At 38.2% G+C, this 72,089-nt stretch overlaps 3 protein-coding genes across 3 annotated transcripts; 1 reads left to right on the top strand and 2 right to left on the bottom strand.

The window, feature by feature from the left end:
- The first annotated feature begins 17,210 nt into the window (after nt 1–17,210).
- cabp7a (calcium binding protein 7a) lies at nt 17,211–42,408 on the top strand. The gene is made up of 5 exons (XM_085427057.1): nt 17,211–18,039; nt 36,096–36,239; nt 36,386–36,498; nt 38,280–38,430; nt 41,154–42,408. Exons 1-5 carry the CDS (start codon nt 17,931–17,933, stop codon nt 41,282–41,284), a joined length of 648 nt encoding a protein of 215 aa, XP_085283183.1. The 5' UTR covers nt 17,211–17,930; the 3' UTR covers nt 41,285–42,408.
- A 20,121-nt stretch (nt 42,409–62,529) lies between these two features.
- On the bottom strand, nt 62,530–64,339 carry LOC146657890 (transmembrane protein 17A). Its single transcript, XM_085427055.1, has 4 exons — nt 64,210–64,339; nt 63,834–63,940; nt 63,318–63,431; nt 62,530–63,072 (listed from the first exon to the last, which is right to left on the bottom strand). The coding sequence occupies exons 1-4, from the start codon at nt 64,334–64,336 to the stop codon at nt 62,752–62,754; spliced, it is 669 nt and encodes a 222-aa protein (XP_085283181.1). The 5' UTR covers nt 64,337–64,339; the 3' UTR covers nt 62,530–62,751.
- Nucleotides 64,340–64,361: 22 nt separating this feature from the next.
- Nucleotides 64,362–66,545, bottom strand: selenoe (selenoprotein e). The gene is made up of 4 exons (XM_085427056.1): nt 66,405–66,545; nt 66,102–66,178; nt 65,760–65,838; nt 64,362–65,059 (listed from the first exon to the last, which is right to left on the bottom strand). The coding sequence occupies exons 1-4, from the start codon at nt 66,510–66,512 to the stop codon at nt 64,916–64,918; spliced, it is 408 nt and encodes a 135-aa protein (XP_085283182.1). The 5' UTR covers nt 66,513–66,545; the 3' UTR covers nt 64,362–64,915.
- Between the last annotated feature and the right edge of the window lie 5,544 nt (nt 66,546–72,089).

The following is a 72,089-nucleotide window of genomic DNA, read 5'->3' as shown; positions in this document are numbered from 1 at the left end:
AATATCAATGTACTGTGGCAAAGATATACGGTAGAGACACAAAGGATAAATACAAGGGATTGCATTAATGCATTAATATTGTCGTGGGAGGACATTGCTTATAATAACAAAAGTTTGCCAAAAGTTTGCAGAGATGAATAAAAACTAACAATTAAATGTGGAGGTGTATAAAGATATAGTCAAGTGCAGGCTACTGGGGAAATCCATGATGCATTGAGTGTTTCTTTTTTAATCAGCATTTTCACTCACTAAGGCAGGACTCAGGATCCAACCCTAACGATATGCTTTATCAAAAAAGGAAAGTTTTAAGCCTTTTTAGCTTATTTTTCTTCAAATCCTTTAGCTTTTCAGCGCCATCTTTTCATCACTTCTTCCACACTACTCTGCTCTACATGGTGCATGAGTGCACAGCAAAGGTCTGCCCATCTGCCCAAAAGTGGATCAGCCCACCGGGTAAATACCTGGTTTTTCAGATTACCAGTTCAGCCCTGTCTGTAAGCTAATCGATGCTTGGGGCTGGTAAAACCAATGGTGGGAAGTAGGCAAACAGTTTTATTAATGTTGTCTTTTTTAACCTAATCTCCTCTACCTTTGGGAGAGAAACATTGTGCTTTATCCTACTTTTCTACACTTTTTGCCATTTCCAGTTATTTCTAGTTAGTTGTAATTTTCACACCATGATTTGATTCATAAATTTAATGCATGAGTGTAGCCTTCTTAACCCTTTTAATGCATTTCATCCTTTACCCAAAAGAGTAAGATTGCTCAGATTTTTAAGGACCCATCACCCAATTCTTTTTGACAAAAGCACTTAACTTTTCAGGAGTTACAACTATCTTTATGAAGAACAAGCAATTTAGGTGTCTGAAGAACATTCTGCTTCTATTCCATTCTTTGGTATGAATTGTTGAATACAGGATTTATTGTTGAGGTGTTACAGTGGCCAGAGATGACTATCAAAACCTTGAATAGCAAGGGAAGTCTTACATTTGTTGAAAAGCAATTCCAAAACACATGATACTTTCATATAAAGACATAACACTTTATTAGGACTTCTAGAAGGTATTTGTATTGAAATGAATTAAATAAAATTTTATTTATATAGTGCCAAATCACAACAACAGTTGTTAGTAAGGTAAAGACACTACAATAATAGCACACTACAATAATTTAACATTAATTGGTAATGAATGATTAAAGTTGACATTAATTATGGAAAACTTGTGGTTGGTAAAACCATCAATATGTATTTAATGATGAATACAAAACTGCTTTGTTGGTACCTTCAAGAATTTATCCTTCCTCTTTACTAACTTGACCACCAACAGATTTCTAGACTCTGTGGGATCAAGTCTTCTCTCTTATCATCATGAGTCTATGTGCTTTATGAGGATGCCTCACACTGATGAGGTCTAATTGCCTTTGTCTTTATCGGTAGCTAACTTAATAAACATTTCTATATTTCTCGTTCTTTTTGATATACTACTTAGGCAAAGATATGACATATTTGGGGCAGTTCCCTGATGTATTTATATGCAAACACATCCCTTGCTCATCTTTAATAAGAACCTTTGCTGATACAAACCTGTATATCTAACTTTAGAGGTGCCTGCCTAAAATATTAAGGATTATCAGATACCTGAATCCTCCAGCCGTGGAATCCCTAATCTCTTCTCAAGCATGGAGAGGACTGCCAATTTCAGATGGTGTTGCTGGGAAAGATGAGGGATAGTTTTTTTTAAATAGTCTAAAGAAGGCTCTTTACCCTCCCGCAGTGGACACAGTTTGATATTTCTCAACAGGCAGTACTACATTAGCCTCTGTCTGTCCATTTCCCATTTGACACCATAACACAGCCAGACGTGGAGTCGTGGAGGGAGCATAGTGGGATCAGGATTGAATGAGAATCCCACACTTTTCCTTTATTGTGAACCTCTTATTGACATCTGAAGTTACCCCTTTCAGTAATGCAAATAGTACATCACATGGTAATAAACGCCAGGCATTAAAAATCCATAAAGGGCCATAATATGAAAAAAATGACCCTTTTTCGTCTCCTAACTCAGTGATTTATTTGAACAGCAGTAGATAAGGGAAGATTTATGATTCATTTTCTGGCCACCTTTCAACAGCTAGCATAACATATTTGTATGCGGCCTGAGTAATGTTTGTGGTTCACTGGTTACAATCAGCGCTGGGTTATAATAGCAGGGCAGCACCACAAACAGGACCTGACACACAGAGAGAGAGAGAGAGTAATAAGAGAAACAGGGTATTACATCAAGTATTCACTGTAAATTTGTTTTACTGTGTGCATTCGAGCTGGCACGAATTTATGTGTAATCTTTTCTTTCCCAGTTAATTATTCTGTTTCTGTATTATTATTTCAGAGCAATAATGCTAAATTTAAAAAAAAAATCTACTATAGCCAACACGTAGGACAATTTTATCATGTCTCCCAAAGGCAGGTTTGTGTTTGTCTGATGTTCAGCTTGTCTTTGAAGATGTGACCGTTAGTCTGCTGTTGACCTTGGTGACTCTGGCACTGTTCCTGCTCTCTTATCTTCCTCGCTCATCATGACTGCTGTAAAGCCAATCTTGATAAGGTTCTCGGGTCATGTGGACTCTTCAATCCCTCTACAGTCCCTTAATCCATCTCTTGAAATGACAAGCTTATGATGTAGTGTATATTCACAATGCATGCAAACATATTCTCACCTTTCCAACAGAAGTCACAAAGACTGATATATCATACTATATTTCTGCTGCTGTTACCATTCATAGACAAGAAACATCAGAGCTGTCTAGTGTCAAAAGTCTTTAGTAGAAGTGTATGGATGTGTCCACAACAAATAGCTCAATCAAAGGATTAAATTGAAGCTCAGCGTATTTAAGTGTTTTTGTTTTTGTAGTTTTTGCTTTGGTCTTGTCCTCGCCATCACTGACAGTGACAGGAGTAAATACATTTTTTGTTCTTAAAGATATACAGCAGACACAGAAAATGGTGTTTTCTCTATGTCATCCATCAGAATTTGAGCATCGTGTCACTAGAATATGTTTACATTCAACATTCAGGATCTATGATTGCATCCAATAACTTTACAGTGCTTACATTGTAGGTTTGGTTTTATTCTTTTTTTGGCAGGCACCACACAGAAAAACTCAAAAGCTGCCTTGTGCCAGATTTAGCAACCAGCTAATTTCCATTTGCAGCCCACAGAATCTGTGGTTCACCATCACCCTGTAAAGAAACCTTGTAAAAGGTTTTTCATTTGTCATCCATCTGTATAGAAGACAAATGAAAGGCTCTTGAGCTCTTATCTGAGGTTTGCTGGCTCCCTTGTGACAAATTCATTCGTACAAGAAAAAGGATCTACGCAACAGGTATTTGCCTTTTTACAGGTGTTCATGTTTGTGCAAGCATTTGCTAAGATTTATTTCCTCTTCAAAAACTATGGTCAGTAAAAAACTGACTGCTGCTATAGCAGTGCAAGAAACGATGGTACCCGTGACCTCTAGGGTGGAATAAAAAGAAGTTAGAAAACAAAGCAAAGACGTTGACCTGGAATTTTATAAATGGGGCAAGACTCTGACACACCCTGCTGTCTTTGTGTGAATGCAGCCTTTGATCCTTTGGAAGTTTCTCTGGGGAAATTAACGGGTATTCTTTTCATTCCGTAGAAACACTTTGGATTCTTTCACTGTTTCTGCAGTTTGAGTTTGTTTTATGATTGCCATGATTCTAAAACCATTTTGAAAAGAGGGAGAACAAAGCAGTTTTTTCTAATGTGTACTTAACTTGTACGTTTCACTTCTAATTTGATTAACAAATTCACCAGCGTATAAAAAATACAAAACACTCTTTGGAGACTACAGGCAGCATGAAGTCATGACAGTGATGTAATGAATGATTGCAGGGCCAAATGTATCACAGTTACACAACATGTTACTATCCAGCAAAGAACAATTTACAAGTAGTGGAAAAAAAAGATAACGCCGGGTCCATCTGTGTCGATACTTGAGTGTGAGCATATATTCGTAGTGTCACAGGCAAATAGAGTGTTTCACAGCAGGGAGATATCGACCACAAGCTGTTACTTGGAAGAAATGCTTTTGTGAGGAGAGACTTGGGGCGGGAGGATAGGCAGATTGATAGACAGGACCTATTGAACGGCTCCTTTGAACTACTGCTCTTTTAGAAGTGTTTGCATCAGAGGTGTGATTGCATATGGTGTGTCATGGCATCTGTAAAATCAAGCAGGAATTAAGGGTGGCACTCCCAGCTGTCTGTCATACCTGCCTTTATTGCCTCCAGTTTGGCTACTGGCAACACATCCAGCCACGCCAAGGACACCAGGATGCCCTTCATCAGTGTGGGGAAAAGCAGAGTTTCTTTTCTCTGACTGCACTTCTGACAGGAACCTCACAAACCTTTGAGTGCGGAGTGATTTATGTACCTCTCCGTCATGAAATCACCAAGTATGATTCAACAAAGCTAATTCAAGGAGGTAAAAATAGAATCACTGCAGTGAAAGTCTTCTCATGGCAGTCAGAGGAAAGGAATATTACTCATACTTTTCTGAATGTGAAAGACATTAAAGAAATGAGTTAAATGAGTTATGTGGCTCATTTACATTTTACAGCTAAATTTTCATAATGTATGCATGCAGTAATGCAGGACTCTGGAGTAATCTAACCGGAGATTTCACTATGTGTAGCAGAATTGCAAAGTAGATATTATGGGTGTATCTCTAACAGAAAATAAGACAAATAAAGAGAGTTATATAAAAAATATCCTCATTGCGCTTAATTTATTCCAACCATCACCTTACAACCACAGGTAAAACAATGAATTCATAAGAGCAAGATAAATGTGACAGCCTTATTACTTACAATATGAATTTATTATTTTAATGATGACTATCATTCACCAACAAATGAGTAGAAAATGACATTTAATAAGAAGAAAAAATACGGAATTCAAAAATAAATGTTGCAATTAAGTCACACAATTATCTTCCTGCATGTCCATTAAAATAAACTGACAGGTGAACTGCATACCATTATGTTTGGCACGAACCAGAACCATCAGCTACCATTTCTCTCTTCCATTTCTTTTGTCACGGTCTATTGGTTCTACCTCACAGAGCAGGAAGGGGGGTCGGGAAATCTTAAGAAAGGCCGTAAAAAAAAGATTCCATGGCAGGTTAGCATTCAGATCCACTTTTCTTTAGCTTTATTGGTCATGCAGCAATGCAATAATGTACCATTAAGATACTGACGCAAGAAGCAGAAGAGCATCACTGGTTTGGTATTCAGGAGGTTTGGTATCCTGTGCGGTGAAGTGGAGAGGACTGACAGCAAGCAAACAAGTGAAAGTATGTGTCTGTCAGGCTTTATTGACTGCTGTGATCAACCTCAGGGTTACACTGTAAATAAAACATGCTTTACTTCTAAATAAGAGTAAAGCAGAGAGGCTAAGCCGATTAAGAGCGAAGTACAAGAAACTGACAGATTTCTCTGTTAAAAGCGTTCATACATAACCACAGTAGCAAAAGCAATAAGCAGTTCCTTCCATTTTTCAGTGTCTACAACAAAAAATAATACTGAATATTATTATACTACATCCACCTTCACTTATAAATGACTTTTGTAGGTCATTGTTCTGATCTATAAATTAATATGGCAAGAAGATTTTCTTCATTTATTTCTGAATATAGTTGTATTATAGTGTTTTAATGAGAAAGTTATGCTGCAAGCCAATTACTAATGTTACCCGGGGGCTTATGTAGTTTTTTTGTATGGCTTTTACAATCCCTATTCCAAAAGCAGTCAAACACTGTAAAATGTAAATAAATGCAATGATTTTTAAATCTTATAATAGTTTATTCACAGTGGAACATAGAAAACATAGCAAGTGTTTAAACTCAAACATTTTTTCTATTTCACGAAAAAGATTAGCTCATCGTGAATTCGATGGCGTCGTCACAACGAGCAGATGTGAATTCTGCAATGGGCCACTGCATGTTCCTCCAATCATTCTCTGTGAAGAGAGTTTACGGTGCCGTTCACAAATGCAGGTCAAAGCTTTTTTATGCAAAGCAGAGAAATTCTGGAAGACATGGACACCACATCCTCAGGGCTAAAGAGCAGTGAGACCATCAACTCTTTTTATCAGCACACATTTTAAAAGCCTGCATCTCTGATGGCATGGGGGTTTCTTTGAGTCTATGGAATTGGTAGCTTGCGCATTTAGAAAGGCACCATCTGTGCTGAAAGGTAAATACACATTTTACGGTCCCATTCAGGTGACGTCTTTTTTCAGGGAAGGCCTCGCATACTGGACCCAGAACTAAGGTAAACCACATACTACATCTTAAACACAAGGCAGACTTCCTGAACAGAGTGGCCTAAAGTAGAGAGCTGTCGCTAATTAACATTTTTTTTAGTGTGTCACGAACAGTGTTGGTCAAGTTACTTGAAAATAGTAATGAGTTACTAATTACTGACTACTTCTCCAAGAAAGTAATCCCATTACTTTACTGATTACTTATATCCAAAAGTATTTTTTTACCTTATTACTTTTTTACTTTTTAAAAACATGATACACATCCTGAATACGTAATAAAGCAATAGACCTTTCAGCCGAGCTCTATTTTTTTCTGCATAATCCATCAGATAAAATTGAATCAAATGAAAAAGTCTCTTTTTAAAACTTGTTTTATTAGTTTTAATCTTGTAACTTTATGCACATTGCATCAAGCAAAAACTTAATTATATGCAACTTTGACTTGAAATCTGTTGAACATTTAAACCTATTTTCTGCATTTTCCAGCATACAAAATAAAATAGTTTTTTTTTGTGTTTACACTCACTCTTTCAAATAGATGCAAGTAAAACACAGCAATAAATAAATAAAATAAAATATTCAGTGGCACTGAGTCCTGTTGCTCTTAAATCTATTTTCACCTGTTTAGTTTGAGTGAGGCTGCTGGAGGTTTGCCCGGTGCTGCAGCGGTCATGTCAGTGGGAGGATCACATTCCCGGGGTGGCGTGCTAGGTGCTTGCTCAGATTTGAAGTTTAATTTTTCACTGTAGAAAGACATTTTCTTCCCACGCAGAGTGTACAGAGGACGCTAATCTTTATGTCAGAGTACCGTAATGTCAGTACTTCCAAGCTTTAAAAGCTGCACGGTCGTACTCTTTCCCGCACTCCATCCATTGTTGATCTGCACACGTCTGACGTCATTGTCATGAGACACTCTCACAAACGAAATCACTGTTCAGTAATGCAGTATGCTTCCGGGAAGTAACAGTAATCTAATTACTTTAAAAAATAGTAATCCCTTACTTTACTCGTTACTTGAAAAAAGTAATGGGATTACAGTTACTGCCCATCTCTGGTCATGAAAAGAAAACTACAACAAAGATGATCAAGGACTGTTGAGCGAATAGACTCCTGTATCGGACAAGAACTTGACAACATTGATCTCACAGATGTGTACAAAGTGTTGTTAAAAGACGTGAGCAGATTACACAGTGGTAAACATGCCCTGTACCAACTTAAAGTGATACATTTTCTCTGTGTAAACTAGTTTTGATAAGTTTTCTGTGTTTTACTGTGAAGAAAATAAACAGTAGGCTTATGAGATTTAAAGTGGTTACATTGTGTCTTTACTTACATCTTACACAGCATTCCAGCTGTATTTGAAATTTGCATTTGTAAATGAGAAACCCAGTAAACCCATACTTGTTAGCATAATGCATAGAAACCATAAAAACTTTAAGCTCTTACATAATATGGAATGGAACTGAAAATCACAACTTATCTTACTCTAAGGAGCCAATATTTGTTGGTTTGCTGCATAGAAATTAACATAAATCTTATTTAGAGTCTATGGAGAAACTCAACCTCATTTGATGTCTGCACCTAGAGGAAAAATATTGCTGCACACAACAGTCTTCTTGTTCACTCATAGTCAGTAATAAATCATCTCTTTTTGGGGGATTTCCTGACCTGTTTTTCCTATAATTTCCCTTAGGAGAAATAGTGAGCAATGAATAAATCAATTTAAAACAAATTATACTGTACAGTTTGAGAATAACAAGTGAAAGAAGGGAAAAACAGGAGATAAAGTATTAAGCCATGAATTTGATAACTGAGCAAAAAAAATATTAGATATTGTGGAGTCTCATTTATAAGCCAATAAAGTTTTATTTTGAATATCACTGATTAGTTCAGACAAATAAAGATTGGTGAGGTAAGATGAAAATCAAAAAGCATTTTAAGATCTTAAACTGTTATCAGACTGAGATGAGTGAAAGACTGTTTCCTGGGAGCTTAATTGAAGAATTATTAGAAAATGACAAAAGTGAGCTCAAAGAAAATATCTCATCTGGTTTCATTTAAACACCAAATGCCTTCCTTTTCCTTTTGAAGTAGCCCAAGATTCCACCAGGTTTTCATGCAATACTAAATTTTTGGTTTTAACCACCACTACAAATATCCCATGTGTAAGCAAACTTAGGGTAATTTCCAGTTTATGTAGTTTCTAGAGCTAACTTTATTACATAGTCAAAAAGAACCCTGGACTGTATTACTTCTAAGTGAGGGATTTTCAAGCAAGAAGAGTTCGTTGGGGGAGTGTTTGAAAATGTAGACATGTAGTTCAAGCTTATTAAGCATCCTGAACTTAAGGGTTAAATGTACTTATGTATGGAGTAGCAAGTGCAGAAGTACCCTCAGACATATTATGTGGCACTTCACAACAATTTACCATCTGTGTATGGTCATTTATTGAACTTCACATTCTGAAGTCATATATACAGTGAGTTTTTCTGTGGGATATGCACAAAACAACATGGCTGACATTGTGTGAGACCCAGCCAACAGCTAACGAAGACAGACAGCCATTCATGCTCACATTATACCTGTGGTAAATTTAGACTAACCAATTAACCCAACATTCTTGCAGAGGAAGCCAACGCATGCAGAGCAAACCCGTGCAGGCACAGGGAGAACCTGGAAGTTCTTTACCTGCAGTAAAGGCATTAAAACTCTTCACAGAGAGGCCTCTGCTGAATATAGAATATTCTTGCTTGGAGACAGCACTGCTACTACATCTCTATGTCATCTAACAATTTAATTTCTGTTTATTCTTTTGGCTAAATTCATCTTATCCAATTTGTGGGGTGTCTTTATATAATAGGCAGTTACCTCAGACTTTGGTTACAGGCTGTGTTGGGACAGACTGCTCATTGGAGTGGTTAATAAATTTGGAGGAGGAAAATGGACAAGATAACTATAGGAAGGGTATTTGACTGACTCATACTGGAAAGTGACAGAACAGCTTTGAATAAAAACATTTTTTTTCTCTGTCTTAAAGCGATGCCTACAAATGGATGTAAAATACTACTATACTTGAAACAAAAAGCTGAATTGGGGACACTGGGTAAATCAGTGTCTGTTAAGTACACTGTAAAATTCTATCTGAGATGATTTTTTCACTATAGTACATTTTCAAGCCCTAATGTATGTGGAAGCTATCCATCCATCCGTCCGTCTGCTCATCCTTTCCAGGGTCGTGGGGGGCGCTGGAGCCTATCCCAGAATTGAATATATCTTCAAACAGAATTGAAGATATATTCAGTGCATACAGTTCAGATTTAGGTGTTTTAGTAGTATACATGTCTTTTTTAAGGGCAACATTTGAGACCAGAACAATTTAAGTGTATCTTTTTCTCTGGACGAAGCCAAAAACTCCCCACAAAACAACAGAGCCAGTGGATCCCATTATTGTAGAGGCTCAGGATTTAGGTTCTCTCTTAAATTTGTCACCATTTAGCAATAACTATAGTAAAATTTGGTTCTTGTCAGCTGACATAACATTAGATGTGTGCTAATAATTCCAGATGGAGGCATATGGTATAACAGAGAAAGAGGAAGCTTTAGAGGAAACACTTCCAGTCATAAAGCACACAGAAAAAACAGTGCACCACCGTTCTCTATGAAAGATTCACAACTTGTCAGCAGTGGGAAGACTCCACACTAAAGAGACACTGTAACCTTTTCCTATCTGCTCTTGCAGACCTGTCTGAGAGGCCCATTTCCTCAGCGGGGTTCAGTCATGGAGGAGATGGTAGTGGCAGAGAGGGTTTTCCCAAATACACTCTTCATCTCAAATGTTACTCACATTATAATAAAGCCAAGCTCGAACCTTTCACGTACTCAAACACTTACACACTTTGAATCATCTTAGGAGACTACCGGGGCCTCCACATCCCTTGAGATGACTGTGAATAATTGATTTTAACCAGGGAGACGTTTGCGCCCCCCCCCATTTCCATATAGAGGAGAGTTTCGAGGAGGTGATTCAATAGTTGACTGATACTTGCAACACTTCACCAAAGTTTGAGAAAGTACATTTTGTAGGCCTAGGATTTTCCCCCCGAGGAATTTGCGAAATAATATCAAGTTTCCGTGAGAAATCTGAATGAAATTTTATCGCGTTCACTTAGATGTCAACATTTAAAGTAACACGGTACTAAAGCAAGGCTTGCAATATACTAAGTAGATGATATGCACCAGAAATGTTTAAGAAATCAGAATATTGCCATGTTTAAGGACTTTTGCTGGAACATTTTATGCCCTCAGGATAACTGGTGCAAAAAGAAATAAATAAGCAAAAACATAACCCCCCAAAAAAGACAACAAAGAACATTTTCACTGGTGTCACGGTTATCTAATCAGATTTCACCTCACTCTTACTGAACTTGGAGTTTGCTTAACTTTTTTCAAAAGGCTACATTCCCCTGTGGTTTCTCTTTCCACCGCCTTCAGTGTTGTCTTTCATTTCTGGGTCATGAGAGGGAAAACAGACTGGGGCGTTTTTGATGTGTCGAAACGTTTCCTGTAGAAAAGGTGTGTAAACACTCAGCATCTCACTCAGGAGGTAAACATGACGAGGCTTTATTACCCTAGTTTCCACAACTTTGATGTTTGGGAGATGGCATTAACATTCTGGAGGGAGGGTGAGCTTCGTGCCGTGTTTATCTGATTTCCCTTAACCTAGGAGCTTAAAGCAGTCCATCACAAATTTTTGTGCTCTTAAGTCCTTTTCTGATTATTCTCTTGCTGTTTAGTTGCCTCTGGCTGCTGGTAACAGTCAATCTGACATCAGACAACATTTTTGAGAAACTGGAGGGCAAATATGTGCTGCCCTTTCAAAAGATGATATCTCTCCGATATCATAACACCTGCATTACTCTCAGTTCTGGGGCTTTATAAGGACTAATGGGCATCCAAACTATTTAAAATATGATTGATGTACTCTTAATGGAACATTAAATTTCATAAAACGCCTGGGGGATAACCCTTCCATGACTGGCAGCACAGGTTTCCTGATTTTTACGAATAGTGGCCTGGGTAATAAAATGCATGCAGAGTATTAGTTATGCATTTAAAACTGGTCACTCTGGCCTCTTGCGCTTAGCTTGGAGTCAGCTGGTGTCAATACTGTAAGCCCTGAGGTATCATAGTTCAGAAACCAGTGATTAAAAAGACTAATTAAGTACTGGAATGTACTGAAAAATGATTCAACAGAAATTGAATGGTGAAATTACTTTTCCACAAAATTACACACAGTAGTGTTTGATTCTTCAAACCCTAAAGCAAGTAAGTTCATTTAAAAAATATCTGTGCATGAACACTATTTTGTAGTTAAGGTTCTAGGACAATAATGACAAGTTTAGAAAAAATATTGTTACGCTTTGATTAATATTACACAAAATTTGTGCTTTTAGGCCAAGACGCTGCAGGCAACTAAACTAAACTTAAAAACTGAGTGTTTTATACACATTATGAACTAAACTTCAGCTGAAGGCTAATGAGAGAACACAAAATCGAGATGTTAACTTAACAAACTTATAGAAGCATCCAATACGAAATCAGTATTGAGGATGTCTTTTGTATTACTTTGTAGCATGTGACATGTGAAATCTCTATTTCACAACATGATTGCCTGAAGTTGGCAGTTTTTGAGCAATAATGAAGGGAAAAGGTATGTTTAGTTATTGTATTTTACAGTAATTTTTAACAGAAAAAACATGTAATCTGATTACAATAATAATAACATTAGGGTTGCTCATTTTTACAGGTTTGCAAATGTTCTCTGAACTCCTCTGGTGACTTTTATTTGCCTTTATTTATAAAGTTATGTTTATAAAACCAATTCATCAGTAAATATTTTCTCCTTGCATACACAGGCTTTATGAATAACAAGATAATACAGGACAGGTAAACATAAATGTCAAAGCATAGTACAAGATGTGAAATATTTTGAATAATGCCATTCATTTTATTTCCTGTCTTTTATGACAGCATCTCAAATGCACGATTTTTAGTTGGATCATCAAGAGCCTGTTACTTCAGGGAAGAACCAGCCTGCATCTGTTTGCCACCAGGGGTTGCTATTTCTTTCTTCCACAAATAAAGAGGTTTTCTTTTCTTCTAAATCCAATCTTTTTTCCCCTCCTACACCTCCTCCCGGCGGAAGCTCCCCAAATAGCAAAGCAGCACTTCAAACAGACGCCAACATCCAAAAAACCGTTGACAGGGTCCAGCTTGGGGCTGTCCAGTTAGGGAAAGAAAGAGAAGAGGGTGTGACGCAATGATAGATACAAGCCAAAACACCTTGGGAATACATGTTTGGGCCTGCAGTGCAGCTTATGTTGATCCTGTAGCTTCATTCAGAGGCGGATTCAGTGCAGGCGCCTACAGAGAGAGCCGTAATTCCCTCGCAGATTGGAACTCCTCTTCCCACAGAAACTTTTAAGAATGGCAACACCAGGCCAACCACGTTGGTCGTGAGGAGACACATAATCTCCAAAGAAGGCTGATGCAAGATCTCAGTGTGAATGAATAGTGTGGAGGAGAAATCCATGATAATGCTTAGTCACTAATGTCAGACTTTTGTCAGCATTTAAGGCAACCAAAAGAACTTTTTTGTCATTCATACATCTTGAAAATGCTTCACCTAATTACATAAACTGGCTTTAATGCAGAGCTTTATTGACATAAGCCTGTTAAGAGGGTTTCAGAAATGACCAGATTCGTCTTTCCTGTTTCTCCCAAACAGACAGGAAAAGCTTTTCTCTCCATCTATTCCCTTTAGTCTCTAGCCGTCTCTGGCTCCATGCATATAATCCTAGACCAGCTCAATGGCTTGCAATATGGGCCATTATTCACTCCAATACATTTTCTCTGTGCCGGTCAATAGCAAAGGACGTAGTCGGAATTGAAAAGTTTATTTCTTTCACGAGAGCAGATGGATCTGACCACAGGGGCAGCATCACAACAAGCCCTCAACTTATGTACTCCACAGTTTTTATAGAAAAATGGTGCCCGAGGATGCCCACATTTTACCCATGCATCTTGGTTTGTTTATTTGTCCCTTTTCCCTGTCACTCAGGTGATTTAAGACATTTATTTATTTGATATTTATTAGGAAATAAGGTAAATCCTCAGACGTAACAACTTGTGGCAGGTAGCCTGACATGGAATTGCAGTCTTTCACTTCATTTACTTTTAATCTGCAACAATTCAATCAGGCAGCTTGTGTGTGCACCCGGGTTCTTCCTTGTGCTTTATCCTTGTTATATGCCTTTCTTTTTGCTCATTTGAGGATGAGATGTGTGGAAAAGGAGCGTGAGGATTTCAATTTGGCCCCATTGCAGTCAGGTGAGCTGGGAATAACGAGAATAACGAAATCAGAGAGGTGTACAGTCAAGGTAAGATATACCTGATTTTACTCAGGGTAACATTACACCATTTGTGTAGCAGATAATAAAATGTAAGCCATACCACATTTGTGTGTGGTAGCAAAGCTTTAAATAGATCTTATACCTCTGATTTTGCATGATTAAGGCAAATGACTATAATCTGTATTAGCCTTCTGTACTGTTATGACTACTGTCTCATCTATTTGCGTCAAAGTCTGCTGGATGATTATGTAGTTATAGAAAAAACAGAAGGCAGAGCAGCCTGCAAAAACTGAAATCCCATATTAATACTGTATATTTCAAAAGCATGACCAACAGCTACCATGGGGCATGGACAAATGTAATTTGCATCTAAAATCTGATTTTTTTTGTCTTGTGTTTTAACTATTTTTGTCTTTAATTACTTATTTCTTCTTCTTTAAAAAAAAACAATGGATAAATGTAGCAAAGGTGCCAGATTCTTGCTGACTTTAGGCAGTTGCAATCTTAGTAGCCTATTTCTTACTGTGTTGCCAACATGCATTCAGAATCAGTTACTACTAATCTGGAAATTAAATCCTGTTTAATGCTACTGACTATATTTTCAGGCCATTTTGATAAAGATCTTTAATCTACTCTATATGGTTAATTTGTGAAAACAATGACTAATTTATTCCTCTTTTTGTTCAATTTTCCTCTTTATCAAAGATGAGAAATTCTCAGGCACTCTTGGTCCTACAGCGTTCCTTAAGCAACGGGATGCAGAATTTTATTGTTTCAAATGATTAACTCAAGTGCAAGTTATAAACTTTACATTGAATAATGAATGACACTGAAAATCTTTCTATAGAAACCAAATGTGCTTGAATGCACATTAAGGTTTAGGCTTGTGTTTTGCAACTCTCAGTCTTGCTTATCAGCAGATGAAGGCAGCAGGGGCAGACTGCTGTAGGGTAAAGCATGGTGAATGAGAGAATTCAGGGGTTTAATGAAGAAAATATTGGACAATCATTTGGCTTCAGAAGACTTGGATAATTATGCCAAACTGTTTAGGTTCATTTGTTTGCCATTTTATACACTTTTGGAACTCAGAAAGAACATGTTCAGCTGATTCAAACGGGGACTTTGGTTGTTAAGAGTATAATGTGCCAAAAACACCACCACAAAAATCATTACGTGGGGTGACTGATATTTGCTTTCAAGACTAGGTCTCAGTGCAGCACCAGCTCTCCTCTGTTTTTGTTTCTCAAGGTAATTAGAAAGTATTGTGGTCCAAGAAATTTTCAAAGCATGGAACAAGCATGAATCTCTTCGGATTTGATCTTGTTATCATAGACTGAGACATTAATGTTGAGATTGGGATTCAGAGGAAACCATACCATCTGTTACAGGCCTAGTACCTGAACAAAAAGTTCTAGTTGACAAAAATGATATACAGTCATGAAAAAAAAGATTTTTTTCCACAGGACACTATGCTGTACTGAGAACGACATCACAGACTCTACAGGACTCAGCATGTTAAATGTTAAAGTTCATGGCAGTACAATTATAAAAAGATTGAATATGTGTGCAAGCGTTTCCACCAGGAACCTGGAATGTCATTTGGACAAATGAAAACAAAATAGAGATGTTTGGTCATAACTCACAATACTATGTTTGGCCAAAACCAAACACCCTATTTCAGTTGCCAACCGTGGTAATAGAGGGGTGATGATTTAGGGGCTTGTTTAAAGTTGAGTATGAGCTCTTCTACTAAAGTATTGCAGAAGCCAAATGTAGGGCCATCTGTCTGAAAGATGGAGCTTTGCCCAAATTGGGTCATGCAACAGGACAATGATCAAGCACGCTAGCAAATCTAGTATAGAATGGCTGAAAACAAAAAGAATCACAATGTTGCAAAGGCCCAGTCATAGCCTAGTCCCCAACCTCACTGAAATGCTCTACCAAGACTTGAAGGGATCTGTGCATAAGCCAATGCCTGCAATAATGTCTTAAAGAAGAATGTGCAAGAATTTATCTAATGAGATGTGAGAGACTGATAAAGCCACACAGAAAATGATTACTTCAAGTTATTGCTGCTAAAGGTGGTTCTACAAGCTACTGAAATCACAGGAAAAAAAGAGGACTGTTAAGAGTTAAGTTTCCCCCTGTCAAGAGAGCTTTAGGTGGACTGTTTTTGCAGAAATAAAAGGTGCCACATGTCACCTGAGGATACAAAGTTGGCGGTGCCCTTTTGTGTGCAGCCAGTGGTTCGTGGACACTGCTGACTCTGTCAGACTGACACTTTGGATATTTTTATATGCGCACTTGGAGTGACTGAGTTTGGAGGAGTCCCAACTTTTATGAAACATTTTAGACTTTGGAGATTACAATTGATCAGGTCTCTTTTGACCCAAAATAGGTGCTTCTTCAACTGCTACAATATGCATTCACCGCCATTTTAATGGTTTTTTTAATTGCCTGTTAAAGGGTGCAGACAGTATTTATAACTTTAACACAAAAAGATAAGACGAGTGAGGTTGAACGTAGCAGATACACAAAGAAATAAACTTAATAAAGTGGAGTTCAGTAACACATTTGTCACTCTTTGTCAGTTGCCACTTGGAAATATTGGTAACTTGGAAGTATTACAGTGTCTAAGACCACATCTCTAGGTTAACTACTGTACGTGTTTATTTGCTCTTTGCTTGCTGCTGGTGTTGACAGCACCTTAAAGACAGCACTGCCCTGCCAAATGCCAAACATGTCTATCTAGACTGTTGTGTCATTTTACCACCACAGAACTGCTAAGCTACAGCTGTTCATTTCAGAGGGTCACTCTGCACTGTTATGCAGCTGAGTATCCAACTGGAGAAGATGACACAAAAAAGCTGCAGTGTCTTTTAACTCCCTTTCTCTTTTAAAAACTATAAATCACTTCCTACTCTTGTTTTCCCAGGAGTCAATTTACACACTGACCGCAGTCTGAGCAGCTAAATTGGCAGTATTGTGTATGCAGCTTTGCGTCATTACAAAGGTTCTAGTGCATAATAAGTGCTATGCCTTCAGCCTCATGGATTATAATTTAGGCATTTGGGGTTGCAAGCCATTCATCCCCCCGGCTTTCCAGCGGTAGAAGGAAATCAACCATACACCCACCATTCATACGGTAATCAATCACACTTATGATTTTAGTGTAATGTCGGCGAGCAACCGGAATGCTCAGGGTGAGAGTAATTAAAAGGGAAAAAAGAAGAAAACAAAGATCAGAGAAACCGACAGGGCAGGGAGGGTGTATTGCGTTTATGTGCTGTGTTGTGGGATTGCCTGCGTCCACACGCTGAGCGTATAAGTGTGTGTGTAAGTGCGCATGTATGTATGTGAGAGACAGAGTGACGGGGGCGATACAGAGAAGGGAGAGACTACATATCTGATCCACACAGAGAGCTTCCTTTCACAAAAACACTGAAGACTGAACAACTGGATTGCACTGCGCCCAGTGCTCACGACCAATTAAGAGCCAGCGAGTAATTATTGTCTGTAAGGATCCGGATGCGCCCTACTTTACCTGCCATCATATCGGGCTTTTAAGACACACATTTAGATCTTTTATGCTATTCACTCATCATTAAAAAAAAGATTTTTAACACGTCGTTTCTGTGGATGAAGCTGGCTGGAGCCTGAGGACGGAGTGCGTCAAGTTAGCGCATGTATCCAACAAGTGGATGCATGTGTTTCATCACGGCAGGCAATCATCGGGACTAAAAAAAACACAAGAAATCGATGGATTCATAACCCGCAATTTTATCACAATTGTTGTTTACAGCAGAGACGGAAAACGTGCTAATTAGCTAGGATGTGGAGGTTGTCTGAGCTGATGGTGATGTTTCTATGTGCGCATTTTGTCGGTGTTCTGCACTGCTCCTTTTACTGACTTTGTGTGTTATTCCTTCTAAACATATAACAACTGCAGAGAGGTAAGAGCCCCCCCACACACATTTTCTTGCTCTTCATTCATTGACCAAAAGGCATATTGAGGCGGACACGCTGCGGAATCCACGTTTTCCCTTCGCACCCCCAGCCCCTCATCCATGGATTTGCTTTTCCGTCGGTGACTGAGCGGGGAAGTTAGGATCCTCTCTGTAGACATTTCTGTATGACGAGGGCGCAGGTGGTATCCAGAGGTCGCAGCCATGCCGATGCATCCAGTCACCTCCACGCTGATGTACCGGGGGATCTGCACCATCCCTGACATCCTCTCCTACAGCGCGCCGGTGAACCTGCCTGAAGACGAAGTAGAAGGTGAGAATAATGATACCTGCTCACATAGAACTGAATGTTATCAGGACTTGTGAGTATACGGGAGGTGTTACTTTGTGCAGCGGCAGTGTATGTGGCCGCGGTCAGCTCCTGCGGTGGAGTTCCTTTAAACTGACGCGCGGTCAGGACCTTGGACAGCGCTCGGAGAGCTTTGATTTAATACACAAGTATCGAGACTAGAAGTGATTTGGATTTTAAGGGCAGTTTTTATTTTCACAGTTCCCTTTCTTTATCTTGTTATATAAAACAGAATGTGCTACAATAATCCTCATTTTCGATTTTTTTCACTGATTGAATAAAAAAAAAAAATGTTTTCAGTCTATTCACATTATCACATCATTATTTTCCATAAGTTCAAAGCAGGATTTCTTAAGAAAGGAATTTTGTTATAAAACGTTGCTCTGTGAGGTTAGTGATGCATTGGCTCGATCTAGTACCAGAAGCTAGGGCTGGAATTCACTGGCCTGTTAAGCCTGGCCACACTGACACTGAATGGTTTAGAGATATTTTATGCATCTTATCCCCATCTTTCCTGAAGAATGTGAAGCAATTAAGGGTAAATCCCATCATTTTTAAAAAAGTTGAATACATCTGAAACATCACAGCACTAAATATCAACACCAAGAAGCATGCTGAAAAATGACAGCTACACAGGACAATGTGTATTTCAGGATCATGAGAGCGTTTATGCCAGGAGTGCTTGCAATATGAACCTGTGACATCTGCACATTATCATACAGCAGCCCCTGAGACATGACTGAAGTCCCCAAGTGGATGTGATTAGAGGAAGTTCTTGTTTTGCTGCAAGTGTGTTTATGCTGTAAGCTGACATATTAATGCTAAATGATTCGTCCCCTGCACCTCTGATCCTTTTCCCCCCATAATGATTAAACGCACTTTCTTTGAAAAACAAAGGACAAACACATTTCTGACAAATTCGACTCCTTCGCTGGACAGATTCAGAGAGATGAGTGGGCACACAAACCTTTAAAACCTTTTCTTGACAGCTGCATTTCATGTATATGTGTGAAGTACAGACAAGCCTGGTCTTGTGAAAAATTTCTGTCTGTGAGTGCTGGAGCACAGACACCAAGAAGCAAACTGCTAATGTTACCTGCAGGTGCACAAATTTTGTCTCACATAAACAGGTTTGCATTTGCAATACTTGCAAAGAACCACTTGTAAACACATAATACGGTTGGCACCTTCACACTGAGGTTGATATTAATTATAAAAGCTGAGTGGAAGAGGCCAAATATATATTGGTTTTGACTCCCAGAGGGTATTCAAAGGCAGAACATCCCCAGTGCATTTTGAACATTCTGTTTCAGAAAACACCAGAAATATCATTTAATGCTTTTTGCCTTTTTCTTTTCTTTCTTTCTTTTTTGCTTTGAAATCCAAAAAATAAATAAAATAAAATAAAGATCAAAGAGATACATGTCAATGCCAAAAGTGATCCTTGCATGATGTTATGCTCTTAATTTCAGCATTGCATCACAGTGCTTTATTGTCAAACATGTGTACTTCAGGTTTCAGAAGTAGCTCTTGACTGTTGAGACTGACAAATCTCAGTTTTCTTTTCACCCCACCCAACCACTTTACTGTCAGCTCTGGATGCAATAAACAAACAACACTTCATTTTAGCTGCAATTAGTCAAATCCACTTATCTGCCACATGTGTCAGGAGACAAAGTGAGCCATTTGGGTTTTACAGCTCAACTTATAGTGGCAGTTTGATTGGAGAAGGCTGTGGTAATGCACAGTTAACAGCAGTGACAGAGCCTTTTGCAGCTGTTGTGATGCTGTGTGAGGGATGCCTTAGAGAAAGCGAAAGAGGCAGACTTTTAAGCCAGCGTCAATGAAGGGATTTGAACATTGTTGTTGTTGTCGTTGTCAAGTGACAGCTTCACAGCTTTTCCCACTAGAAAGCACAAAATGAGAATAATATAGAACATGACAGGGCTGAATGGTTTGTTGAATAATAGCAGAAAAAGAAAATGAAATGTTATGTGCCAGTATTGGTGCTTACTTTTAGTTAACTAAATTTTAAATCTATGGAAACAATATTGTTTTCAGTGTCGCAGAGATGGAAGACAGTAACGCAAGCTGGAGTTAATTTATTCTGTGCAACCACTGCAGCTCTTAGAAAGTGTATTAGCCAGTATTACCATAGCTTCATTTCCTATTTAAGCTGTAGACAGTATATAAAAGATGGGCATAGCTTCTGAGTCCTCTTTCACCCATAAATTGAACAGTAAAGCTTGAAACAGCCTCTGAGTCTAAGAAGTGAAGCCAGTTTCAGTTTTCTGTGAATATAACTTAATGCTCATTTTGTTCATTACTCATATTAGTCACTATGAGATTGTCTGTTATTAAGAAACAACTTCTGTCCTGTTGTTAGTAGGAACATAAATTGTTTCTGTTTATATTCTTAATCCAAATCTGCTGAGCACCTTCGTCTTCCACACAGCCAGAAAACCTATGTAAAACATCTCAGATGGAGGTTTCTATGTGACGTAAAGGCTTGTGCATTTTGCACTCAGTCTTATTCCAAAGGTGGAATTTATTACGACTGTTGGAGCAGCTGACAACTGCACAGACTCGCCCTTATTTTCTAGATGTTGCTGTCAAAAGTAGCAAGAAAGTGATGAGGAAGAATAAAAGTCGTAGGACCTCTTGCATTAAAAACAGACATACATATTGTATAAAGATGCCACTGCAGTATTGGTGAGTGGTACGCTCCAGATGCCAAACATGATTTTTTTATGTGTGACATATTTTAACACAAAATCACATTTGGGTGATTTATTTATTTTTTAAATGTGCAGCTTATATAACGAATAACAGAAAAAATTTTTTTCTTCTTTATGTAACGACAAATTTTAAGTGAAAGACGAGGAGACAAGATTTTCATTCTGGATCTTAACTGACAAATTATGATCAAAAATAATGCCCAAACCCTAAATATGGATATCTGGAATAATATGGCTACTAGTACTTAAAGGCAATTTTAACAAACTGAACTTCCAGTGATAAAGTATTTCCTAGATTGGAGACACTGCAAATATTGAAAACATAAAAATTTAAAATATATAGTAACATCATTAAACATATTTTGATAAAATTTTGACAGCAGTGACGTTTCAGAAATGACTTGTAAATGAGGAACGCATTACCCGAGCGACCCTGTGGCTCTTCTCTAGAGAGGGACGAGAATTGGCTGGAAGTGTGAGGTGTCACAATCATCAGCTTGGCCGTCAGAGATTTGTCAGAAAATGCCTATTGGCACACATAACCAAGTACTTGATTTTCAATTACTGGCTTGGACACCCAAGGGAATGGACCAGTGGCACCAAACATCTTGACCAAGAAGGCTGTCAAAGCTATAATTGAAAAAAAAAAGAAAAAGCAACTCAATTTTTTTCTAATGCTTTGTGTGTGTGTGCATGTGTGTATGTGTGTGTGCATGAGAGAAACTTAGAGGTGGTAACAACTACTTTAATGTACAGTAATGTGACCATAATCTGAATTGGACTCCAGATTGTCCATTTCCCCTCCTACACAAGAGGAAAAAAAAAACAGTTGGTCATATTACAGGTGCTCAATATAGTTTAGACCTCCTCCACCACTACACACACACACACACACACACACACACACACACACACACACACACACACACACACACACACACACACACACACACACACACACACACACACACACACACACACACACACACTTATATATACACACAGCTCAGTGTCAATATCACTGCAGGTGGAATTAAGTGGGTAGCCCATTTCCACACAGCCTAACAACAGCACTATTGGAAGTAGCTTCAAAATAGTCCCAAGGCTGAGCTTTAAGCATTTGTATCAGGTCCCAGAGAAAGGCTCATGGAAATAGATGCCAGGAGATGCTGGTACACACGCAAACGATAAGAGAGAAGCAAAATGTTTGCATTTTCTTAGCAAACTTGCGATAATACAGTTTGTTTATTGTTGCAGTTGAAATCTCCTCCGCCTTTTCCCCTGCACTGTTGAAATACACAAGAACATTGAAGGAAACATCTGCTGACACAACTTTTAGTTCCATCTTTTCTTCATTCCCTCTGTTTTATGACCGTGAGGACATCTTTGGAAGGAAATGTGCTTTTGTATCGTTTTTTAAATCAGCCCCAAATTTCCTCTGTTGCTGACAGACTCTTGGAAGCTTCGCCCCGAAAAAACACTCTGTATTCATCATGTATTCATCAGTAGTAAATAAATTCGGGCATTAAGGCAAATTAATCCATTTGACATACTTATGCAAACTGCTCAAAAAGCCAAATAAAAAGGATAACTCACCAGTTTTCTAATAACATAATTTTCTGCCTAAAAGCAAGACCATTATAATGGCTATTTATGGAAGGAGTAAATGAATTCATAACAAAAATAAGTAAATATCACATTAGCATTATATTCTACATGTCTAGCTACCAGAAGGAAAATGTTAGTGCATATTAGTTTCAGCTATTTCACATGCTTGCAGGTATTATTACTCAGCACATGCAGCAAAATAAACATGTAAGCAGTCAGTATTTGACATAATTTGCATAGAATTTACAGTGAATAGACATTGTATTCGAAGATTTTAATAAAACCTGTCTTTATTTCTACTTTCACTGTGTTGGTATTAGTATTAAAAAAAGATTCTCTTAATCATCATTACGGAAAGATGCAAGCATATCCCGACCCCAACCTGTCACAGAGCACCAGCAGGGACAAATCTCTCACGGAGCATTTTAAACTCACCAATTAACCATCTACACAGCAATTGAAATCAGTGCAGCCTACAAAGTTATCTCTCCATTTGTGCACACTTGTGGCAGAGTGAGGGGGCTTTCCTCGTCTCAAGATCAAACACAGATTCGACTGTCGTCTGCACCCCTCCCGTGGCACAGAGCCGCCGAGATGGTGCAAACGGGAAGTGACTGGAACAATGAGACTGAAATCAGTGAGACTGAAAGCTGGATTTAGAGATACTGCATTTTTAGTATTATTTTATGAAATATCAAACAAATGATGGTGAGAATTTACCACTTCCTTCATATATTTGTGGTTACAACAATATCACTAAATGGAGCTTTATATGTTGCTTTGTGCCAGAGAAAAAGACACTCTGGTGGGAGAGAGAGAATGTGAATGTAAAACCTTCCTCAAACAACCAGCAGAGTTTGATTATTTGGATGATGAAACTACTGAAGTCAGCGTTTTTGTGGTAGTGTACAGGACTGACTGCAGAGCTTGTTTACTTCATCAAAATGCATTTAGAATATTGAATATTCAGATTTAGTTTATTCAATGAGTTTTCCTCTCAGTACCAGGCATTTAACATTTACTGGGGCTTCTTTTTCAGTTTTTTTTAGTCATTCCCTTGGCAGAGTTTTTGTGACTGCAAATCGTTTTGACTGACAGCTACTCAAAAAAACCCACCGACACCACTGTGTTTCTAATGGCATAAACTGCCTGTGAGGCGTTGTTGATGTTTCTGCTCGACTCCTACTGTAGCTGCAGCAGCAACATTGACTCATTTCTTTGCCCTGAGGTGGAGGGTTGACTTCCATTCCTTTGGAAATACTTACATGAATACAAATGAAGATATTTAAAGACACCGGCATCTGCTCGGAAAGACAGAAATTATGCGTATAACGTATTGCTGGTGCAGAATCCGTAGGCGTTGCGGGGGTGTACTTCTAAGGGGTCAACTGAGACCATTTTAAAGCATATATATTGCTAAGAAGATTTGGACATAACAAATGACCAGTGCTGATAGATGAAGATACGCTGGCTCATTTTCAGGAGTGTGGAGTGTGCAAACGATCCAGAAGTGTTTACCAAAACCAAACACTTATTTTTCTCTCCTATTCACATCAGCTATCGACTGCTATTTGCATGCTCTCTCCTAGGAAGCCAAAATTAGCTCAATTATTGTTCTCGTTCAGAAAAAAACACCATGTTTTACCCTTAAATTGGATCCCCCCAAAAAACATGGCTTGCATCCTTGAATCCTTGAATGCTTTCATACCCTCCTGCAGAAGAGTTTGTTTTTATCTAAACACTTTCTCTTAAAAAAATATATTGAAAAAAAAAATTAACAATAAAGTGAATCAAGCTAATAAATGAAGTGCCTTTCTACTGCTGAAACCATCGCTCTTGTACTCACAAATCAAGTCCTTTTCACATTGATACAAGTCTGCCAAACATCAAGCTCAAGCTCAAAAGGGCTTTTGTTGATTAACAAAGAAGAAGGACGCACAGCAGCACAGACTGCTGTAATTTTTCAATTGCTCCAATTTTTAAAAAAAAAAAAGCCAATAAAGCCAGCATATTCATTATGAATTTGACTTTTTATGCACATGGATTTGTGAGTACCAGTGAAGGACGGTGAGATAATGTTGCGTAAGTTTAGAAGAAAGATCAAAAACCTGCAGAAAAATCTTACGGAAAACTCTTTCCTGCCTACTATAAAAAATGATAAAAAAGGATATATAAAAAACACAAGCAAGACAAAAACATTAAAATAATTAATTTTAGAAGAGAAACCCAAGTGACAGGTGCGTGTCACTTGGGACGGCCATTAAAGCGCCGTCCTTGTATGTAATCAGGCTGAGGATAATAAATCTCACTTTGTTTTTCTTCCCATCTCTTCTCAGTTCTGCGTAGATGCAGGGTCATCTTACACAGCCTGTAAGACAAACAGGCAGGCAGACAGGACTGGATTTGAAAATGGATTTCATAAATGTATCACCTGCCTGGATGGAAAAGCTCTGCTTGACATAGATGGTGAAAAAGATGTTAACTGAGCCTCAAATGAGCCTCTTCTTAGAGGGCAAAGTGCCCCAGCACCACAGGTGTCACCACAAGGTCACAGACACACACAAAAAAATCTTAAAGGGTTTGAAAATTGTCTACCAGAAAAATATATGAAGGTTAATTTGATTAAGAGAATTTTAATTTTGAGGTTATGGAGTTGAAAAGCAATTTTATATCAGTACCATAAACAGCAAGCATAAAGCAGGGTGGGAATGGGCCTGACTTTATCTGGAGGTGACTGGATCACATCTCCATTCAAAACTCTGATGTATTGTTTTCACACTTTTTTGAATAAATCAACAAAATAAGGGGAGATTTTGAGGTATTCAGATATATATTTTTTCTCTGAACAAAACCTCCTCTATGCAATATTTGTGGTGATATGACAAACAAAGCATTTCCCCCAATTTATTACCTAAGCAGAAGACAAGTCTTCATTTCTTTGCATACATCTTTTCTTCATAATGAGGAAAAGAAAAAGTTAAAGTCTTGACACTGACATTTATTATTTTCCTGACCCTTGTTATAGTTTAGTTATTTGACATTTCGATCCCATCGATAACTATATACTCATATAAATTCTGAGTTAATCAGTCAGTGTAATCTGGTATGGCATTCTATCACGCCAAAATGGGTTTTGATGAAAAACATGTGCTGCAGACTAACGGGGAATATCATGAAATGCTTTGATTATGGCTGCCTGGTGGCTTCAAGTTAAGTCATTTATTTCCATCTTGATTGATTGCCACAAAGAAGTGAATCCTGCAGACTTTATTACCTGTGAAATGAACTGTGATGAGTTCTGGGAGGTGAAGTGCTTTTTCTCCAGGGTAATATTCCTTTCCTTTGATGAACAATACACCAAAAGTCTTTATCACGCAATAATAGTGGTAGAAAAACAACATCCATAAGTGAGTGTGCACTGTTAGCCTGGTGGAACTGATGGGGGGAATGTACTGTGTAGTGGAGGCTTTTGATTCTTCCTGACTGACCTGTGCTTGAAGTGCTTCTGACGGGTTTTTGTCTTGTGGCTATCGGGCCCATCTCAGCTTGGCATCATCTGTGATAATGAAAACTTTATGCCTTGCAAAGAATAAGAGTGAGAGAAGAAAGATGGAAAGATCTCCATGTTTTTTTTTCCTTTTCAGAAAAGAAAAACTGAACATCAGACTAAAATTTCACTGCCTGTCACTGGCTACAGTCATTCAAATAAAGTTTTTCCCTGTGGTCACTTCAGTGCTGCATTGGCAAAGTTAAGGCACTTTAAATTGATAGGTTTGTAGCATAAACCTATTCGCTGGAACGTTAAGACAATATAATTACACTGCAAGCAAGACGCAAGTAGGCAAACTTCTTCATGGTACTCGTGCACGGGAGAGAACCAGACAAACGCCGTTCCTTCGCTTGACCCCAGTAGCTCTCGTCCGTCCTCCCGTAACACTGTCCTTTTATTGAGGTTACATGAATATGCATAGGTTCATTAACATACGACGTCTACATACAAAGAGTACCTTGCCTGTGTGTGTGTGTGTGTGTGTGTGTGTGTGTGTGTGTGTGTGTGTTGCTGATCAAAGGGTCAAACATCCTTGGTCAGGAAGAGGGTAGACTAGACCCCCCCCCCCCCGGTGAGGAAGTCCAGCAGTTCATCTAAACAGAAAAGCACTTAGACTAGAACAGACGTAGCTACGTTAATCCTACCATAAAACAATTAAGACAAGATGCGACCTCTTCCCGTGCTCCCAGGATGTAGGTGTGCATTCTAGTGTGGAATACACACCAAGCCTCTGTAGCCTGTTAAAGATCACACAACTTATCACTACACAATTGATTATACACCTCTAAGCATATATGGTTAAATATTTCTAAGCATAAATGACAATCAACAATACAAACTCTAACATAAATTTTCTAACGAAGGGTGGAATTTCATTTCAAACCCAAAGACGAGCTTTTCCCCACACACACACACACACACACACACACACACACACACACACACACACACACACACACACACACACACACACTTCACCATATACTCCTTTCAAATCCCCAAGAGCCTTATTAGAAGCCTGTTATGGTAATATTTAAATCTTTTGGATGTCCAAGTCAGCCCATATCCAGCTAAAGATGGATTAAGGTTGCTATGAGTGTTTAAAAATAGTCACCCAAGGTTTGCACACACAGAGCAGAGCAGTGTTTTTCTCACAGTGATAAGGTCTCACATAAAGAGTGGGTGTGCTTCAATTACCGATCCAAAGCAGCCCTAAGCAGATGCAGGTCTGAATGAGGCAAAGAGGATCCCTGGCTCTGAAAAACAAGCCCTGGATTAGGTTCACGGATGCGTTGCTGTTACAAAAGCCCTGGCATTAGTCTGCTCAAAAAAACACCATGTGTAATTGGCAAAAGTTTTAAGTGAAGCTAAATTTATCCTGAAAATGGTTAAAAACCAAAACACTCAAAACTCTCAAGTAAATATTTTCATTGTTTAATCTATTTTCTGATTTTTTTTCTGTCTTAGCACTTTAATATGTTAATATGCTGTGTATTTGGTTAGTATTAAACTATAATATGTGTGACAGGATAAAAGCAAAAAACAAAGGGGGGAAACTAATCTTTATTTTTGACCCATTTATCTCATATTAGATCTGTAGAATAGCAACTGTTAATATCAATTTCTTAACTTGTTAGTACTAAAATAAATTAGACATTAATGTTACTTAATTAACTTTTACCTGTCAAAGAAAAAGTCCCAGTGTTGCTTAAAGGAAAACACTGCAGAGAAAGTGGAACTTGCGAGCCTTGTCGAGCCTTTTCCATTTATATGCATGAATAAGCTCCACTTCTAAGTGGTTCCTCACTTTGTTTAGAGCTGTGTACAGACTGTTTAGCAACTCCGTGCTGCTGCAAGGATGCAGCTCAATTCACTGATAAACAGCAGTATACAGGGAGCGTAGTGCAAAAGGGAGTGCACTACACCTTTCTCTTGTGGGTGTTCTGCTTTAGAAGCTTGGCTCTTTCAGCCGCTGAGCTTAACTTGAGGTTTCATCCTATGTCAGATCACACCACAGGGGACTATGTGGCATTGCATCTGAAGGCCAACAAGCACCTCTGTACATCAAAGCAAATATCACATGCTTTCAGCGAAAATATTCCCACTTCCCTGGTGAAGCTATGGTCCCAGAAACAGAGCTGAAGAAGCAGCTTTAAAAAGAAAAAAATCAATTAAATGATGTATATTAATAAGGCAGAAGCTGAAAATTACATTAGTCGGAATTTAAAAGGCTGGAAGCAAAAATAAAAACTTTTGGGATGCAGTGTAAAATATAAATAAACACAATTCAATGGTAAACCCATATTTTATTCACAAAAGAATGTAGAAAACATCACATTTTTAAACTGGCACACTTGAATGGTTCAAAAAAGTTGGGACAGCGGCGTATTTATCCATGTATAGCATCCCATCTTGTTTTAACAACAGTCTGCAGGATAGTTGTTGGACTTCTAGGAGAGGAATGTTGTGAATTTAGCTGCTCCGCAGTCCTGGGTCTCCTTTGTAGTGTTTTTCATTTTATGATGTGCCAAATGTTTTCAGCTGGTGAAAGGTCTCGAGCGCTTGCAAGCCGGTTCATCACCCAGACCCTAATATTTTACGGGGGTATGTGTTGCTCTAAAACCATTCAACATTTATTGTGCTTTTCAATGTGTGTGAGCATCTTCCATAAGCAATAATACACAACCCATACCATCAGATATGCAGGGACCTGATAACATGTCAGGTGGTCTCTTTCCTCTTTAGTGAAGAAAATGTGATGTCCATATTTTCCAAATAGAATTTTAAATTTAGATTTGTCTGACCAAAGAACAGGTTTCCACTTTGCCTCCAATTTTAAATGAGATCAGCCCAGAAAAGACTGTGGTGTTTCTGGATCATATTCATATACACCCATTTCTTTGCATCATAGCATTTAACCTACATTTGTGGATAGCATGGTAAACTGTGTTCACATACATGTCCCTGAGTCCATGACAAAATCATTCCTGCAGTGCCACCTGAGGCCCTGAAGATCACAGGCATCCGATATTAATTTTAGGCTTTGTCTCTTGTGAACAGAAATTTCTAGATTCTAATAGTCTTTGATGATACTTTAAACTGTTAATGATGAGATATTAACAGTTTATGTTGAGGAACAATGTTTCACACTTTGTAGAAATATAGATATATATTTTGCAGATAGGTGAACATCTGCCCATTTTCTGAGAAACTCTGCCTCTAAGATGCTCCTTTTCGTATCCTGTCATGTTACTGACTTGTTGCGATTCAGAATCTAATGAGTTGCAAAAAGTTCCTACAGCTGCTTTTATTTAGACCTGTGTACAAGCCTTTTATTGTCCCATCCCAGCATTTTGAGATTTGTTACTGCCATCAAATTCAAAATTTCTTAATACAGAACAGTTTCTCAGTTCATAAATTTGATATGTTCTCTTCATTTATTTACATTTTATGCAGTTTCCCAAGTTTTTCTGAGCAGGGATTGAAAAAACATGGCATTTTAAAGGGAACTGCTCGTCACTTGTACGGCCTCTGGTTGATTTTTGAACAAGTCAAATTTGACATTTACAAACAACTTTTTCTCATTTTTAAATCTTTAAAATTTATTATGCATATCCTGAGAACCAGCCTATTCATTTATGTCCTCTGTTTTTGGTCTATATCTTTTGACTTATATGAGTGACCTTACAAAATCCTGATGTACTAAATAGAGGACATCCTGGGCTTTCAATTGATATTTCATGTGTTCGGGTGGCCTCCAAAGAGGCAGGAAATCTCAAAAAAGTTCATTGGGAAGGTTCTTTTTTCTCAATTCTCAGGAGGATATGCTGATTTCAGAAAGCTGCTTCCTTATGAATTTTGTTAACAAGTTAAACAAAGGAAAAAAGTGAAAACATGACTAGGTACAAGTGGGTGAATGTAAGGACAAGCTTCTGGCTCGGAAGCTTTCACGATCTTCTGCATCTTCCCATTAAAAATGCCCTCTGGCACTGGTGCCCAGAGACAATGATGCCATTTTAAAGGCTAGCTAGGCTGAGCATTTAAAACCTGTTATACTCAACTTAAACAAGTATTTGTCTCTTTGATTAGTGTGCAGTGCAATTTAATTAATTGATTTTTCTTTTTTTAAATTATTGTTATAGAGAGAGTGTCTTCTTTGCAGTACAGTTAGTACATAATACATATGAGTCCAGTCCATTTTGGGCAAAAGAATAAAATTAAAAGGAAAGAATAAAGCTGTATCTTCTGGGTAAAATTAAGATATAGTGCTATCTCTTTGAGAATTTATTTATCTGGATAGAATGTGGTCAAGAATAGAAAAATTAATTATTTTAGAGACTGATTAGTCAGCCTAGTCAGCCTATGGAGATTACACATGGTCTTCTTTACTTCAGAGATTTGTTACTTCATTCAAGTAGCACTCTGGCCTAGTTTCATGTGGAACCAAGTGGTTTTGATAAAATATTTGAACTAACTCTAAATTTTCCAGCATTATGCTCATGTATCTCACAGGACACGATAATCCATTCATTATATTTCAAGCCTGTACAACACAACAGTTTCAGTATTCTGTAAATGATGTTTGTCACCACATAAAATCATCCTCCAACAGGTTATTTTTAAATAACAAATATAATGATACACTATAACTACTAATAGTAACACTGCTACTTTGGCCTTTGATCCATGAAAAGGCTTTCATGAAGGAGATCATTTGCAAAAACAGTTTTGGCACCTCATTTGAGAATGTGCTTGCTTCCTGCAAGGCACCAACATGTTTTAGCAGCAAGTGTCTGCTGGAAAGCCCCTCTTTCTAAAGTAAACAGATGGAGCAGGGTCCTCAGGTGGATACTGAGCTATTATTTTTTCTATAAACAATAACATCATACCCAGTGAAGGAAAAAACACAGCTGGAGGCTCTCGGTGATTCAGAATATATCTTCAGTTAGACATTTTGCAGTGGAAATTGATGTCAAAACAGCTGCTGTGAATGTCACCAGACTTAGCTTTATAAATTGCATATCCAGACGTAATCTGTTGAAAAACATGATTTTTAAGTAGCCTTGTCCCCTTCGTGCAGTTTCTTTTCTATCCTATGCATTTACTTGATTGTAACAGACTATTTCCTGGATTTACTACTATACAGTACAGCACAATTATATGCTCTTTTCTACCATCACTGACATTTTATGGGTTTTTTTTCTGCTGAGAAATTTGTTGTACTGTCACACTGTCGATATTACCTTAGGCTTGTCTATTCATTACCCTGCTTCAAATGATGTACACTCGTTTAGCATTAGAGTTCAGTAATTTAACGGCAGCTACTGGCTGCAAGCTGAAAAGTATTTTAAAAAAACAATTTTATTTTCCTTACCCAGAAAGCTTTTATTGGAACTAAATCATATAATAGAGACAGGTTATGTATTATTTAGTAGCAGCATTCACTTATTGTTTCCATTATTCATTCCAAACCTACTCAACATTTTTCTTATTTACACACCTAAATTATCTTTGTCTTTACTCTGACCTGATCTAAAACTTCCTCAGACGTGTGGGGAATTTAAATGTTCCTGAATCTTATTACAAAGTCCGCATGAGATTTATCATCAGTTGTGAGGGACCAAGCAGCCAAAGCAAAGAGGAAACAGGCAAAAAAGTATCTTCAAAAAGGGTTTTCTTTATTTTAACCCTCAAAAAGTCCAAAATTAACAAAATTCAAAAACATATTTAGCAGGCCCATAAAAGAGGTCAACTAAAAATAACTTTACGAAAAGTAATTTCCAGAAACTTAAACAAAACAAAGTGAGACACAACTTAACTCACAAACTGACCTAATTACAAAGACACATGAGGGTAGCTTTTATAATGATTTGGCCAAACCATTTACACACAATAAGGGGGGGAAACAAAAACACACTAATATTAACTAAGCACAGAATAACCTAACTAAACCTAAAACACCCCTGCTCCTGGTAAGCCCATGGTTGGAACATTGAGCAGGCATGTTGTTCCCAGAGTCCTCAGCCACGCCTTTTGCCCAGACAGGAAACAGCCACCGCCCAAACCCAGGTAACTCAAAGAAAGAGAAACATAATTAATATAACAAAACATTTTAGAAAAACCACACAATGCTACTATGTGCGCGCCTCATAATATCAGTGTTAGGTTTAACCAAATGATTAATGAAGAAAAGCAAACTAATAAAGTGAAAAAATGGACTGACTTACCCCTGTGTAGCTGATGCCATCACATCGGTCTTTAGTGATACATTTCATCTCAACAAACGAATTACAAATACTGCCAATCTGACATGTGATTTCCTGAGCACTATGTATTGTCTCTTTAAGATTCATCCCCAGCTCTGCTCTTGTGTGCTAATCAGGCTTGTAAGACGAGGATGTGACAAGTTTCAAATTGTAGGTGACTCGGTCGTGGATGTTGTTGCATAAATTAAGGGATTCAGTCCCTCGTGAAAGGTAAACAAGTGGAGAATGAAGGGAAATATGCAGTGGGGCAAAGAGGAGCAATTAACTGCTGCAAGATTTCCCATAGTGATTGAACTCAAGGTTTCAAAGTTTAGAAGAAGCTTTCTGCTGACACAGAGTAGTTGCAACACTTAATGCCCTTTGCTGTCGAGTTTGTTAGTTTATGTTTAAAGTAAGTGCTGTAAAAATAATACTAAAAACAAAAGAAAAAAAACACACACACACATTACTCTGATTTCTTACTGTTGTAGTGTGGATTTCTAGTTGTCTGTGATGGGGGGAAAAAAACACTTAGAGTACCTCAGCCTCAGCTGCACTTAATTTGAACACTATCTGTCATAATGCGGCAGTGTGCAGGCAGGATGGGGACCCAATCGCAAACTCACGGAGGCAGGAATGAACTCAAAATTCACAGCTTTATTGCTGGAGAGCAAAACCATGCAAACTAAACTGGGAAACTATAACACACAGCCATGAATAAGGGAGAACACGACGCAGAACTGAGAGAGACGTGGACATAAATACACAGAGGGTTAACGAGGGAAGTGGGGGAACACAGGTGACACTGATAATCATAACGAGACACGGCAGGAGTAAACACAACACTGGCGGGAGACTGTCAAAGTAAAACAGGAAGGGCACAGAGGTGCAGACAGGAGGAGAGAGAAAGCACGGGGAGAGCACAGACATACCGGGCTGGGGAAACATGGAATAAAACACAAGGAGGGGAGGACTCACCGATACACAGAGGGGCACACAGGGGGTAAAGTCACAAGGGGAAATCAAATAAGGAACATCTTAACAGAACAACCTAGGAACCGAGGCATAAATAAGGAACAAAATACAAAACGCGCGAAAACTAAGAATGCTGGGTCAACATGGCCCAGGATCATGACACCATCAAACTAATAATTATTATTATTTTTATAATTATTATCATTGTTGTTGTTGTTAATACTGGTCAGTGGATGTGAGATTTGATATGTTAACATTATAAAAACATCAAAAGAAATGATTAAAAACTAAGGGACTCATCAGCTCCTACTTGTATGTCGTCTGCTACTCTAAACACTAAAACCCAAACACTCACAGTGGAGGATCCAACAGACTGGGATGGTTTCATTAACCAGGAAAAGGCAGAGATTTTGTACGCCAAAATCATAAAAATCAGAAGAAACGGTAGCTTTTTGATCATGTATTTGTATTTGTACAGTGTTAAAGTGGTGGATGCTCATGTTAAAATCATAATATTATATTAAAATTAATTTATAATTACATTTGAAATGGCAAATATATTAAAAATATTGCATGATAAGGTCATTTTGTGTACACATCATTTCTATGAGCCAAATACTCAAGCTTTGGATTACATGAATCTGCATGTGATTCATGTAAGAGGGGACGGGATATCCTTGAGACCCACATAGCAAGGAGGTCTGGCCTGGATCTGGTATCAAGCCGGCACTGCTGGCTGACTTCTGGCATGATATGTCATCCAGATATAGGCCAGGCCTGGCATAAATGGCACTGTCTATGTGATGGCATGCCATATCTGGCTCGATTGTGGTTTCGTTCATGTGGCCTAGGCCCATAGAAAACAGGTCTGGCCCGGATCTGGCATCAAGCTGGCACTTCGGACTGACTGGTATCATGGCAAACTGTATGTCAACCAGATGTATGCCAGGTCTGGCAATGATGGCGCTATTTATGTTCCTATTTTCCTATTTTAGTTAGAAGATCCACATGCCATGTTGCAATACTGTACTGCTATGGTAGCCAACGTTTCAAATGCAGGTTTGACAGGTTTGTGAGTGTACACTTTATCCAAAACCTAGTGAGGTTTACTCATGTTTACCACTGGGTGGCTGTAGCTCATGCGGTAGAGCAGATCCCCTACTGATCGCAAGGTTAGTGGTTCGATCCCTGGCTCCTCCAGTCTGCATTTCACATCTGGCAAACCAGATCTGGGCCACCAAAGGGCCGTCATTCTTTGCCGTACGTGGGCCATGTGTAAGCACATTGTGTGGGCCAGATCCGGGCCATACCAATTTTGCTATGTGGGGAGGGGATATCCTTACTCTAGTCATACCAGCCAACATGTAGTTCAAACCTTCTGTATGTGAGGGCCAGCCAGTGAGACGATAACCGGCTCAAAGGGGTAGTAAAGCGAGGTTAGCTAAAACAGGTCATTTCAGACAGTGGATGAATTGAATATACCAAGGGATGGTATAAGATTAAGGATTATTCGGAACTGCGATAATGCAAGGCTGCAAGAAACCCAAACAGAAATATAGAATTGGGATTTACAATAAGTCACCCTTCAATGATAAATGAAAAATAAAAGACCTCTGTTCTAGTTTCAGGTTCATACACAGTGAAAACATAAACTGAAATGCAGCTCTCCTTCAATGAAAAGATTTAAATTGTCAAAAGAGAAAATAAACCAATGAACACTGATTTTAGAACAAGAAACTCTGAGCTATAGTGACAACTAAATATTCTTAGTAATACTGAAAAAATAACTAGACAGCTTGGGGACTCGAAGCTCTATGTACAAAAAGAGGAAGGGAAAGTATTTTAAGCAATGCTTATTCCCGTGATGTATCTTGATAAGATCTCATTGTTAGACCATCCCTGCCTCATAAAGGCCCATGCTGTTCAAACTCCATGGCTACAGCCTGAAATGCAGACTGGCTCTTAACAATTTGTAGTCTCATGATCCAAGGTATTGAATTTATAAGATTTTTTTTTTTTGTCTCATCGGTAAGCTCCTCCTCCACAGAAACGGCTCCAAACATACTACAATTGAGGTTTGGTTTTAATGTGACTTGAGTTTGTAGTGTTTCTTCAACTGATGACAGAGAGTGCATACATTTGGATACAAACTGTAACTGATCATTTGTTAAGATACTTAATAACAAAACAGACTCAAATACAAAAAAGCCACACATCCAACAGATGTTTTCAATTTGGACTGCCAAATGTTTTGACACAAACATCTCAAGTCTCTTTGGACCCCACAATAATTAGATTTCTAACAAAATGATAAGTATGTGTTTGTGCTGTGGAGCTAGTTTAAAATCAGCTCATCACTTTTACTGTAGCAATTCCTTCACATTACAGTGAGTGATTTTATTTCATCTGATGATGCCATTCCTTACACAGAGAAGTTTTACAGTATTTTTGAGTTGCTGGTCCATTGGTAGTTTCCAATCTCATTTCAACCTGACTGTCATTTATTAAAGAATTGGCAGAAAGCATTTACCAGAATGTCTCTGTTTTCCCTCTCAGTGTGGCAGAATTACACACTATTTTTAGATAGTAAAAAAACAACAACCTTCTGTTATTTAATAAGTTTAAATCATCCCTATCAAAATACAAGGCAGAGACTACTGCCCTTACAGTTTGTCTTGATCTCATTGCGTTGTGTTCAAGGTTTTTTTTTTTTTTTACTCTTTTTTTGGCAGTTAACTTGTGTTCTCCTGAGCTGCCAACCCCCATATAACTATGACTCAAGCAGTGATGCAGCATAACAAATGTGTCTTTGGTGTGTGGAAAATTTCCCACTTTCATATCCTCGTTTGCCGTAAGACTTCAGCTTGTGTGTGTGTGTGTTTGTGTGTGTGTCTTTTTCTGCAGAGATCCGTGAGGCCTTCAAAGTCTTTGACCGCGATGGGAATGGGTTCATCTCAAAGCAGGAGCTGGGCATGGCCATGCGTTCCCTTGGCTACATGCCAAATGAGGTGGAGTTGGAAGTCATCATCCAGAGACTGGACATGGATGGTGAGGCCAGCAAACAGATTGGATTTTACTATTTTAAATCACAAAAGCGCAGATGCTTTGTTCTGCTTTTGCCCACAAAACTAGGCTTTACTGCAGAAAAGAAAAAATCAGCTATAATGAACACTAACTGTTCCTCTTTTCTGCAGGTGACGGCCAGGTGGATTTTGAGGAGTTTGTTACTCTTCTGGGTCCAAAGCTCACAGCAGCTGGGTTACCAGACAAATTCAGTGGCACTGACTTTGACTCAGTTTTTTGGAAGGTGCTCATTATAAAACATTATTTCTTGTTATTAAAAGGAGACAAAGACATCATTAATGTGGTAAACTTCAAAGCTATTAAACATTTAGGTTCTTTAAAGGAATAGCTGTTTAAATTGTTACATCCACTGATTTGTTAATGGAATCCTGGATCTTTGTTTGCATGTGGCGGCAGTCTTATCACTTAGTCAAGTCAATTTTTCATGCAAAATAGATATTAATTTATTTACAGACACCTCATTAGACAATCAGCTGTTCATTTTGACAGTGTGATAGAAATTAGTGGGGATGTAGCTCATGTCAGGGTTGTTTTTGTTGTAGCTGTGTGATAATAGCATTGAAATGCCTGTCAAAAAAAATGAGGTTCCAAACTGAGTCTGAAAGAAAGGGAATTAATGTGAGTTTTTCATATGCTCAGTGCACAAAAGAAGAATCACACCTGCTGAGGGAGTCGAGAAGCCCAAGAGAGTGTTGCATAGCATCGTGTAACATTATATAACAGAATACTAGTATGAAGCATGTGCTGCTGGATTGATCACACAGTGCCTTCAGTCACAACAGCGAGATGAGCTTAGGCTGAGCTCAATTCATATGTGACAAGCTGGGAGTGAGACTGGTGTCTGTGCAGTGATGCACAATATTGACACCAAAGGGTCATTTATGTGTCTGAGATGCCAGGGTGCTGACGAGACTGACCAGTGATCACTAATTAAGAAATAAAACATTGATAGTCAAATTAAGAATACATAATGCAGAATGGTTTTATTGTTCTGTGAACAAATTTCTCTTTAACAATTCTGTTCACATAAAAATGAGAAATGAGAAATTAATAGTAGTTTAGAAAGTAATTACACTCACCAGACATTTAATTAGGTAGACCTTGCAAGCACTGGGTTGCCTTAATTCTTTGTGGCATGGATTCAACAAGGTGCTAGAAACATTGCTTCGAGATCCGCTCCTCTCTGGATAGTTTCTTTTTTTCTGACCAGTCCCTGTATACCATAAAAAATGGTGGTGTGGAAAAATCCCAGTAGATCAGCATTTTCTGAAATACTCAGCCTAATATGGCACCAACAACCATTGCTCATTCAAAGTGATTTAAATCACCTTTCTTCCCTGTTCAAATGCTCAGTTTGAAATTGAGTTACTGCCATGTAATTAGCTGATCAGATATTTGTATTAAACAGTTGAAGAAGTGTATCTAAAACAGTGTTCAGGGAAAGTACTTTAGATTACACCAAATAAAGGGGAATGTAAGGGATGTGGTAAAGGCTAGTAAATACTTTTTTTGCTGCCTTATTCACCTTTATTAGATTGACTTCAGCGATTATGTTGCATTTGTTTTCCATTTTATGAAATATTTAAGATAATCTAATATTTATTATTTACTGAAAAAAACACAAAATCCCAAGGTTAAAATTTTAGATCTGGGGCACATGTTTCACCTAAAATGAGGAGCTTGCACTCAAATCAGAAATAGGATTTGTTGAGTAACAGATCCACCTGGGGAATCTCTCACTCAAATTTTCCTTTGATCTAAATGTCATTCATTTAGAAATCTAAAATGCACATTGATATCACTCATATTTTCCATCTTCTGGTAAAGCCTACACTGCAGAAAACATTTTCTTTAAATTACAAGACAGCAGTACTATTTATGCACTTACATTCTCTTTATATTTTATGCCTGTGTGTGTTTATAGATTTCTGTCTTTGCATTTGAATGTTTTTACTGTGCCTTCCAGCCTGTGTCCACGTTAATGTTTGGTGTGTCTATCCCCAGTGTGACATGCAGAAGCTTACAGTGGAGGAGCTGAAGAGGCTACTGTATGACACCTTCTGTGATCATCTTTCCATGAAAGACATCGAAAACATCATAATGACTGAGGAGAATCACATAGAGAACCCCGAGGACTGCCAGGTGGACATAGACAGTAAGGAACCTCCTATATTTCAGCATACTGCTGTGTGTTTTGTACCCTGAAGTTAAAGCGAAAGTCTAGAACGTAATCAAGATTTTCTAGAGACAAAATAAATAAATAAATAAAATAAACAAATAAATGAATAAAATATGAATATTGAATAAAAAATAACATTCTGGGTTTTTTTTCTTCTTCTTCTTTTTTTTTTAAAAAAACTTTTAACTGCTTTGTAGAAATTAGCATTGCTTATAGGTTATAGGTCCCTAAAGCTATATGAAACATGGTGTAGCTCTTCATGGTGTATTTAAAAGATATGACATTTACATATAATAATGTATTATTTATGCTAATAACAATGTCTTTGTAAACAAAGCACAAGGTTTCCTGGGCTGTTCAGGCCCTGATAATCACAGACACTCTCTACACACAAATGGTTGTTAATTGTTGTAAATGATATCTGTTATTAATTTCACAAATGATCTTCACTTGTAAATTACATCACATTTGCAAGCTCTGTCCTTTTCTATGATTATGTACTTGTCTAAAGTATGAGATTTCGAATTATAGGGAAAGGCCAGTATAAATAGTAAAAGCACTAAAAGCAACAATAACAAGGACCATAGAAAGAAGATGAAAAGACAACAACACATAAAAGCAAGTCTGGAAAAAATGGGGCTTTTAAGAAGGGATTTAAAAGAAGTCACGATTCTGAGAGCCCTACCTCCCCAGGCAGGTCACTCCAAAGCTAAGGGGCCCTGCTAAAAAAGCACAGCCACCTTTAGATTTAAACTTTGACTTTGAAAAAGCCAAGAGGCCTCCACCTGTGGATCCAAAGCTGCTAACTGGCTTATATGGGGTCAGTATTTCTGTCATGTACTTCAGTGAGGAAAATCTTAAGATAAATTCTAGAATGATTAAGGAGTCAACAATAAGTAAGCCAGGATTGTGTAATGCGATACCATCTGCTAAACCTATCATGGTCTCTGGGTCTTTGAGTACTTTTTCTTTCTTAAATGTTTAATTCCTTTGGCTTTGTGTAAAGAAATGTATGTTCAAGTTCTTTTCTTTTTTTTGTTTTCTCTTGACATTTTTTGTATTTTACTATATATTGTTAATTATTATATCTTTCCAGCAACCTCTGTCTAAATTTTTGCTTAGTATTAAAGGTCTACTTTTTAGGTTATCTCTGGTTTTTTGTGTATCTTGGTTGTCAGTGTTTATTTTTCTATATATGCCGTTGTTGTTATTCCCTTTTGTGTCCTAAGTCTTGTTCATCTCCTGCTTTGTATAGGTTTTTATTGCTTATTTTCTAGCCTTGTTTATTTAGTGAACTTCATTTAGTTCACTTTGTGTTTCCATTGTGTTTCACTTTGTCTGATGTTTGTTTGTCTTTCTGTGTTCACCTGGTCCTCTTGTCTTCTTCACGTGTCAAGTTAATCCAATTCTCCTATTCTGTTGTGTCACACTTCCTGTTTTATTTTATAACTGTTGGTCTCTGTGTCGTGTGTTGAGCTTAACTTCCCCCCGCCTCTCATTGTGTCTCCAGCTGTGTATCCCACCTGTTAGCTCTCCACTTGTGAACCTGTGTGTAATCTTGTCTCGTTCATTGCTGTGATGTCCTCATAGCTGTATCTTTCAGCTCTCTTCTCTGCATTGCTGAGTATCTCCTTGCTTGGTTCCCTGTGAGTCTGTCTTTTCGATCACTGGCTTTCTTCCCGAGTTGGCCCTGAAATTTTGGACTTTGTATTTTTGGACTAATCAACTTGTTTTGAATTAAGCTTCCGCCTTCCAGCATCCAATTCAGTTTGCTTGTACTTATATTGTCCCAAATCATAATAATAATACAGTAACAACTATTTACATTGTCGAACAGTATGAATACATTATTATTTCTTTCAGATTAAGTTCTCATACTTCAAAATTCCCCACAATCGCATTTGAAAACAAAAAACAAACAAACAAACAAAAAAAAACCACACCAAAACTCAGCCCTCCCATCAACCAGTTTCTCCCATCAGCAAGCTCACTCGATTAAAATGTGCTCTAGGTGCTTATCAGCAGTAAGTGAACTGCTGTGCTCTTATAGGCTGCTGTTCTGTAATATGAAAAATATGACATTATTTCTACTCCCCTCTGTCTTTCTTCTCACTCAGTGGGGGGAAAAAAACAAAACAGAAAAAACAAAACAAAAAAACAAATTATGCCTCTTTATTATTAGATACATGAAATTTGCTGATGATTTTCTCTCAAAAGTAATTTGATGTTTTCTCCTATGTAAATTGTTTTTAAACAATATTTTATCAATTTTCATTTATTTATTTTTTATTGGGGAAGCGGAGATGTAAAAGTACAACAGATATGAACTCTAACTTTACTGGAGATGATTCTGCAGCTGCGTTGGACCTAAACAATTACACCTTTGATTCACAATAGTTTTGATGATGTTTTGTCCATTAATATGCCAGTCGGGTGCCCTTTCATTGGTTTATTGTTCCAAAACTCCAATTAACATTTCAATCTAGATGTAATTATGTAGCATACAGGTGTGAAAGCAAATTTTCTTGGCTGTGCACACTCCCCTTCATTTGTGTTCTTGTAGTTGTATGATTTTGTGGTGAGCTTTTCATTTGGAAATAACAATCAAATGTCTTTCAACCATTAAATAATACCAGATTCAGTGGACCTTCAGCTCATTTTGCTTTTCCTTGTGTCTCTTCCTACTTCCTTTTCCCCAGGCTCCAGCCCGACGCAGCAAGTCAAGCAAACTTGTGTGCGCAAAAGCCTGATATGCGCCTTTGCCATTGCTTTCATCATCAGCGTCATGCTCATCGCAGCTAATCAGGTGCTGCGAAGTGGCATGAAATAAGAGTTGAGGCGTTTTCTGCCTTGACCAGCATTTACTGGCTACCATAAAAGACTGTGAAGATGAAACTCAAAAACAAATACAGACAATCACATGCGTGTAAAATAAAACATGACTGTAGAATACAAAAACTGGAGTCCCCAAGGACACAGACATTTGTCTTGGTGACAAATACATGCCGACAACTTACAGTTCCAAGGACACCTGGACCTTACGTACCAAGAAACAGTGGCGCTCTTATAATGGACAACTAACTACACATATCACTCTTCGTAACACAACATTTAGTATTCATTAGCTATGTGCATTTGAGCAGTGTTGCATTCAGTATGGTGGCAGCTATAGAGAGTTTAGTGACTGTCCAGTTTTGTATTTGTTCAGTGTACTATGGGGTTTGTTAATATTAAATAGAAAGAATCTGTGAAATATTGTGGGAAGTGTCAATGTGTGCAAGGTCTGGAGTGCACGGTGCTCTGCAGAAATTGTATGGGGTGCAACATTGTTCAGAACCACTTGGGAATAACAATAGCTTGGTAAGAAAGTGAGATAATAGTTTATAGGGTTTAATAGGTTTGCAGGGCGGTGGATGTGACTGTGTGGATGCTCCCATTCATTCACAGGCTGCGGGGCTTTGGTCTTAGCAGGATGGTGCAGGGTGAAGTAGGTTAACTGTTCTCGGGGGGAAGATGCTGAACTGACAGGCAACTGGCTGAAAATAACTGGTCATGCAGTAAACACTCGGCTCTGTCTGCTTTGCAGGCTTGAGACAATGATCATCATCTATGCATGACATGCATGGATTTAAACAGTCGTCTTGACACATTTGTAAAAGTTCTTCTTAATGTATTAATTGTTATGACTGTGTACTAGAGCTGTTTTCGATTCCTTAATGAAAACTGTGAGCAATTGTGTGTGGTGCAGGGTATCAGCATTCACAACAAATATAAAGCATACAACTGCATGACAAAGAAGGGCTGTGGTAATATACAGTATGCTCCTAGAAAAAGTCTTTTTTTTTTGGAATTGCTAAGCTATGGACATGCAGGCCTGAAGTCATCACACACTCACGGGGCAGTAACTGAGTAAAAAATACATCACTCAAGTATTTAAAGAATATGCATCTGGTTGGTAATAGGGAAAAATGTGAAGCAATGTATATTGTTCTTTTTAAGTGTTTTTATGTCTGGACATGTTGCTAAAGAGCAATAACTGTATGTGAAATAGACACAAGACGTTACACAAAACTCAGTACAGACATGAATCCTTGAAATTGTTTTGCATTAGTTTTCTATAGCACTTCTAGAGCAGATATATTTGGTGATGTTCAAGGGAAAATGGAACTACTGTCTTATTCATTGAGATGGAAAGCTCAAGCACGAGAAGACTGTATGTCTGAAGCTGCCCATTGAGTTAAAGTTTAACAGGGGCTGGATGGCAAAGAATTGCAATAAAATAATAACATGTGAAACAACACACAAAGTGTGTAGTTTAGATTGTTGTGCATGCAATTAGGTACGGTCTCTTGTTATTAATGTGTATTGTACATATAAGCCAACATTACCAAAGCTAAGGAGGAATCTGTGACTGGAGAACTGGGCCACATAAGGGCCCAATTTCTGATATCTGATCATTTTGAATTATTGAACAGAAATCAGAAATGCTGCAGTCTCTTATAAACTTGTATTTAACACCAGCCAAAGATATAAAAAAAAGCCCTCCACAGTACCCTGAAAAAAGACTCTATAAAGACAGATCTTATGAATATCCCTTGTTAAGTCGTGATGTATTGACCTTTTGATGATACTGTTTTCTGCCCAAGCCTCTACTGTGTTGTCTGAGATGCGAGTGTTTTAAGTGCTGCAGTGCTGTGTCCCTCATTCAGTAGATCTGAGTCAAATGGGAAAAAATCATCATTCTGCCACTGCCAGCTTCTTATTAGCAAAATTCATTTTTAGCATACATTTAAGTTACGCTTTTATAAAACTCATTGTACCCTGCACTACTATTTAAATGGTTCACAAAAAGATCTAATACTGCTCAACAACAATGTCTATATAAATTATTTTGGCAGACGAGACGTCGTCATTGCAATAACTTGGAAATCATGACTAACCTTGTGTTATAGATGGTGTTTTCTAAGCTTTCGGGCACTTGCAGAGGAATTATTTCACCAACAATTAGCCAAATGAGTTGCAGCTACTTTCATGAAATTGTATGTCCAAAAGCCTAACTTCAATCCCAGTTTGATTTTTGTTAATACCCAAAGTTATAGCAGTGCTGATCTATACTATAGGGTTTTACTATACTTTACTATACTTTGTTTTAAAAATACTCAACTTCTAACTCCTCTCAACCTTATACATCCTCCTTTTTCATGGGTGCCTGTACTACACAGGAAAACAGCTACAATAACCACTGAAATGGTGCCTCGCTGTTTGCTTGCATTTGGGATCTGAGGGAGTATTTGGACCCAGTAATGGCTATTACATCAGACTTAACAAGGAGATTGGCTGTTCCTCAAACTTGGATCTAAAAGGAGCCAAAACCACAAACAGGAATCAAAAACACAACTATCTCACAGAGCCAGGCAGGGTAAGGACTATCACATGCACCTCAGCAATTTGTCAAAAGTGTCAGCTCTTAGGGGAACACAGACAAAAACAATAAAAGTCCATTTATTCAGATAAACCTTTGTTTCCATTTTGCACTTTAACATGTGCTGCAACGCACAAATACAGCTCACCGCCATGATTGTTCATCCATTTCCAAAAATAATTTAGACATAAAGAATCACTTTACCATAGATGTATCTATTTTTTTTTTTTTTTTTACTAGAATGTGATGAATAGATTATTACCTGACTGGCAAAAGATGCTCGCATTCACTTCCTATATTACCAGTGAGGGAACATTGTCATTGGGGAATAAAGTTATTAATTTGATTTGTTGCCATATTCTCAGACATTTTGGCATTGTACACAAACATAGAAATCCATCAGACATGGATGTATTATTTATTATCAGAGCAAAATGTACAAACCAATATTTATTTTCTTTTAACAGGTGAAAAAAAACTGTACAAACATGTTGGTAGTCTACTGAATGTTCTGCATTGCACTGTACTTTATACCTGTCTTTGGATCTTGCAAAAATGTTTATTGAACATGTGATATCTGTTCATTGACTCCACCTGATGTTCTTCTATGTCTGTGGAATAGTGTTTCACCTGAATAAACCATATAACAACTGTGTCTATATTGTGTCTGAAATCATTTTCGATTTGTCAAATCCTCAATCACAGACCACGGGATAACTCTATGACATGGTGTGGATCAGTTTCAGTGGTATTGATCGACATCCTGACATTTCAGATTAAAATCCACAGAAAATGATGGATTTTTTGTGGTGTATTGAATCCATGGATTGCTTTATTCTATTTGGAAACACCCTTTGGCTTAGAGTGTTTTGGCCCCATCTGTCACATTTATCCCGACAAAATGACCTTTTCTATTTCATATTTCCAAGAGCTATAGTCAGGCTGCCCTAATCTAAAGCAGTCTAGAGGATACTATTTCTAACAGTAACTAACTATAACCTGCTGGCTTATATGCACATAATAGAATTTACAGTACTATTACTGTATGACTTAAAACAATTCTATCTAAGACTGTCTTGAATAACTAAAACGGCAGTATGTCATATAATTGAATCATTTTGACACGTCAGTAATTGTCTGTAAAGTAAGGTAGCCAACAATGTAAAGTAGCTAAATTCCAAAGACATCTTGAGATGCAAAACCTATCCAAATACCACATGACTTACTGTTTATGTTTTTGCAAAAAGACAAAAAACCCTGTGGATGGTGAAAATTTTAAAATGCATTAGTATGTATTTTTTGTTTCAGCTTTTGATAGCAGTTTAAAAATGACACTATCAACATTAAGACTGATTGCCAAGAAAACTTTCTTTCATTGCTGCCACTAGGGCTGACATTTTCTTATGCTAAATGGCATTGGATTTCCAGCAAAAGGGAAGTATGTTTACAATTCTGTATTATTGTAGGGTCTTTACCTCACAATATAAAGCACCTTCAGGCAGTCTGTTGTTGTGATTTGGCACTATATAAAAATAAATAAACTGAATTGAGCAAACTGGCCTGGAGCAGCTCGCAGTTAGGGTTTCAGAGTTACCGATGGACATCTTCAGCATGGCAGATCCAAAATTTTAAAAAAGCCGCTTCACTGGAGGAAGAACTTTTTTTTTTTACACTGATTGTTACCTTACACCAAATACAAATATAATATACATTAGCTTTTTGAATCAAAGTACATTTAAATTCTCATCTATAAAATGGTATACTTATTTATAATAATAAGTACTGGCAAATAAAACTTAATTCTGTGGATATCAATTTTTAAACAAAGTATATCCAAGTAAAATGCCTTTCTTTCCTGAGTCTGTGGAACTCAAATAGGTTGTAATGTGTTTTAACTTTCAGAAAGCTCTCACCACCTGCAACAGTCGTACGCAGCATGCAAATTATATGCAGAGCAATGCACACTTCTCGAAAACTGCTCTATTTATGTGGTTTATAATGATAATGCATGACTGCAAAAAACAGTGTGTAGAAAAAAAAACACTCAAGAGGCGCTTGGTGCTAACATTTCTGTTAGAAATGAAGCAAGCTAACAAACACTTGGAAAGTCAAGCACTTTCTTTCATATGGACTTAGCTATGAGCTTTATTTTCACTTGTCTCTCTTTAAATTTAAATATTTTATTGCTTAGTACAGTAGCAACACTTTTAAGATTAGCCACGTTGCTAGTAGCAGCTAGCTGAAACAGTCTGAAATCATGGCCTTAAAAAAAAAAGGAAAAACATCCATGTCTGTTGTTGAAACTGACCAAGCGACCTACACTAAATTAAATAAGACAACAGGCATAAGGAGTAGGATACTTTGAAGGATTGCTAATATAAGGGAAGAACATGGACACTCCATTCCAACATTTTCTTTGTAAAATAAAGTGTGCTGGAGCCCAGTATATAAAAAGGAATACATGACAATGAAGGACTACTGTTTTTTCTTTATTTATGACTCTGTGTGCTGTATGATGGTTGTCAGATTATGAAGAAACAAGTGATACTTGTAGTGATATTTGTAAGCTCAGGTTGGTGAAGACATAGGCTCCTTAACAAACTACCTAGTCTGCAGAGCCATTCTTGGATGTATTTGTCAGTAGACTCAAATAAACTCATGTCTAAATAACAATGTATTGGCTTTGTTTCCTAAATTCAGTTTTTTTTTCTGTCTTTGGCATGAAAAACTCTCAAATGTCAGTTGTGTTCATGAAATTACATAAAGGACACATAATGTGTGAAGACATTGGCCTCATATTCCCCTGGAACAGGAAAGGAGTATCATGATTGATAAACAAAAGTAACAGAGCTTACCACTTTAAATAATACTGAGAAATACTCAACATTATTAAATACAGCAATATAAGTAGTGAAATAGAATATCCTTGTATATACATGTTTTTCCCCTGTATGTAGAAATGTATGTGTAGGTAAGGGGAATAAATATAAAAATCTCTACAGACACAATTAAACAAAATAATGTATGTGCTTTTTCACTTGTTAATCCATCGTGGACTTACATTTCCACTAATAAGGTTTATACTGTTTTATAATGTGTCCACATTTTTTACAACCCGACTAGATAGCAAATAGCAGCGTAAGCCCTTACCCGAGTGAGTAACAGGTTTGTCAATCCCAGAGGGGGAGGAAATCGGAAAGTATTTCATTTCTTTTGTCTCAACATTAATCAGTTTCCGAATGCCTCAAGGTGAACACTGGTAATCAAAAGGAAATAACCGGTATGACATTCATCTTTTCTGTGCGCTACGTAAAAACCTTGGAGACACAGAAAAGAAATAGTCCTTAGTACAAACCAATGGAAGAGCAACAAACCATTATTGTGACCTAATGATCAGTGGAGGTCAGAAAATGAAGCTGCACATGAACCCACAAATCATGGTTGAAAAAGAAGAGTCACTCCTCAGTTTCTACTTGAAGGTGCAGTGCTAAAGTTAGAAGCTTTGTTGTTTAAAACCCCCCAACTTTTTTCCCTTTAAGAGAAAAGCTAGAGTTATCGCAGATTTACTATGGGATTGGTGACTCACGGTAATATTATCGCTCAACTGCAGTGCAAAAAGAAGCTCTTATTGCATCAGTCCAAAAGGGGATTTCACTGAAGTTCTGCATATCACTAGTGTCTTTGTTGCTCTGAGGCACAAACTTGTGAAAGCTTAAAAACTTTGCCCTTGTTTCAGTTAAAAGAAAATAAAAACATGTCAGTCTGGTAAAGTCTGGTATTGACTGATAATTGAAAACCCAAAACTATTAAATAGGGTTTGTTTGGAGGAACACACATTTAAATAGTGTTTGTTAATAATAGCCATGTAATGTTTCTAGTTATGGCTTCACTTCACATTCGACCTCTTGCCTTGGTGACTGTATCATATCAGTATCAGCAACATATTACAGAGACAGTCTCTTGACATTGTAACATACCTCCTGTATTTTATGAGACTGACATTGTTCCCTGGATCTCCTATGAGTGAAACCGCAGGAACATTCCCTATTTATGAGCCATATTGTTTGTGTGTGTGTGTTTGTTTTGATATTTCACTGGAAACGATGTCAAACAGTGTTGTTCTCTTTTTATTTGAATTTGATACTAAATTCAAGTGGATATTCTTGTTTCAGCCAATTCTTCCAAATACCCTACTCCCTTTAGTACACAACAGGTCATTATCATTCCCCAATATTGTGCTTAACACATTTAAACTATCCAACTAAATTCATTGTCAGGGAACTCTCTGTAGTGTTTGCCAGTCATTGTAAAACTGGACTGCCCATACAGCATACAGATTACTGGTGCAGCGAAATTGCAGCGTTGTCAATTATATCAGTGCATATTGCAACATCTGATCACGTTGTTTTTAACAGGGACATTAGCAGTCACATCAGGCCACAATATTTCTCACAGAGTGCAAATGATTAAAAGCGCTGGTTCTCACAGCAGCAGAAAAATCGAGACATTTCTCATCCATTACTGATGAGCCTGTTTAGCCTTCATAGATGAAACCCTGGATAGGCTCATTAGTCTTTGGTTTTTTATTTCCATATTTTAGTAAGACCAGAATTAGAAATGATTAAATACTTCATCTGAGTCATAATAATCCAGACCAGCCAACAGTAAACAAAGGTGTAGAAGGCAGAACTATAATACACATTTGCAGTGTGCAGAACACAATTTACTTTAGGCTCAAGCTTATTTATAAGTCCTATAAAAGTAGTTTGAACTCATTTTAAAGTCATCCCCTAATTCCCCACTGATCACACATAAATTAGAAAACAGAAAAATAATGTGTTGTGTGTCTCTTAATTTGTATGTGAACTGCCAGTGCCACCGAGTCACACCCGAAACCTCTCACCGCAGTCCTGCCTCCTTCAAAACTGTCTGAGAAATCCGTAAGTCTAGGAACAAATAGGCTTTCTGACAGACAAAATAAAATCAGATCAAAGATCAAGATCAAATATTTATTGAAAATAAAATCAGTATGCTGTCCTCCCTGACACCTCTCTGAACAGACAGTAGGTGCAATGGTCTTGGGTCGGTGACCCAGTGTTTTAGTTTTTTGTATTATTATTATTATTATTATTATTATTATTATTATTATTATTATTGATCTTGGATTTGATCATGGTTTTTTGACTACTAGTGTTTTTGGTTTCGATTTTGTATTTCTTGCTTTCCAGTTCTTCTTGGTTTGTGATTTCTTGTTCTTAGGTTTTGGTTCCTGTGTACTTGTGTTTAGCGTAGGTTTAGTTCAGTGTCAAGTCTGTGCCTGTCGTGTTTCCTGTTTTACTTTGAAAGTGCATGTCTCATGTCAGCATGTCTGGATTGCTTCCCCTTGTCTTGTTAGCTCTGATTTCTCCCAGCTGTGTTTCCCTCCTGTCTCCCATTCCCTTGTTGTGTATTTTAGCTCTGTGTTTTCCTTGCTGTGGTGTGTTGTACCCTCACCAAGCTGTGTGTTCTGTCTGCCCGCCTGCCTAGTTTATTTTGTACTTTCAAGTTTAGTTAGGCGTCTAGCAATAAAGCTGCTTTTGAGTCTAAGTTTCTGTCTTTGTGTTTGAAATCATATAATAAAACACTAAAACTCACACTGAAGCTAATAAATACTAAATTAAAACTAAACTTAAATATGCAAACCTATTATGGAAACTAAGTGAAATTACACTGAATGTAATGAAAATGTTAGAATGATATAAAATAAAAAACTAATTAGAAATATTAAACTATAATAACCATGTTGATAGTCATTACATGTTTTCATTTTGATAATTATGGCTTTTAGCAAATTAAAAATCTAAAGTCTATGATTTGAAATGATTAGAAAATTACACTACAGAAATGTCAAACTTATGTAAACTGTGTTCATTTATTCATTCAATTCTTGATTAGCACTCCTTTATCACAAATTACTTCAGTAATGCCACGTGGCACACAAGCAATTGGCTTATGTCAGTGCTGAGGTTTTATTGCTTTGAAAGACGACTTCAACTTATCTCTATTTTTGGGTTGGATGGTTCTCTTCTTCCTCTTCACACTATCACACAGATTCTCTATGGGGTTCACATCAGACAAGTTAGCTGGGCAATCAAGCACAGAAATAACATGGTCAGCAAACCAGTTGGCAGTAGTTTTGGCGCCACTGGCAGCTGCTAAGTCCTGCTGGAAAAGAAAATTGGCATATCTGTAAAGCTTGTCAGCAGATGGAAGCGTGAAGCACTCCTGTGGATGACTGCACTGTCATCTACCAGCAACCACCAATACCAGCATATGATATGGCACATCACATCATAAATTTAAAATTTCAAAATGAAATGCAGAATTTACTTTCATTTGAAAAGAAGACTTTGGAAGACTGAGCAACAGTCCAGGTCTTCTTCCCCTTAGCCCACATAAGATGTCTCTGATGTTGTGTCAGCTTCAGATGCTTGATATTAGGAATGTAGGAACTGCAGTCATGCCTTTTGCTCATGCATAATTTTCTAGCACACTTTTCCCTTGTTATCAACTTTTCATTAATATGGTTCGACGCAGCACTCTGTAAAACAGCAAGCCTTTTCAGCAGTGACCTTCTGTGGCTTACCCTCCTTGTGGAGAATATTAATCATCATCTGGACAACTGTCAAGCCAGCATACTCCACGAAGTTTTAATTTTGATGATTCTTAGTCATAATGATCAAAACTAAAGCAAAAAGTGCTTGAAATATTTGTTTTTTAACATATGTTGTAAATGAATTTTACTTCTTGATATTATACATTTTTTTAAATGCACAAAAGTTGAAAACAGGGGAAAACAATATGTCGGAAACCCTTCTTCTGTGGGGTCGAGTGCAAAATGCAGCAGTTGTTTGTTATTAAGAAAAAAGACTTTAGCATGGCACATTATTGGAGCCAGAAAAGATACACAAGGAGATTATCTTCACAAGAAATAAGTCTGGTCTTTTTAGTAAAATAACTACAGCGGAAAATTAACAAAGAAGTTATATAATAGGATTTCACACAGACAAACACGAAAGCTGCTCATCTTCAGCCAACTTCCACTTAGATTTCACTGGAACAACATGTAATTTCATCCAAGCCAGCCACTTCCTCCCTCCTCCGGCCTCATCCAGCATGTTCACAGCTCAGGAGATAAAGCAATCAGAAGACTTTCAGGAAATCAAACAATGCTGCATTTCCTGCCAAGGAGAGATGTCAATCAAGTCGACCCCAAGGTCCAGGCCAGTTTACTTGTGTGAGTGAGGATCTAGGAGACCTATTTCATGCCATCAGTGTCAACACTGATAGCAGATGAAGCGTTCACTGCCGATGCTGGATCGCTACATTTAGTCCTATTCAAGATTTCTTTTTACTCTTCATTGTTTGGTTTCATTTTTTCCTTGTGTATTTGTTTTTGACAAGAAACGTTTTTAGTGTTTGCAGTTGAATCCTGCCCGCGATCGAGCTATGTTAGCGAGATTTGAAAATTTTCTAAGCAATCTTTCTCTCCATTTTTTTTTATCCATTCTGTTTGGCTTGTAATATTGCTTCTATAACCTAATCACTATAGATAACTTCTAGATATATTAATGAGCAAAAATATATAGGATATAAATGGAATTTTCCCAAGATCACAAAAACAAAAAAGAAGGATTTGAATGCATTCTCTCAAGTCTTAAAAACCAGGCGTATATAACAATAGCTGGAATATCTACAGTATGTTCCTAGTGGAATCCACTAAGTCAGTTTTATTCCCCATTCGCACTTATATTCATGTAACACTTCACTTCATGCCTCTAAGCACTTAATATCATACTCACAATCCAAAGGATGAATCAGTTAAGAACACTTCAAAATGCACACTAAAAAGATCAAACCACCGACCTGCTGATTAATACAGTAGATGACCTGCTCTACCCTCTGAGTGCCCCTGCACAAAGTGTACAATCGTTCTCTTTCCCTGAGCGGAAGCCTAAAAGACAAGTTATATGTAAGTGTTACAAATAACTTGTCCTAATACTAGTACAAGTCTTATCCTAATGCTAGTTTTAGGGATTTAGTTTTGTCGCTGATTTACTTAAACTAAGGTAACTGTAGCAATCAGCCAGCTGTGACTGGCAAGTCAGCATTTTTTCTTTCAATTTATTAACCACCAGTTATTGTTTTCTGCAAATGTTCTCAAGAGTTTCTCTAAGGAGCTTGGAAAGAAAAGCGTCTGGACTTCTTTCGTCTGGACGCTTTTCTTTCCAAGCTCCTTAGACTACGATGACCTGGATGACTGAGATGCTTCACAGACTCTAGAGTTTCTCCTTCTCTGATTATAGTTCCACATCATTAGCACTGGAAATAAATATGGACTTACATCAGCATAACCACAAAACAGCCTTGGATGAAACACTTTTCTTCCAGCACTGAAGTAAAACACAGTCTCTTTTTAGACAGTTGTTCATCACACAGCAGTGACTTACAGGCATATGCTTGCGTTTTTAAAAATTCATTTCTATAAGTTTTCATCACGATGCCAGATTCTGTACTGTCTTGCTTCTGTCTTTCTCGGTAGTTGTCTTCAGTGTCATTATCATTCACGTCATGCTCATGGACCAGAGCCAAGACCTTGATTGGATCAAGAGTCACAGAACTTCAAGTTTTAATTGAATTGAAGCTGCTCTCCCCAGGAGTCTACCAGTGGTCCGTGGAAAGAAATGACTAAGCAGGGCATTAAGAATAAGCATGAGACGGTTAAGGGTGCATTAACTGGAGGCTTAAAAGAGGCTAATAGCAACTGAATATCAGTACTGTGCCAATATAATTTTTCTTCTAAGTGTAGCATGACATCAGAATTAGAAAAAATAATAATATAAAAACAAATCAATATTCTATGCTTGCATGACTATTTCGTGAGCGTGTCTTTCAGCTCTTTTCAGCTCTGTGTATGCATATGCATATAATATATGTGTACATATGGGACTCACTTGAAGAACTGTCAGCACCCTCTGATATGTTTTTCCCTCAGCTGTTTGTCAGCTTGCAGGCAGCTCGATCATCCGGCTAACTATCACAGTTAAAACATGTTTTCCCATAAGCGTCTTTGGAGAATTCTAAGAAGCTCAGTGGCTTCCAGCTTCTGCTGTTGCTGCCTCCTGACAAAAACAGAGAGGCAAAACATGCAGAAAATAGAGTTCAGAAGCAACCACTTTAGGGGAGATTGGGAAATAAATCATGCTTTGTGAATGAATTATTATTATTATTATTCAAAAATTGATTAGCATTTTCTTGTGTTTGGGCGTACAAGCGCACCCACACACGCGCACACCAAATGTTTTCATACTGTCGATCAATTAGCTTAACTGCTCTTATCCTCCTGGAATCTCACAGACCAAAGACTTTAGTGCTTTTGTCTGAAAACACCTCAAACAGAAACCAGCCCAGCCTGAATCAGACTGGCAGGCCTGCAACTGTTTCATCCCAGCTTGGAAATGGAACTCTGCTGCTCAGTTTTTTTAATACAAGTGCCCAAATGAGCCTCATATTCATATTCATATTCATATCATCAAACTCTCTTTTGAGAACAAAGGAAGAGCTGGTCAAATGCTACTATAGCAAGCGATTTATCTGAAGAACCATAACTTTATACAGAATATGTAATATAAATCAAAGGTTTGAGAAAATAGAGCTGACAGTGATTTAACTTTTGAAAAATCTTGAAAAATTAGTTGCATAGCTGATATCAAATTGAAGATTAAGCTTGAAGAAAATGTGAGATGGAAAACCAGGTCTTGAAAGCACCTGCAGTATTCTGGGCATTGTACTAGATTGTTGTGATGACAAAGGACCTGAGCCAGGAGGCAACGTTTTCGATTTATCTATAATCCAGCCCTCACCTATGGTGAGTTCTGACCAAAACAATGAGACTGCAGATACAAACACTATGAATCTGTTATCTGTGTGAGGTGGCTGTAGAGATGGAGTGAAGAGCTGGAGTCTGAGTCTCTGATGACTCACTTGGTTGGTTTATGCTTCCAGAGCGCCTTACTTTAACTCTCTGGAAGGATCTCATCTGGCCTTGAGATTCCTCAGGAAAAACAAACAGCAAATTGTTGCTGGAGATAAGAGTGCCTGAAATACTCCCCTTAGTATTTTGCCACATGGGTAGTGCCAGCAGTGGATATTCTGTAGTAAATTACTAACCACAGTGATATTTCAGATACTTCTGGAGGTCACAAAGGAGCTTAAAAAGAAAACAACTGGACTTCTTTAAGTTTCGTAATGTCATGTGACCCTCTAAGCAAGTCCTTAAACCAAAGGGAAAAGCAATTCATGGTGTTCCACTGATTGTTTGTATTGTGAGAAAGTCTATCCTTGTCACTTCTGTCTGCTTGCAAACTACTGAAAACACTACCAACAGTTAATGTGATGAGTAGAGTGTGGATTGTAATGTGGAGGATCTAAATGTGAATGTGAAACCAAAGAACGAACTGAAAATGAGCCTTTAATGGCTGATGCAAATAGAAACAAAAGGGAAGAAAGCAGTCATCCAAAAACCAAAGCATGAGGAATAATTCTAAGGACATGAACAGCCTACATCCAAGGACAACTTGACAAGGGTAAAAGGACACACTGCACTATTATATATGCATATAGAGGACTATTCATTAATGATAAACAGGATGGAGAGGAACACAGGTGAGCAACAGGTGAAAACAATCTGGGGATCATTGGAAAACACTAAAGAAGCAAAACTAACAGAAAAACAACAGAAAATAACCAAGGGAGACAATAATACTAACACTAAATAAGATTTATGAGACAAAGAAATGAAAGGGACCAAGGTATAAACACAGTATGAGACAGAGCGAGGCCAAAGAGAAAAGCTGGGGAGGCTACTTCTACTAAATTATAATAAAAATAGACACAAAGCAAATCTCATCACAATAAGTAAACACAAAACTAAAGACCTTGTAATGCAAGAATAAGACTGACAGAAAACTAAACTAATAGGAAATCTAAAAATTCAAACAAAAAGTTAGAACCTCAAACACCAGAACAACAAAACACCACAAATAAACTAAGGTTGTAATATATAAGCTAACAATCAAAAAACAAGAATTCAGCACAGACCAAACAAGAGAACCCAGGGATCACTACAGGTATGCTAAAGAATGTTCACAGCATGCACACTGTGATATAGTGAAATCTGGAGGGATTGGAAAGCTATCTTGTAAGATTATACTTGCACATTATTCATCCTAGTTATTTGTTAGGATTTTCTAGACTGTTGTTAAGCAAAACACCATCACACAAATGAAAACCAGCTGCAGATTTGTGTAATGCTACTGGTTTTTTTTGTTTTGTTTTTTTGCCTGTCCCGTTTTGGCTCTTTTGCCATCCCAGCCTTGCTGTAATGCTCTATTTGATTCACCTTTTATTGTTTATTTTATTTTATTTTCACTTGCTAAATACAGGACCGATTTGACTGGGGAAAAGAAAGGGGAGAAAGAAAGAGGGAAAGAAAAACAGCAGGGAAGAGGGATGGGGATAAAGGGCAAAAAACAAAAAACAACAAAATAAGTTAATTACCTGATATTTGTTGTCTTACACACACACACACACACACACACACACACACACACACACACACACACACACACACACACACACACACACACACACACACACACACGACGGAGGGTTACATTGCATCATATTGCACCATGTGCCTTCTAATATTAATGATATGATCATCACTGATTTTAGTATTACTAATTACTAAAATCTTGGTAATACTTTATTGATCCATATATGCACGTACACAAAACTAAACAGATGTGCATTATGTCACATCTGTTTATTTTGCAGTGTAATGTGGAGTTGCAGCATTTAAATTACATGCTATGAGATTTGAGACTTACAGCAGTGTTTGCTCTCCCTTAGCTCCTCCTAAAGCCTGCACCTCACTCCTCCAGGTGCAATTAAAGCACTGAAAAATTCTCTGTGTTGGAGGAGAGGGAATAATTCTCAAGTTCACAAAGGAGAAAGAAAGCATAAGTTAATATAATGAAAAAGTCAGGATAACTGCAGACTGCATTTTCCAGCACTGATAACGGTAGTGTATTCACCTATACTTAGAGGAGCATTTCCCACCACACACACACACACACACACACACACACACACACACACACACACACACACACACACACACACACACACACACTTGAAAAATAACTTACAATTACACCTCTTTCTTTGCAGGCACCTCCCTGGAGCAGGACAATATCGAAGGTCTTGAAAGCAAAATAGTGCATTTGTACAGTCTCTTCAACAGCCAAGACTATAGTATATCCATGAAGTGTCAAACGGAAGTGCCCTTGAGAGAGATGACTAACCCTCATCAGTTGACTGCTCCTTTGATTAGTTAAATGGCTCAGCTGCAATTCACATCTGCCCAAGTGTAACATTCCTGTCCTCTTTTCATTTATTGTTTAAACCAAACTCACTGTAGTTTATTGTCGAAATAACTTTGAATAACTTTGTTTACAAATTAAATGGACTTTGTAGAAGTGGCAGCAAATTACCATAAAGCTCCAATATAAGTACTACCCAAGGGCCTTTATTACACAGGTTGCAGCTTGTGACACAAAACTGAGAAAGTCACATGGAAGACCATGTATTAACGCTACTATGTTATGCAGGCTCTAGAAATGAAATGAAGTACTTCCATGCATCATGTGTAACTAGAACCCGCGTCAAAAAAAAAAGAAAGAAAAACATGGAAATCTGGAATTATAACAAATAAAGCCAAAAATGAATATAACAGGATTCCAGTCCTTCATCAAGGCTCTGAGTGCTTTTTATTGAATCTTGTCTGCTAAGGGAGAAATAAAGGCTGGCTGGCTCTGGCTCATGTAAGGCCAGAGAAAGTCTGTAAAATAACACAAACCAAAACCTCCTCCCTCCAGTGCAGCAGTCTGTCAGCCATACCAGGATCCTGATGGCAGCTGCATGTCACCAGTCACACCATGTGTGAATACAAGAAGACAGCTGAGCTAGTGAGGCCCCAGGTTGTGCCAGGCAATATATGCAATTTCAAAACACGGTATTTTGTTTACCTGTCTGGCTAGTCTAGCAGTAAGAGAGCCAAAGGGACAAATACCAGGTTGATTTGAAAGTTTTGTTGCAGATTTTAAGCAGCATTTTTGCATTTTGCAGATGTGCTGCTAGCAACCTCACATCACACTGATTCCACTGGATCATATATCAAGGAAGCTTCTCCGCCTCATATGATTTGGGTGGAAATGTATTTGGACCAAGGTTGGATCAGCTTCTTCAGACCACAGATAATACCAATACTGTCAATATATTGTGCTGTGAAAATAGATTTAGCAATAAGAACATACCTGGAATTTTTGCCCTAATTCCCCATATTATCTTCAGCATCCACAAGAAGTTAGGCTGTTTCAGAAGAAATCAATAGATACATGTGGTTGAATATGGGAGCATGGGGGACTATTCATCGCATGATATTTGACTTCAAATCTCAGATCAGTTATTTATGTATTTATTTATTCCCACAATGATCATTATTATGCCACCATTCCAAAAAAACAAAACAAAAAAACCTTATCACAGCTAATGCATCTGTCAGATCGTCTGTATTTATGTTTGTGTGTCAGATGGTGAGGTATTCAGTTGTTACTACAACACTAAGGGCAAGGAATATGGCAGGCAGATGGATTGCTTCAATGGTGTAGTTAAATATCATTTGTAATGAAAGAGGATTTACAACTTCTGCTGCTGAACATTTCAGCTGTTGGTTGGCAAATGTAAGAGTTACATTTTCTGAGCAGTGAAGAGTGTTGGACTATCTAAAATTCACTATCGTCTTAGAAGATTTAAAGATCTACTCAGCAGACACCCTGCTGTAATCTTGGTTGTCGATAACCATCCACTCTCATCACATGTAATTCAGATGCAAACATGTATGGATGGATATGAGAAAGAGCCATTTCAAAACAAGCAACTATTGCTTAGCTTGTTTTCAAAATCTTAATCTGGAAGTGAAGATGCTCACATTAGAGCACTGGGTCCTGCTTATAGGAATTCAGAGAAGGGGCAGCCAATCACAGGAGGGCAGGATTTTTTTTTTGTTTTTTTTACTTCTCTAATGGAATCCAGATATAACAATATAGAGCTGGAAATTAGTGTTTAGTAAGGCTGTTAAAAACTGCGCCCCTCGATTTACACTCAAGGCAATAGATTCTCCCATGTCATCAAACCCTCAGATTTAATACTGCTGCTATAGATAAAATATTCCATCTGTACTGTATGCTGAGTATCCGTTTAAACCACAGGGAGAAGTGAATTGCCCTGCCATTCCACTCGCCCAGGTAATCAGACCCCAAATTGAAAATATCCAGCTGCCAATTTCAGTCCAGTTTCAATATTCCCTGCCTGCCAGTGTGATGTCGCGTTTCCTGCAGGCTGTAAAGGTGGAGACAATATAAGTGGCTTATGAATGAAATTTGAATTTCATGGCCCAATATCATTTAGAGTCAGTAATTGAGCAATATGTGTCCTCTATAAAATGTCTTCTGCTTATTCTGATTTGACTGGTGAAGCAGCTGGGTCATCACAATGGCATCAAATAACAGAACCATACATGTGTCTCCATCAACTACCGTATTGCCCCTTCTTTGCAGACACTAAGGTCTAACCAACTGTATCTAGGAAAATGAATTAAAAAAAACAAGATTGAAAAATATCCCAGAGGATTTACCACTGAGCCCCTGTTAGACGTTGTATATTTTTGAAAGAAATTCCCCTCAATTTTTAATGGAAACAGGTTATAGAGGTATAGCGGTGTGCTCTAGAGGAGGGTCGGCTGCTAATGTGCTATTTATTTAACAAGTCTTTAAAAAAAAAAGGGGGAAACAAAATACAAGAAGGCTTCAGACAGTTAAACATTTTAATATTTTAAACAAGAATGTGAAAAAAAAGTGAGTAAAATTGAAAAAACAGTTTAAGTACTTTAAGTGTGTCGCAGTCTTCATAAGCCACACCTGCAAGTCCTTGTCCTCAGCTGTTTCTGAGGAAAATTTCTCCTGAAACTTGAAGTGTTTTGAAAGTTCTTTAAAGGTTTGTTTTTCTCAGGCTATGAGACAGCTCCTTTTTTTTTTATATATGCTGGATTTGCTTTTTAAGTTGAAAATTTTATTGTGTGGCATTTCTGTGTGTGTAATACCTGAACCTAATTCAGTGCTGAATAGCGGTCCCAAACTTCTTTTTTTTTTTTGCTTTGGCTTTTGTCTAATTCAGAAAGCAACACCAGCAGGGCTGAAGAGTTTTGATTGCCCTTTCAATACAAACCCAAGCAGACATTACCTAAACAACAGTATATCGAGCATTTTTACTAAAGTATTTTCAGCCAAAGAAGCATTTATTGTTTCATCACAACAAAAAATGTTTATAGAAAATAATTAGCATAAAAAAAGAAACAAAAAAAAAAAACCCCTAACGATTTAGTAACTGGTACTAACAACTTCTCACCATAATTTATATTGAAGCTGGACTATAATAGTCTGTGAGGGTAAGGCTCATTGTATAAGCACCTGGAATTGAGAGGGCAGGAACACTTCCAGGCATCTTGGCAGCACTGGCAAGCTCTCCACCATGAAGGATTACTGAAATAAGGCATAAGGATGTCCCTGTGATGTCTTGGATATTGCCTCCCGCTGGTGCTTAGCACAGCCTCGTCAGTCACATTTGTGATTACCTCTGAGCTGTACCCAATCATAATTAAGGTGATGACATTCTCACTAATGCACGGCTGACGATGAGCTATGCTGCTGAATTTTGGACACGACGGGAAGAAGAAAACTTTTGCAGAAGAGCATAAAAAGCATGAGGCAAGCAATTTGTTTAGTGAGACGAAAAAGAAAATGCAACAAGACTATTAAAGGCTATTGTTCGGTGCGTGCTAAAGAAAGGCGATTTGATGAGGGAAAAGGTGCAAGGAGCTGCTTCAGATGTGACCACTGTGTCTCCAGGGGGGTGATTTCTATTTCATTTCTTCCCCACCAGCTGAATAATCTCACTCTGCAGCACCTAATAGGAGTTCATAATTAAAACCAGATATATAGAGAAGTAGGATGAACATGAAGTACTCTCTGGAGAATGGAAAGTCTGAACATGATGCTAAAATAAAGATGAAAACAAGACTGTTGTACTACTATCTTTTAGTAGCCACAGTGAATGTTTAGTGGCAAAAATACATACATTGAAAAAAAAGCTCTTATTAATAGTTTCAGTCCACCTTTTCTCTTTTTGTCCCTCTTTGACTTTACTGAGGAGAATAAAGACAATAAACATGATTTATCACTGTGCACATGAATTGACTTGTTCTATAAAGCTATGAAGTAATACAGTAGTTCTTCTTTAAAATCTGACTCAAAACAGCATAGAGCCCACAATCAGCTCCTACTCTCTACAATTGTCTAGTTAATGTGGGAGGAATTCAAAGTAATGACAAATTACTCAAACTCTTTTTTTCCTAGTGCTGAAGGAAACAAATTTCAGCATGATCTGCACTGTAACCATTCAGCCAAACACAACGAATTCATGTACGATTATTTTTATGACAGTGACTTTTAGTGTTAAAAATGTCAAAGCATGAAACATGGTCTGAGGTGTGAATGCTGGAACACATAATCACAGCAGCTGCATCACTAGTTCAAACAGTTGGGACCGAACACTACCCAATGTATAAAAACTGAGAAAAACTAATGGGTACCAAGGTGCAGCTGGGCAGGCAGGCAGGTGAACCTAATCAGGTGATGAAGTGAGAGACTAATGATACAACCCGGCATAAGTGGAGATGTCCATGCACGTTCCTATCAAAAACCTATGCTCTAACTTTCAGTTACACACACTCATCACCCCTCAAGTCACTAGTTAGACTTAAAAAAGGAAGATGCCGGAGGGTTGACATGGTAATTATTTCTTCTGTAGTCTTTAAAAGAATCCCCACTTAAACACTGTGTGTAAATATATTGTGCAGGTAGATGCTTACAAAGATGCAGGGACACATTTTTGCATGTTTAAATATGGCCATAAATCACTTTTGTGGTGCATATTTATGCTGTTGCAGATGACAGCAGCTTTAAATTATTTCCTTTTTATGGGTTTAGATTCTGCTGCTAATAATAAAATCATGACTAAACTACTTTTTTCTGTTTTTATCAGTGGTTTACTTTATTTTGCTGTTGTGGTGGAAACACCACACCAAGCTGTTTCGTTATCAGTACTAATGGCTGTTTCCTTAAACTCTCTAAAGTTACATAAATACATAAATACAACTTATGGCTTTACAGTTTATGTTCAACTAACTCTTGAATTCTTAGGGAGGGGAGGGGGGAGGGGTTCAAATCCTTTTTTAAAAGATGCAGTAATATGCAAGCTTATGTTTAGGGTATCGTTTACGCATCTGCTTCTGCATACAGTGCATAATTTCCACCCTCTAAAGGTTTTTCTATTTCCTCCTCTCCATGAACCATGCAGCAACCACTGCAGCTTGTTGTTTCCTGAATGTAAAGTAGAGCGGAATAAGCATGTTGTATCACAGAAACTGTGTCTCTCAAGTAACCGGGTTCTTATCTGTTTAATGCACCACTCCCTAAATAATTTCTCACCAGGAAAGAAATATTAAATCACACAACAATGTTATTTTAAAAACCAGTCAGGCATATACAATGACAATTAGAAGTAAGAGGTTACAATTAAAATGATGTTATTGATTTTCATGTATACTTGACTTGGAGTTAAAAACGATTAAAAAAATACCTCATTTCCGAATGTAGACAGGGCTAACCTTTAATTCTCTGCCAGAGGGTTTCCTGATCAGGACATGTGGTGCATAATAATCTATACTCATTGGACTTTGCAACACTGTCAGATGATCCCCCATCCCTCTTTTGGTCACTGACTGCCACTGTGTGGTCATAAATATTTAACACAGTTCTGCTACAATTCAGTTTACACTCTTTTACTGTACAAGGTTTAAAAAATTTGATTCCTGCAACCCACTTATCAGATTGTAATACGGCATCCTGTAGCCATGACTGAGATAAATTAGAAATCTTTTTTTATTGAAGTATCACAGTCCTCCCAGAAATAGGCTGAAATATACCTGGGGAGAGACTCAACTTTTCTTGTGGGCAAGAAGGTAATCTGCCTCGGCAAAATAATTCCGTTCCACCAACACTACAGGCTCCATCATCCATCATCATTAAGAAAGGAAAGGAAAAAAAGGAAACACTATAATACTGATGAAAGCAGCCACAAGCACTGTACTGCCTTGTATTTCTGATCTAATTTTATTGTTTGATAGTGTGTTTTACCTTACTCCCCTGTAAATGTGTCACTCCATGACAGTTTGGCTGACGTGGCATCAAGTTTTGACATTGAGGCTTGGGCTAAAATGTTGTTTTTCATCTTTTAAAAACATCAGTAAATGTCAGAATGTGGCATCAGAGTTAGTATGTGATTTTTATTTTATTTTTCAAAGGTCTGTCATTTTATACACCATCAAAAGCCATACAGAAAGATCTAGAGCACCCAAATTTCAGCACAACAGTGGCCTAAAAAGTTCTGAATTCTATGCAGTCATAATAAACGCAGACCCGCAGAGCAGAGTTTTACAAAATAGGTGGTTTCTAAATGCTTTCTTTTAAATAATAAATGAATGCTCACACTCATGCTTTGGCAGCTGTTGAAGATTTTCTGGAAAGTTTCAAATATGTGGTTCCTACAACACTAGATTTGATACCTATGTTATTAGGAAAGGATGGATGTTTGCTTTAATTGTAGATATCCTGGGTGGCTGACACTGGCAGCACACTGCGGTGATAAGAAAGCCCATATACTGGGCTCATCCCTGTGTGGTGGAAGCTGTCCACCTTGCCAAGCTGCCGCAGATGGAAGAGCAGGGTGAGCTTTCGGGTCATGGTTCTAAGTGCCAAGAAGGAGGCCAGGATCTGGGCGAGCAGGAAGAGGAGATAGAGGGAGTGGACAGCTCTCTCCAGAGGCAGGATGATAATTCCTTCATCGGTCAGGAAGAACAGCAGCACTGGCAGCTGGAACATGAAAGACAGGAGCCAGAAGGCTGCCAGCTCTGGCACCTGATGACAGGGAGGAAAAGAGAGAAAATTTGGGTTGGCGTGCACAAACGATGAAAAGATGCAGCAGTCATCCATCAAGTGCTCTGGTTGAATCCACATGAAAGCAAAGACACACATTCACTAAAACTCAGTAGGCACTTGTAGCCACAAGCAGGTAGAAAACTCCGCAGTTTCCTCCTCTGTGTTTTTTCAGGGTTCATAAAAGAGCTTCATGTAGTTCAGTGCAAGATATAAATTTGAAATACCTTTTCTTTGAGGTTGCCAGTGTAGCCCAGATAAAGTCGAACCACTTCGATGACCGTTAGTAGGATCATCCCAGTAATGAGCAGAGCTTGATAGTACCCAGGAAGATAGTAGAACTGGCAAAAGTGAAGGGCTGTAATTAATGAGCATGATCAAGGAGTGTGTGTGTGTGTGTGTGTGTGTGTGTGTGTGTGTGTGTGTGTGTGTGTGTGTGTGTGTGTGTGTGTGTGTGTACACACAGGCATGTTAGATTTTTATGTAAACTTTTTTTTCAAAATATTGATGAAACAAGTTTTATTTTTCAAAAAGACAGTGGATGTTGAGTTCACTGCTTGTGCCTCTTCTGAGTTTATGTGAGGAGGCTTAGTGTTCATTTTGAAGACACCACTAGATGGAGCCAAAGTCAAACGTTTTCGAATTGATACACTGGGCTTAGTAAATAGATTCGGTTCATCAAAACCTGAACTGTTGACTTCAAGAGGAATACTTCTATTCTCTTGTGTGTGTTTGGCACTAACCTTTACTTCCAGCATGAACACAGCTGAAAACCACCAACAAGGAAAATAAAACATATTGAAATACAGGAGCATTTGAAGGGGGAGGTGAGAAACCAGCTCGTTGACCACTGCAAGACAAATAACAGTGCACAAAACATTAAGTTGAAAAACTGAAGTGAAATTTGACCAAACGAAGAAAAACCTTTAATAGCTGACGTTACAACAGATCTAAAAAGAAGCAATCTGCGCACTGTGATTTACTTGAGAATTAAGTCATAAGATGTCTTGTCCAATCTCTGATCTCTGCCTTTACATTCTCCAGTACGAGATAGCATTGTGCTGTATAGTAAACATATTAAACTAAAGTTCCAAACAGTCTTTGGAAGCACAAACTAACCAGATGCATCCTCTTGCTCCCTGGTGAAGTCACTGTCTGCTGTCCTGTTGTTTGTGAACACAGAACCTCCCATAGACACCAGACCCAGCGGCAGGTTTTCGGGAACAGGCGAGTAAAACACAGGCATTGTTGACAGAGGTGGTGATCATGACAGAGCCAAGGAGTCAGGAGGTTTACAGTTCCAAAAATATGTTTTCAGTATCTGTTGCTCATTTTTGTCTTAAGTTAATCAATCGCACAATACCAGGCTAGAAGAGATACAAGTGGACACATAAAGGCACATGCTGGCAGACGCTACTGCTAATCTGATTATTGTGAAGGAGGCGGGCTGAAGATTAGCCTGAAACAGTTGCATGCTTACTTGAAGTTAGTGTCCATCTATGATGATAATTTGATTTTCTAATTAGGGAATTCAGCAGATACTTAAACTTTATAGAGATAAAGTTGCACGTACTCTTTGCAGTATGTTTGAAAATTCTACATTCTTTGTACACATATTTAAAGCGAAGGTTCACTCTGGCAGGTTTTGGTGTATTTTATAGTCTTTTTATTTAAATTCTGCAGATAAACACAATGACATAAGACTCTGCTCAATGCACCCGGCCAGCGAGTCATCAGAGTGGTGCCTGGCTTATTTTGGCCTTTGGGCCTCACTCGTCATTATTGTGACCATGGTGCAGAGACAGAGTTTGGCCACAAGGTGTCATCACAGCTCGTCCCTGGGGGCGCGCAGGGGAAAATGCTGAAAGTCCTCTGGCACCTCTTCCCCTTTCTTGGACCTCTTGTAGAAGCCAAGTGAGTCTAACAAGCTGCTGATCTCGTCTGCCTTCATTTTCTTCACAGAAACAGTCTGATCCACAGACACATACACATACACAGGAGGGCAGACATGTTTGGTTCACAACGTGGTTAAAGGCAGTAATGCTTGTATATTAGCTGTATATGTAGATATAACATGATTTACTAAACCCCTGTTTTTACTTGGAAGTGTTTAGCCACTACAGATTTAGAGGATCCAGCTATTTTTTTGTTTCTCCTTACCTAAAGTCAAATTATAATCTCCCAGAGAAGCCACATTAGAAAAACTTTAGCCTCTAAACGAAGCTTTAGATGGAAAATTTAAAAGGCTTTACTCAAGAAAGCAGTAATACCTGGCTCTTTTTCGATGTAGGCCAGCATTAAGAAAATTCATTTTTATTGGTTTTAATGGAGAGGCTAATTGGGCAATAACTGCAACAGGGGTTTTCTACCCTGGAAAAATAAATGACATGTGAGAAGTGCTTTCAAGGCACACAATTTTCAAAGTCACATCAACTCTCCTGTCTCGGTACAAAAAATATTGCTCCATTCTCAGAATCCCCAAGTTCATATACTGTATGTATTTTTTTTTTAACTCTCATTCAAGTACATCCTCTTTCTTGGTATCTGACAGATGATCTGATATCACATGAAGTAATATCGAAACTTTCCCACATGAATCCTGTTTGACATCTCTTGATAAGCTCCATCACAAGGCAGCGGAATAAAAGGTCCCTGTACTCACTTCTCACCTTAACAATCTCATCCTTTTCATTGTAGAATATCAGACGGGGTTTCTTCTCTTCCGATGAATCATATTCCAAGTTGTGGCTACACAGGAAAAAGCAGATCAAGGAAAACAGGTAGGGGGGGTTGTGAAGAACAAGGCATATCCATCTGTTTTGCTATTTTTAGGCTCACTTAACATGATTTTTTTACTTGGAATGCTCACAGAGCTGGCACTGAACTTGGCAGCTTGCTAGGAATACTGTTTTGTTTACAAAAGAGGTCATGAGAAAATCAGTAGTGATTTTTGTGGAAAGCTCACAGCTTAGCAAAGAATCCTGAGGAACATGAAAACAATACAAGGATACTATAAAGCCATTCGCTCCATGAGAAAATGATAGAGCTCAGGCATTTTCTTTATGCTTCATCCGACCACACTGGGAGCCTGCAGGGATGACAAGAGACATTTGTTAAAACAGCATGACAAAGAGGAGTGTACATATCTCATTCTTTATGTGATCAAAGGTGACAAAAAAGGTGTCACATTACAGCAGAAAATAAACTGCAGCACAAGACCTATCCATCACCATGCACACTATTTCCTCACTTGTTTTTTGAATATTATGTGTAGATTTCATTTTTCACTTCACAGGAGTTTGCTCTATACTTACCAGCAGTTTAGCTCTGGCTATAATGAGCTTTTCTTCACCTACTGTGTCATTGTTAGCTTCGGATAGCCTAAGAGCGAGGGTAAGAGTAAGCACCAAGAAGGTCCACATTTTTACTAGATGGCAAAATCTTTAGCTCCTTTTTCTGAGTTGAAGCACTGATAAGTGACCCTTTAATATTCTTGGACAGTTTTTTCAGGGTGGACAAGACCATGGCCACCTCTGTAGGGGAGCAATGCACACCTGGGCTGAGCTGTTAATCTCACTTTTGTGATTTTCTGTCATAGATTGTGTGTTAGTATAAGAATTAGGCTGGTAGCTTACCAAGTAGGTAACCACCACATACTTATTCAGCAACAGAGTTAGCTGTTAGGGTGTTTTTCTATATGTCAAAGGGGCCCCCAGGTTTATATTTTATAGTTTCTTCCAGATCAGATGTCATTGGGGGAACACAGAACATCTGCACTCTTATCAGTTTTTCCCATGCAGTAAACTTGCAGGTGGTTAATGGTCACAGAGAACCACATGTTACTACCGACTCACTCCCCCAATACAGCTAAACTGGTTCATGACTAAAAACTTCATGAAACCATCTGCCATCGCAGGAATAAGAACATGACAATGTTAGCCTATGATCACATTCACATCTATGGGCAATTTCAAATAACTGATAACCCCAACTTGCACTTCTTTGACTTGTAAGAGAAAAAAAACCCACCGAAACACACAGAAAGTCCTCCACATGTCACATTTTTTTCCAAGTAATGTAGCTTTATAATTACATTTACATAGAAGACGAATATAACTGCTAATACAGTAAAATATTAGAAAGATCACTGAGTGTACAGAACATTTCAATGCCAAATATTGAGTATATTTGCTACAGATACAGTACAACTTTTTGCACTATTTGGGGGCAGCAGCAAAAATTCTGAGACTGACAAAGCATCCATCCATTCAATCTGATGTGTAAAAGGTTTCACAATGCAACTGTCTATGCATAGGTTCAAACGACACAGAGAAAAATTTAATTTACAGCATGTAAAAGAAGTATTGAAAACATCACCAATTTTCTGAGTAAATATATTTCTAAAGCTGCTATTGGCATGAAGTTCTCATCGACTGTCATTAACAACCCATCAAATCCACACATGCAAAGAAATCAAATCATAGATGTCTAGAAATTATGTCTAATAATGAGAAAAGATGCAGGGAAAACATATTGAATACATTTACTGAAATGTATTTCATACTTTGTACAAAAGCCTTTGTTGGTGATGACAGCTTCCTGTAAGAAGAAGCTACATTGTTTGCCTACTGTATATGAAGCTGCATTGCTCAGGTGTGACACTGGCCCATTCTTTCACACAAAAACAGTCTGCATGGGATTTGGTAATGTGTTCAATGCTCATTATACCTGCTGTATATGCAGTTTTAGCCACTTTGGGATTGTATGGAGTCTTAATACATCCTTTTATCTGTGACAGGCAGAGTAGCTGCCTTACCCTACTTCCAGTCATTGTACTAAGCTAAACTATCACCGTTCAGTTCTGGAGCTTTACTGCACAGACATGACGGTGTTAGGGATCTTCACATGTAACTCTCACCAAAAAAGCTATTAAGTATATTTTCTAAAACATCGGACTAATCCATTAAGTCTCAGCGATATCCTTTTATTCCGCATTGTTTAGGACTTTGAACAGAATGTTTCTCTTGACACACATTTCTTAAGTCATATTTTGTAAATCCTGCAGTTATGTAGTTGAACAAAACACTAGCTCTATTCTGATCCATGAAAGCAGTATATGGCTTGTTCCCACTGTTTTTTCATTCTGACTTTCCCTTTTCTAACTTTCTTTCTATGCAATGTTTAATTCCATTGTGCTCTCTCAATGAAATCAGGCCTTGTGACAGCATAGCACATTTGCACTGTGTCAACACCCTGGGGGGAAGAAAACATCTCGGCCCTCCAAGTTTACTCTACTGCTTTGTATTGTGCAAAACTCCAATTCATTAGGTCACCATAAGAGGGCGGTAACACCCACATGTACACTTCCTGGCAGTTTGGCGGGTAACGTGTACTTCCAAATCCTAGCCACAGACAATTATGTTTCCAACAAAAATAAACCATTCCTGCCTGGAATGCTGAAGCGAAAACCATCTTTCTGTCTCTGTCTTTTCCAGACACAGAGCGTTGCAGCTCAGAGTCTTGCGCTCTGCATGTACTGTTTGGGATTATGTGTCAAACGGCAATAAAACAGTCCTCTTTTTTAACAGGGTTTCCTCCCCTTGGCAGCTGTTGTAAATCTACAGGCTTGTACACTTGCAGCAGTTTTACGTCTGCATCTTTGTATCGTACTGTTCCAGGTCTCTCTTTCACAATGAAAGTTGGACCCAAAAGAAGTGAATGAGAAATAAGAATTTTGAGAAAAAGGATGGCTTACATGAAAAAGAGAGAGAGAGAAAAGCACACAATGAGCGGTGGGGGTGGGGAGAGCTTGCCGAGGCTGACTCCTCAGTCTATACGTGTGGATGCATACCATATGTGTTCACAATCAGCATGTTTCAGCTTACATCACATGGTGCATGCCAAAAGGGGGCTGTTGTTATTATTACTCTGCTGACAAAGGGGAAATACAGTCATTAATAACTGGAAGGTTATGGAGCTTAGACGGGAGATGATGAAAACATTTACAAAGTTCGCACTGAGCAACTTTTTCCAGTAGGAGTTTTAAAAATTGCAACACTAGCAGCTGTTAAAAGATCAAAAGCTACAACACCTCACTGCAATCCTCCCTCCTTCAGAGAGCTTGTTATAAAGATACACACTTCCTTTTTCTCCAAAGCACCGGATGCTGCCTACCAGCCGGCAACCAACAATTACTCTGTGTGTCTGTTCTCTTATGATGTGGACAATTATTTGTGGGTGTTTGTGAGAAATGTTTGACTCTTGTGTCTCCTCTGTGCTCCAATGCTAATATCTATAAGTATGTTCAAGAATAAGCAAAGTAGATGGTTAAAAATGTATCTTGATTAAGTTCTAAACGTTCAGCTCTGTCTTTTCTTGCTCTCTCTCTCTCTCTCTCTCTCTGTGTGTGTGTGTGTGTGTGTGTGTGTGTGTGTGTGTGTGTGTGTGTGTGTGTGTGTGTGTGTGTGTGTGTGTGTGTGTGTGTGTGTGTGTGTGTGTGCGCGCGTGCGCTTATCTGTCTGGTGCCGTGGGGCAGCTGCTGCAAAGTCTGATGTCTGCCTGCCTGCTGTGCTCGAGTCAGCTTATAAAAGAATGGCAGCATTGAAGGAAGTGAAGGAGGATGTGGAGGACTTTTAAAAAGATTATAATGCTAATGAGTGTGCTCCACTTCAAACATACAATAACCTTGCTGTACAGTAGCATCAAATAGTTTGGCAGAACTTGCTCACCACGATGCTTCTGTCATTACCGCTGGGCAGCTTAACACAACTTAAAGGTTCAATTTAAAAACTATAAGAGGGAATTAGGAAATAAAAACAGGAGAACCTAGGGAAATGTCTATGCGTGACAGTAACTGTAAGCAAATTTACGGCTCAAGGGAGTCACCGAGTTTGATTTAGCTTGTGGTTTAGCTTGAACCTACGACCTAAAATAAGTGGCTCCAATTTTCTTCACGCAAGGAGGCCACAAAAGGCTGTGCGAAGCTGCCGGCCTTGGCAGAGAATCTATCTTGTACAGGCATGAAATACAAGGACGGTTCTTGGAGCTTGTTCGCTGCGTGATGGTGAAAGTGAAATAGGATGGCTGCTTTTCAGTAAGAGCTTCTTTTTGAGTATTTAATACCTGATTAATTGTTTACAAGTTGACAATGACTGTTTTGAACAATGTACACTCTCTGTGTAGATAAATGCTTTTATTCAAGTAAATTGAATTAAACTTTCAAGGATGTTTACTGAGCGGTTCAACTTTAATATACTTTTAATAAGACATTTTGAATAAAAATGCTCTGCAAATGAACATTTTAAATAAAACAGTGCAGTATTTAGAATTGTAAATACATGCAGCTGTAACCCTCAAAATTCTGCTTCACTGCAGAGGTAATATAAAACAATATTAAAAATATATAAAATACAAAGGCCATAAAGAGAAGTGATTACTTACTGCATAATATTACTTTTCAAGCACACAAAACTTTAATGTGAGATTCAATAGTGTTTTCTGTTTTTATAAAGTCCATCCATCCATCTTCATCCGCTTTATCCGGGGCCAGGTCGTGGGGTTCAGCAGCCTAAGCAGAGAAGCCCAGACCTCTCTCTCCCCAGCCACCTCCTCCAGCTTATCCGGGGGAACACCAAGGCGTTCCCAGGCCAGCCGAGCGATATAATCTCTCCAGCGTGTCCTGGGTCTGCCCCGGGGCCTCCTCCCGGTGGGACATGCCCGGAACACCGACCCCAGGAGGCACCCAGTAGGCATCCTTGTCAGATGCCCAAACCACCTCAGCTGGCTCCTTTCAATGTGGAGGAGCAGCGGCTCTACTCTGAGCCCCTCCCAGATAACCGAACCTCTCACCCTATCTCTAAGGGAGAGGCCAGCCACCCTTCGGAGGGAGCTCATTTCCGCCGTTCATTCTTTCGGTCACTACCCACAGCTCGTGGCCATAGGTGAGGGTAGGGACATAGATCGACCGGTAAATTGAGAGCTTCGCTTTTACACTCAGCTCCCTCTTCACCACGACAAACCGGTGCAGCGTCTACATCACTGCAGCCGTCGCACCAATCCGTCTGTCGATCTCCGGCTCCCTTCTCCCATCACTCGCGAACAAGACCCCAAGGTACTTGAACTCCTCCACTCCTTTTTATAAAGTCTCATTTTTTATTTTTACATAAACTAACTAGTGAAGTCTGGATGTGGTGATAGATTATAGCCTCAGCAAAGCCAGGGTAACTGTTTTGTATGTTTTCAAGTAAAGGACGGATACGATCGTGCCTTTAATCTTCACATCTAACTCAGAAAAGGTTAAAGCATAATAAGCATGTTTAGCAGAAAGCTGAACTACTTCCCTAAGTAGCCACCATGACGTCACCCATTTCTGGAGCAGATTGGCATTGTGGGCATTGCCCTATTTTGCATTCCACTGATTTATTTATTTTTCCATTAGATAGACTTGGCTGTATTTGGACATGAAGAAGAAACTGTGAGCAACACTTGAAACGTGACTGGGGGAACATATGTCTCTCCTCTGAAGAAGACAGCTAGTACACTCACTGGAAGGAGTGACCTTAGCTAATGACATCTTATTTACATGTGGGGAAAATTACTTACAATTTCATGAAGCAGTTGACTGGGACTATTGAATGGGAGTCTATTTGAAATGGTGGCATTGCACTTCAAGGCATTTCCATAATTGCTTCACTTAGCTGACTTGGTTACATCATTAATGAGCGCTCTGTCACCAAATCGCTATCCCATTATTTATACCTAAAACAGTGTTTATAATTTTTTTTAACTTATAAACTATACACTTATACAGCTAAATTAGCATCTGCCTCATTTGTTTCTTAAATTAGAAACAGTTTTGCTTTTTTCTTCACTCCCCTTGATTTGTGGTGGTGTTACATACAGGACATATTAGTATCCTGGATGTTGGTGATTCTATGAAGATTCAATCATTCCTTTCATGAAAAAGTTCTGTGATGCATCAGGGGGAAAGGGTTCATCTA

The sequence above is a fragment of the Rhamphochromis longiceps genome, linkage group LG12, assembly GCF_057381845.1.
Source record: "Rhamphochromis longiceps isolate RC_006_pf linkage group LG12, R_longiceps_female_GT1.1, whole genome shotgun sequence".
NCBI lineage: Eukaryota > Metazoa > Chordata > Actinopteri > Cichliformes > Cichlidae > Rhamphochromis > Rhamphochromis longiceps.
Note: the sequence above shows the minus strand (reverse complement) of the source record. Positions and strands in the feature narration are given on the sequence as shown.

What these genes read in the sequence shown, in the direction of transcription:
- cabp7a (XM_085427057.1), top strand. Translation starts at nt 17,931, where the DNA reads ATGCCGATGCATCCAGTCACCTCCACGCTGATGTACCGGGGGATCTGC. An exon ending in TTGACTCAGTTTTTTGGAAG is followed by an intron (nt 36,499 to 38,279) that starts GTGCTCATTATA and finishes GTCTATCCCCAG; the next exon opens with TGTGACATGCAGAAGCTTAC. An exon ending in CTGCCAGGTGGACATAGACA is followed by an intron (nt 38,431 to 41,153) that starts GTAAGGAACCTC and finishes CCTTTTCCCCAG; the next exon opens with GCTCCAGCCCGACGCAGCAA.
- LOC146657890 (XM_085427055.1), bottom strand. Translation starts at nt 64,336, where the DNA reads ATGCCTGTGTTTTACTCGCCTGTTCCCGAAAACCTGCCGCTGGGTCTG. An exon ending in GGAGCAAGAGGATGCATCTG is followed by an intron (nt 63,941 to 64,209) that starts GTTAGTTTGTGC and finishes TTTGTCTTGCAG; the next exon opens with TGGTCAACGAGCTGGTTTCT. An exon ending in CTGGCAACCTCAAAGAAAAG is followed by an intron (nt 63,073 to 63,317) that starts GTATTTCAAATT and finishes CCCTGTCATCAG; the next exon opens with GTGCCAGAGCTGGCAGCCTT.